The following is a 70023-nucleotide window of genomic DNA, read 5'->3' on the forward strand; positions in this document are numbered from 1 at the left end:
CATGCCAGGACTGTCCATCAGGCTTCTACTGCAAGGAGGAAGGACTCCAGGCTCCTAGTGGGCAGTGCCCAGCAGGTGAGAGGATGGAAGATGGGACCTGAAATGGGCCAGGCTAGGTGAGACCCCAGGGGCAGTGCTCTGAAACTGGGCTCCATGGCGCAGCCCCAGAGCCCCTCTGGTAGGAGACACTGCTAGGACCAGTGTCTGGGGTGGGGGCTGCTTCTTCCTCCTTCACCTCTCTCACTCCTGCCAGGCTATTACTGTGACTCCAGCGGGGGGCCCGTGCTGGACTTCAGCCTGTTCCCGTGTCCTCACGGGTACTACTGCCCCCTGGGCACAGCCAAAGCTACACGCTACAGCTGCCCAGTGGGCACTTACGGCCCTCGGAAGGGGCTGATGAGTGTCACCGAATGCCAGCTGTGCCCTGCAGGGAAATTCTGTGCCCTGGCCGGACTCACAGAACCCACAGGTACAGATGCATCAGGGTGTTCTGGGGGCAGAGAGAGCTGGAGGCAGGGGTGGGCTTTAGGGGCAGGGCCCAGGATGAGGACACGCGGCAGGGAGAGGCTCTAGCCTGATGGATAACCCACATGGTCCAGGCTTGCTAGCTATGCTTGCTCCCCAGTCCAAAAGACCCTCCCCTTGCTCATAGCGGGAGTGGGTGTGGACAGTTACTCAGCCCCCAGGGCAGAGTTGGGCCCTAGTGACTGGTGCTTCTGATGTCGCCTAGCACTGGGAGCCCTGTCACTGCCCCCTGCAGCCAAGCAGAGCTGCCCCTGTGACCACTCCCACGCTAGGTAGGTGGGAAGCACAGGTCCAGGCTCTCCTCCCCGGAGTCTCAGCATCTGTCCCCACTGATTTGTCAGTCCAGGGGAGAGAACTCGCCTACAGTGCCAGGGACTCTGCTGTGCTGACCGGTGAGGGAGAAGCAACCGCCAGCAGCTGCTGCCCCAGGGCCATGTGGCGGGCTGGCCTGGGTCAGGGACTCCTGCTGTCCACAGCCAGCCTGTGGGGAAAGCAAGAGCTACCCAACCCTATGTGGCAGCCTCCAGGGAGGAATGTGGGGGATACACTGACCACAGTCCTCTCCCACAGGAAACTGTGCTGCAGGGCACTGGTGCAAGCGAGGAGCCACCAGCAAGGACCCCACTGACGGGGCCCGGGGCCTGCTCTGCCCACCTGGGCACTACTGCCTTGAGGGTACGTCTGCAGCCTGAGGGCCACTGCAGCCTCCCAGGGTGGACAGCCCCCACCCAGGCCCCTGAGTCCTTTCCCCACCCAGGCCCTCAGCTGTGCCTTAAAGCAGGGTAGGGGCTGAGCTAAGCTGCTGAGCACAGACGCTTGTCCCACCATTCCCCCCACACACACACCCTACTCACCCTGCTCTCCAGGCCCAACTCCCATCCCAAAAACCTCCTAAGTCCAGACCCAGGGTCTGGACCTCCCATGGTCCCACCCCTCCCCTGCACCTCGAGCATTGGCCATTGTCTAACGAGGGGGCTGTTTCAGGACTAGTGGGCCTTCCTCTCCCAGGTAGTCACTTGCTGAACAGGAAATGACAAACACTGCCTTTGCTTTCACCAGCACACACATCTCCACCCGGATCAGGGTACCACTTTCTGCCCATTCGGTCACCATTTTCCATTGGGTCCATGACGGTGACCAAGGACTCCAGAGCCCCACCGACCCCTCCTCAGGACACTGCAGGAGGCCGTTTCCTCCCTGGTCCCCTGGGAGGGGGCCCAGGCGTGGGAGCAGTGGGATGAGCTGGTCTCCTCCATGCACCTCCCTGATCCTGCAGGAGCACCTGTTCCAGCCCGATGTCCGCCTGGCACCTGGTCTGAGGAAGGCACAGGAGCCCCAAAGGGATGTCACGAGTGTTCCCCTGGACAGCCTTGCCCTGGGGGCCGCCCTCCCATCCAGCCAGCGCCTTGTGACCCAGGGTGGGCAGTGTGTCCCCTCAACATGCCCAGGTTGGGAAGGAAGGCTGTGTCCACAGAGCACAGAGCCAGCTCCATTCTAGGCCTGGCCTAGCCAGAGAACCCTGTTTGAGGGGTGGGTGTGATCTGCTGCTCGGTCAGGGAAAAGCCCCTCCCCTGCAGACACGCAGAGCTCAGGCCACACAGGAACACAACCGCTGTGGGAGGACACTGTCCCGACCCGTGGCAGCATGCCAGCACCCCTGCCCCCCCAACACCACAGGGCCAGGCTGGAGGGCACAGGAGACTAAGAAAGGACGGCTCAGGCATCTGGGCCCCAGGAAGCCCTTGCACTGCCCCAGGCTGCATCTCCCCGGGAGACCGTCCTCAGCTAAGGTCCTCTGCTTGGCCCACGTGTTTCCAGCGTTTCCTGCACGGGTGGACCTGTCCCTGGCACCCCCACAGAGGGGCTCTCTGGGAGATCCTGCCCCCCTGGTCATCTCTGTCCTGGGGGAATGGTGGACCCCACTCCATGCTCTCCTGGCTCCTACGCTCCTGGCCCCTACACAATGGAATGTTACGTCTGTCCTCCTGGTCACTACTGTGCCCCAGGGCTGCAGCCGCAGCTGTGTCCGAGAGGTCAGTGACCTGCAAGCAGCCTGGCTGACTGCTCTGAGTGCCCTGATATGGTGGGGTGGGGGTCTCCTGCAGCCAGTGAATTGTCCTGTGGTCCCCCACGTTCCTCACGCCTTGCTTGGGCCTCCAGGTACCCAAAGGCCTGGGCTGTGCTCACATTTGCAAAGCTCTGGCCCGTGAACTCTTAGTGCACAGCTGAATCCCCAGTGCTGCCCCCCTCAGAACCTCCTCTTTCTTTCTCTCCTCCTGGCCCCCTATACCCCATTCTGGGGCCTGCTCTTTTCCAGGCTTCTACTGCCCTAAAGGCACAGGCTTGGACTGGCAGCCCTGCCCCCCAGGCACCTACAGCCCCGTGCCTGGCCTGAGCAACCTGCTGGGCTGCCGAGCCTGTGATGGGGGCAGGTTCTGCCCTTGGGCCAATGCAACAGTGGCCGGTGGACAGTGCTGGGAGGGCTTCTTCTGCTCCAGGGGGTCAACCCGTCCCAACCCAGAGACGGGCACAGAAGGTACTCCACCCTCATGGTTTCTTGGCTGGGAGGTGGGGGGGGGGGGTTGCTTGTCCTCGTGGGCAGTGTTTGTTTCCACACTCATCATTTCCATTGCTGTGGTCCAGGAACAGAGCCCTCGTCTGTGTCCCTGGCCCCTGCTGCATCCTGGGCTGGATCTCCAGGGCCCCCATGTCGCACAGGGGCCGGGGCTGGCCACAGAACGCTGGCCTTAGGAGTCAGGGTGCCCTTCTCAGGAGCTGTGTGCTGAAAGTAGGGGGCAGCAGCCAGGTGGGGAGGGACATCAGGTCGATTAGAGGGTGGGGCTGGCCAGGGACAGTCACTTGGTGAGGCTTCCCTGTGCACCCAAGGGGTCATTCCAGAGCTCTGAATCTTCTAGGGCTTAAGTCTTCTTTAAAACCTATGGACACACTTCTGAGAAATCCTGTCCTAGCGCACAGAGCTTCCAGGTGTTTCCTGGAGCCCCTGGAGCCCTGAACCCAGGGACGAGAGCCTGCGCACCTGCAAAGCCTGGTCTGTGGCAGATGAAGACACGGAGGCTCAGGAGGAGGGCACAGTCACTGGGCAGGACACCCAGGACCCTGATCCCGACCTGGCTCCCTGACACCCGGAGCACCCTTGGCAGCAGGGGTCACGCCAGCCTCAGGGTAGCTGGGCGCTGGCAGGAAGCTCAGCCCCAGCTTCTGACCACAGCTTGGATGGGCAGGGCTGCCGAGCAATAGCGGGCAACTAGCCTGTCTGTCCTCACTCACCGAGTGGCCTCTTGGGGCGTGGTCGTGCAGGGCAGGGAGGAGAAGAATCCAAGCGAGAAAGCTCAGAGGAAAAATTTCTGTGAGCGTGACCGGGAAGTCAGCACGGGCCTTGCAGCAGGGACTGGAACAGGCAGTCACCAGGGAGCCCTGCTTCAGCCTCAGATGCTGTCAGTCCCCCAGTCTCTAGTGCTGAGCCTTCCAGGAGAGAGAGCAGTGCAGTTGCCACCCTCCAAAAGGCCACATAGGAGCTCAGCAGGACGTCTGTGACCTCTACCACTGGGCGGCAGCAGCCTGGGCCAGGCGGGAGGGTGGTGAATATGTGGGTGAGCAGGTACTGGGGACCCAGAGCTGGCACCAGGAGCACAGGGGCCCTGCTGGGATCATTTGCCTGCCCCAGCCCCTGCCCCTGCCCCTGCCCTGCCCCTGCCCCTGCCCCTGCCCCTGCCCCTGCCCCTCCCAGGGGCCAGGCTGACCTGGGTCTCGGTTACAGAGGGCGCTGGCCCATGTCCTCGGGGATATTACTGCTCCAGGGGCTCAGCAGTGCCCCAGCCCTGCCCAGCCGGTACCTTCGGATCCCGGGTCAAGCTTGGCTCAGAGGTAGGGACACCCCAACCCGGACAGGAGGCCTAGGCTGGGGAGGAGGCCCCAAGTGCATTGTCCTCAGGGTCAAAGGACTCCATGAGGATCAGAGGACAGGGCCACTCCCTCCCACTTCTTTCCTCGGAGGCTCCCCCTGGCCTCCTGCACGCACCCCACAGTCTAACGTGCTGCTTTACTGTCTAACCCTGTTGGTTTTCTGTGCTCCTTGCTGAAATCTAAGTGCCACATGCTAGAGAGACTTGTTGTTTTGGTCACTGCTGTGTAGTCACAGAACATGCACCCCTCTGTGGATTTCTCATGGATTGGTGGGACACTGCAGGACTAATAGATGCTGGGGGACACCTCAGGGAAGCAGCAAATCTGGCCTGGCAGCACGTGAGGGAATGGTCAGGAGGGCACAGGGGGCCCCTAGGGGGGAGGGCAGCTGGGGGTTCCCTTGGAGTCATTGATCCAACTATGAAAGCACAGGGAACTAGAGTGGGAAACGAAAGGGACAGCTGAGGTGGGGAGGGGAGGTCCATGGGGCAGTTTGGGGGTTCTCTCCTGGACCTAAGAGAGCCCATTGGAAGGACAACAGGAGCTGGAGAACGGGCAAGCAGAGCAGCAGCAAGGCCAGGGCAGGCAGTGCACTAGGACAAGCAGGAAGCCTTTGGGAGCTGGGGCGGGACCCTGAGCAGAGACATCTCCCACAGGCGGCCTGCTCCCCGTGCCTGCCCGGCCACTACTGCAGCTCCCCGGGCCTCCCTCGGCCTTCTGGCCCCTGCGGCGAAGGCTTCTTCTGCCTCCAGGGAGCCCTCGTCCCCAACAACTCCCTGGGAGATGGGACCAGTGGGCCCTGCCCTGCAGGTACCACATAGGGTGGGTGGCATGAGGGGATCCCGGTGAGGTGGAGGAGTGAGCACCTCAACCAAGGGGGACCTCCTGCCCCTCTGCCTCTGGCACCCTGGGCCCTGCATGACCTGAGGCTTCCAGTGGGGCCACCTGGACTCCCAGGGCAGGGAGCTTCTGGCAGCCTGGCCCACGGGATTGTTTCCCTTCCAGGACACTTCTGCCCCCCAGGCACCGCCACCCCTCGGCCCTGCCCAGCAGGCTCCCACAATGCCTTGACAGCTCAGGGCCACTGCAAGCCCTGTCCCCAGGGGTGAGTGCTGGCTGAGACCGCTTGCAGCCTGAGCTTTCTGGTGCTATAGAAGCCTCGGAAGTTGCTGGGTATCCCCGAATCATTCCTGCCCTCAAATCAGGTCTCTTGCTGCACTTCAGCCCATTTCACCTCCCCTAGCCCCACAGCCCCCAGGAGAGCATTGTGCTGTGCACAGCTGTGTCCCCAGCCCAGCAATGACTCTCGGAGCTGGTGATGAAGGCTGGCGCGGGCGGTCATCTCTGGCTCATGCCAGGCCGCAGAGCCCACCCAGGTGTCTGAGCTCCTGCTTCCCTCTCCTGTCTGCAGCTTCTTCTGCCCAGCCAACACCTCCTCCGTGCTGGGGAACGAGTGTCCCGCCGGCCACTACTGCCCTGCCGCCACAGCCTTCGCGTCACAGTTCCCCTGCCCCAGGGGCTCGTACAAGCCACAGACAGGAGGAGTCCAGCGGTCAGACTGCACCCGCTGTGAGCCAGGTGAGGAACAGGGACACAACCTCTCACTGCGCCACCTCCCCACCTCTGGTCCCTCAAGCCCTCTCTGGCTGGTTAGTACAGGACCTGAGTCTGGCTGGGATGGGGACTTGGGGGCTACAGCCCAAGGACACCTCAGGAGATTAGCCTTGGGGGTGGCTCCACCTGCAACCCCAGCCTGTCGCTCCTTCCAGGCTCCTATTGTGCCCTGCCTGGCCTGGCAGCCCCATCAGGGCCCTGCAGGGCCGGGTTCTACTGCTCACATGGAGCACTCGTCTCGAATCCCAGCGACGGAGTCACAGGAGACTTCTGTCCTCCGGGCCACTTCTGTCCCCAGGGCAGCCCCCAGCCCACTCCATGTCCCCCTGGTGAGTGACCACTTGGTGAGATCTGCTCCAGGCTTTTGGGCGGGGAGACAGGTGCTGTGGGTCCATGCTTGGGCGTCTCCTGGGGAAGCACACAGAAGTAGCCCCTGGTCTGTACTTACAGAGCAGTGTCCCTCCTACACACTCACACTGTGGGCCGTGGGGTTGGGGAGCTGTGATGGTGGGGGGCTCAGGAGCCAGACCCAGGCTCTGCAGACGGGGCCGCAGGGGTGCCTCGGGGAGGAATGGAGGCTGAGGGGACTGGGGAGGCCAGGGTGGGTCTCCATCCAGGAAGCATGGTGCAGCCACAGCTGTGCACCTGCAGGCTCCTTCCTACCCACCCGGGGTGCCACATCCGTACAGAGCTGCCAGCCATGCAGGGCCGGCTGGTACTGCTCCCAGGCCGGCCTGAGCTCCCCGGAGGCCCCGTGTGCAGGAGGCTGGTACTGCCCCAGGGCCTCTGTCTCGGGACACAGCCCAGGTAAGATTGGACCCTCTTCGCCATTCAGAGGAGTTGGGGTGGGTCCTGGGGAACCCCCAGGTATCCAGCCTGGAGGAGGTCATGCACCATGAGTTCCCAAGGTGCACCCCCCTCGCCTGGCTCCTGGCACCCTGTAGAGAGGCACCATGCATTAGGAAGCCTCCTGCAACCTATGCTCCACACACTGCCACCCACTGGGAGATGGGGGACAAGCAGGAAAGTGAGGAAGAGACAAAGAGCATTCAAACAAAGGGCAATCAACCATGGGGCACTCCACGCTGACCTTGGGGAAGTAAGGACCGGGGAGATGCGTGCAGTGAGACAGGAGCCCGGCAGAGAAGGGCAGAGGGTGTGAGCCTGACATTGATGAGAGTGTGCTCAACTCCCCTTAGGAGAGCCAGGGCAGTTGTATCCTCTGGGGCCCATGCAAAGAAACACTGTAGACAAAGTAAATGCAGCAGAGCTATGTCAACAGTGAATGATCCTTGAATCAGGCAGTGCTCAGAGCACAGAGGGTTCAGAGAGCTGCACTCAGCAATACGAGCAACGACGCTGCAGGCCGAGCACAGGAGCCTCAGAGAGAAATCAGCAGGCCAGCTGCAGCTCAGCCTCTGCCTCACCTTGGTGGGGTATCACGTGGGGGTTCCCCAGGGTGGACAGAAACCTGGCATGTGTGTGTGTGTGTGTGTGTGTGTGTGTATGTGTGTGTGTGGTTTTCTTTAATGCATTCCTAAGTCAGGTTTCCTAACACAGAGCTGGGGTTCAGTTTGGTTTCCAGGAACCTAAGGTGGGAAGCAGCCCCCAGGCTGACGGGCTCCTGCTTGTGTAGTTGAACAGGCTGGATGCAATCAGTTTTGAGGGTGGTAGAGAACTGGAACAGAGCACCGGTGCTCATGGTGGATTCCCTTGTTTTGACCAGGATAGTGAAAGCTGGCGCTGTCCCTCCATTGCTCAGTTATAGTTCTGCCACACTTTCCATCAAAGGCGTGAAGCAAGCGCTGCTTCCTGGGGCCTGAGCATGACCTGAGACATTACGTGTGTGTGATGGGAAGGTCAGCATCACGTGGCCCCCGAGTCGGGCAGCAGAGGGCGCTGTCCTCACAGACCCACAGGAGTGGTCACCAGAGCCCCATTTACACAGATGCTGGGGGACCTAGGGAGCCACCCCCCATCCTGGGAGTGGCCAGCCGGGGACAGTGAATGTGCAGGGGGTGGGATGCACAGCAAAGCCCAGGGAAGCTGCAGATGTAGGCGACAGAGCTCAGAAGCTTAAACACCAACCCAAACAAGCTGGCTGCAAACTCCAACGCAGTCTGCAGGACGCTCACTGAGAACCCCCTGCTGCCGCTGTCTTCACACGGCCCCCAGCGGGCCCAGGTCCCAGATCACTGGAGTTTGTACCTACAAGCCCTGGAGCATGAGGCTGCATGGGGAGTGAGGCTCCTTGCCTCAGCCTGGCCTCCCAGGCAAGGCTCCGTCTAATGCTCCTGCCTCTCCTGGAAGCTGTGGCCTCAGTGTGGAAGTGGAGAGCACAGCGTCTCCAGAGAGAAGGCCATTAAACACCTGGCAAGACCCCGGGGACGCCGTGTCTGCAAGGAGAAAGGCAGCTGTGGCCCCCAGCTGTGGACGCAGGGTGCAGACTGTCGGTCCAGGCCATCCCTTCGCACATTCTTCTCCCACAGTAGCTCCACGCCAGCACGCAGAAGCCTCCATACACACAAGGCCTCTGGTCAAACTCTCCGTGACCACTGGACAGTGCCACCCAGGACGATGGTGTGGGAACTTAGGGACCTCACTGAACACAGGGTTTCCCAAACTTCATGTGCCCAAAAACCCATTGTCAGAGGAGCGTTTTGTGGGACTGAGCCCCCAGGACCCTATCTGGTGAGACATTCTGGCCACAGAAAACTAAGGCTTCCTCATGGTCCCCTGCAGTGCCCCCCTCCCATCCCCAAGAGTTGCCTTCTGCTCCTGAGGGGACAGCCTAGGTCAGAGCTCCCCTGTCTGCTGGGCCACGCCCATGTGGAAGAAACAGGAAAAGGGGGCCTGGTCTCTAGCTGGAAGGAGGAGGGAGGCCCCCCAGGGTAAACAGCCCCCCTCTCTGTGCTTTTCCAGATGCCCTCTGCCCCCCTAGACATGCGTGCCCCCCTGGCAGCGTGGCGCCTCGGCTCTGCCCCGCCGGGCAGTACCAGGATGAACCTGGACAGAGCGTCTGCAAGACGTGCCCCGCTGGGAAGTGAGACACCGTCACCTGGGCTGAGGCCCCGCCTCTCTGTCCTGCGACTTCTGGCCTTGCCTGCTCCGTCTCAGGCCAGAAGGGGCTCAGACACACCCCAGGGAGCTCATGGACAGTTCCCACTGGCCAGCGACGCCCTAGCCTTCCGCCCTGCAGAGCCCAGTGCAATGATTCCTCCAACGCCAACACAGGGCCTCCGTGGGCTGCAGCTTCCTGCCAGGGCTCAGTAGACACAGCCCACTGCCCACCTGATGTCCATGTCCTCCCACTATGGGTGGGCCTGTGGGGCTTGGCATCTGCCCAAATCCTCTGGGTTCCAGAAGCTTCCTACCCTGGAGTTTTGTCTCCTAGGAAGCCTGGGCATGCAGTCAGCCCTGACAACCCTCACTCCTGACACCCACCCGCTGTGTCCACAGGTTCTGTCCCTTTGGGATCCAGGGATCCTGGCCCGTGTGGCCAGTGGACTGTCCTGCTGGCTACTACTGCCCTCTGGGCACCCAGAGCCCCACCCAGCACCCATGTCCTGGGGGCACCTTCCGAGAGAGGCCTGGAGCACGCAGCATCAAGGACTGCAGACCCTGCCCTGCAGGGCACTTCTGCACTGACTCAGGTGACCAGTGAGAACTCTCTGGGATTTTCAGGTCCCGAACAGGCCCACCTCTCCCAGGGGCCTCCGGCCAGCATACGGGCTTACATCCTAGGTGCCCTCATATGCAGTATGTATGACCTACAGCTGAGTGTGGCAGGCGCAGGGCCAGGAGGGAGGGCAGAGGGAGGGATGGAGGAGACCCAACAGCCACACCTAGCCCAGGACATGCTGAGCTCCATGTAGCAAGTGCTTTAATGGGGGCCTGGACAAGGTGCCTGGTGGGTGCGGAGGGCGTTGGGACTGCATACAAGGGGAAGGCTCTGGGCTTCACAGTGACTGAGGTCTGGGGCAGTGGACCCCAGGGAAGAGGAAGGCCACAGCCAAGGCAAGGCCTAAGGAAGGAAGCAGGGTTCAGCCTAGGCAGGAAGCAGGAGGGGCAGGACCTCAGGGGTCTCTGCTAGGATTGTGCCCAAGGGTGGGAGGGTGGGCAGAGCAGTGACCATGCCTGAGGCAGGAGAGGCTGATGTGGGCTTGACCGTCAGCTGTCTCCGCCATCTGTTCACAGACCACCTAGGTAGTACGAGGCCTGGTGGGTGCAGTGGGAGGAGGAAGGAAGAGGGCCAGTCCTTGGGGGTTCCCAAAAGCACCCTGTGTCACTCCACAATCAAGTGGGGGATGGGAGGCCTCAGCCCATCACCTGCACCCAGACAACCCCACAGAGGGCCTGCATGTCCAGGTTCCTAAGTCAGGACCCCTCCCTTGGGCTCAGACGATCCCCTGGGGATGACCACATCTGCCTTGCAGCTCCTCGGTCCTCACGGTGGTGCTGCTTCCTCCACAGGAAAGCCTGAGCTCAGGGGGCCCTGCACAGCCGTACAGGAAGTGGGCAGCAGGGAGAGAGGAGAATCAGAGCCAGAGGGGACAGAGTCCGGCTCTACAGCCTCATGCTTTGATCCCTAAGGCGCCTGCACCTCCAGGCTGGGCCCAGCCGGGGCGCTGCTTCCCTCGATCTCATGTGAAGCCAGGCCCACTGCCTGGGACAGAGCCTGTGTGCCCATCTCTCCACAGGGACCGGGAATCGCCTCCCCAGTGGGCCATGCTCCACGGGCTATTACTGTCCCCCTGGCCAGACCTCGGCCACCCCTCCGTCTTTCCGGTGCCCTCGTGGCTTCTACTGTCCCGAGGGCTCTCCCCAGCCAAGGGCCTGTGAGAACGGAACCTTCCAGCCCCAGGAGGCCCAGGGCACCTGCAAGCCCTGCCCTGAGGGCTTCTACTGTGAAGCCTCTGGCTCAGGTGGGTTCGGGGCTGGCACTAGACCCCGTCAGGGCTCTGGATGCCAGGGGCTTGGTTGCCACAGTGTAGCACAGTGCTGGGACCCACACGGAGCACTTGAGCAGATGATGGGTGGGAGAACCTGAGAAAGGCCACGTCCAGGGGAAGAGCATGCCCTGCCCCCACCTCCTCACACCTTCCATGCCTAGACCAGCCCTGGGCCTTGTGGGCGGGGACACTGAGTGGGTCAGGATGGGCCAGTCTGAGCCAGGCCCCTTGTTGGCCATTGGCTGACTCATTCCTCAGTTGTGCAGTGCACACCAGGTCAGGGCATGGCCTGAGCAGAGGGGGTGGGGGGTTGCAGGCTGCTGAGGCAGTGCTGGGGGTGGTGGCCCCTGGTGGCCAGCGTGGGCAAGTGCACCCATCCATGCCCTGGAGAAAGGGGCTCTGCACCCCCTGGGCAGGGCTCCCCAGGGCTGCCAGCTTCCTGGGCCTTGCACCTCCTCTGCACACATCAGTACCATTTGGGCCCCTCCCACCAGCACACCTGTTAAGCAAAGAAGGAAGCATCTGGACTGGGGCCCCAGGCCCTGGACCAGGATGCTTCAGTCAGGCTGACCTGCCATTTCCCCCTGGACCCTGCAGCCCACAGCCCCAGCCTGTGCTTGCAAGGCTACTTCTGCCCCCAAGGATCCCACTCAGCCACTGCACGCCCATGCCCTCAGGGGACATTCGGGCCCAGGAGAGGGGCTGCAGCAGAGGAGGACTGCGAGCTGTGCCCGGCAGGTTTGTGGTCTCTGGAGCGACTGTGGCCCCAGGGGGGCCTAGGCTGATGTGGGGAGGAATGAGGGAAAGTGGCAGGAGGGAGTGCCTGCTCCGGGAGCAGCACCCAGGAGTCCCTCGGCTGCTCAAGCCCATGTCAATGCCCTGAACTTGGGTTGGCCTGGCAGCTCCCACAAAGGCCCTCAGTCCCACTGCCCCTGGGTTCTCACAGCCTCCTCATCCCCAGCACCTGCATCAGAGGCCCTTGGGCCCCCAGCAGCCAGGTGCTGCTGGAGAGAGCAGACTGCCCTTCCTGAAGCATCTCTCTAGCTCCTTCTGCCCGCACCCCCCACCATGTCCTCACCCTGCCCAGCAGCCACCCTGTGCCCCTCTGGGAGGCCTGGGGGAGGAGCATGTGCGGGAGGGGGTACAGGTGAGAAGGGGTGTAGGTGGGGAGAGGTCAGGGGGTGGAGCAGGGTATGGAGGGGGGTGCAGGTGAGGGAAGGTGCAGGTAGGGGGAGGTGCAGATTCTGCTAGGTCACAGCCCCAGAGGGACAGTTTCTCTGCTGGAGCAGGAAGCAGGCAGGGTCCCTCTCTCACCTGACTACCTGGGTCTCTTCTTCCCAGGGATGTTCTGCTCATCAGAAGGTCTGCCCCAGCCATCAGGGCTCTGCCACTCAGGCCACTACTGCACAGGGGGGGCTGTGTCGCTCACCCCCATTAAACACAAGGTAAGTGACGCTAAGCCCCAGGGAACCCCAGGTTCATCTTGGAACACCCAGAGTGTATTGGTTCAGGACCTAAAAGCTAACCAGGGGCTCCTCCCTCCCCCAGGGTTGAAACTCCCTAAGGACAGACCCTCCCCACCTTAAGGTCCCCAGGCCGAGCACAGGGTAGGATGATAGCTCATTCCCACTGAGTCCCATCCGTGTGTCTTGCTCACGATTAACATCCCTAAAATCAGCAGCATGGGTCCTGGCCTCTAGGACCAGAGCTGGCAGATGGTCTTCTGTCATGTGGCTCATGAGATAAAAGCTCATCTTTCAACAGATGGCATCTGGGTTTTGATGACCCGAGGCAATGACAGTAGGCAACACGCACAGAACGTGGGCTCTAGAAGGGTGGTATTGGGTGCATGTGCACACAGGGCCCTGGGGCAAGACCCTGGGGTTACCACATCTTACATGAGAAGAACAGGAGCTCACAGGGCACCAGATTTCTGGAGGCCACGTCCAGGAAAGCCTCTGTCTGTGCTGAGTCAGATTCTGTGCTGTCAGAGGATCAGCTAGGAAGATGGACACCCGCAGGGGGACAGTGCTGTTGATTGGTCACTGGCTTGCTGTGACCTGGGACATGCATGGCCCTTGCCCTCTCTGGGCTCAGCCCCTGGTTTAAAATGGACAGATCTTCCCAGGTGGGCATTGAGCAGAGCGGTTAGCAATCTGATTGGGATGCCCACATCCCATAGCAGAGCGCCTGGGTCCCAGCCCCAGCTCTGCCCCTGATCACAGCTTCCTGCTAATGCACACTGGAAGCAGTGATGCCTCAAGTATCTGGCTTCCTGCCACCCACGTGGGAGACCCGAGTGGAGATCCAGATCCTGGCTTTGGCCTGAGCCAAGCAGGAACATTTGGGGAGTCAGCCAGTGGATGGGAGAACCTTCTCTCTCTCTCTCTCTTCGAGTACATAAAATAAATAGATATGTTAAGTGAAGGAAATGAAACAGACTGCTGTTCCTTCTGAGATTCTACCCCAGCACCACAAGGGAGAGAACAGGCAGGGGCTGGAGGGAGTGAGGAGGCAGAATCTAAGAGGTCAGAAGTCTCCACGCAAGGCGCTCCAGGCTCCTCTCCCAGGCCTCTGCATGCAGGGAAACCTGGCCTCAGTGACAGGGCCTGCCCGTGACCTTGTCCCAGTGCAGCAATGCAGCAACTCTGCTGTGCAGCCCTTTCTGCCCTCTCCCCCTGCACAGGTGGAGGCCCCCGGACTGTCTGGAAATGACATCTGCCCCCCAGGCTTCTTCTGCCCCAGGGGAACAGGCTCTCCGGTGCCATGCCCGCCTGGGTTCTACTCCTCTCTCCCTGGCCTGCACAGCGAGGACCAGTGCCAACCGTGCCCTGCAGGGCGCTACTGCAGCCAGCCCGGGTTGTCCCATGTCCTGGATACAGGGCTTTGTGATGCGGGGTGAGGGGACTCTCAGGACGAGGAGGGAGGGAACCCCGAGCTCTGACCTAGGCCTGCCAGGGCCCTCATGGCACAGATCTATCCTGCAACCCCCAGCCCCTGTGAGAGGCACTAGCCAGGATAATCACTCCCCAGGGCATATGGGCCTGGACACATGCTCTGGCCCCTACCCCTGACCTTCCACAGCCCCAGGGCAGCCTCTGCACAATCCATGGGCATCTCTGCCTCAGACACCTGACCTGCCCAGCAGCCCAGGGCCCAGGGCCCAGGGACAGAATGTTTGGGGAGGGAGTCGAGCTTGTTCAGAAAGACTCCAGGCCCTTCCCAAGACTGTCTCCCGAGGCCTACTACTTAGCTTCCCACTGCAGAGGCTACAGCCTGTATTAGGGTGAGGGCCTGGAAGAACACCTGCCACATTTGGGACCCTCTCTGGTCCCCGGGATGGCATTTGGCTGTGGCCACATGGGCCTCTTCCCTAAGCACATGCCTGATGTCCTGGACCCTGACAGCTGGCTGACCCTGGCACTCTGGAAAAGGCCCAGCCGTGATCCTTGTGTGCTCTCAGGTACATCTGCCTGGGAGGCAGCACCAACCCCTCCCCCTCCGACCCGACCCAGGGATACAGATGTCCTCCTGGCTTCCGCTGTCCTCCAGGGGCCCACCGTGAGCTGCCCTGTGAGCCTGGCACCTTCAGCCCACTGCCTGGGGCTGACTCCTGCTGGCCGTGCCCACAGGGCACCTCCTGCCCCCAGGCTGCCACTGTGGAGCCCACCACCTGCCCCACAGGTAACCCCAGCTGGCCTCCTCCTCACTCCCTGCCTACCTTGGGGAACCCCTGGCTCTTCTCAGCTCCATCCCACACTCCACCCCTGGTGCTGCTTGAGACCCACCTCCCTGCACACCAGATATAAGAAATGGGCCCCACCCTCCTGCCCACCTGAGCCCCCAGTGGGCTCCCCGGAGGATGAGTATGCACAGTGCTCTGCCTGCAAGGCACTGGGGGGAGGTCCCACCCTGGTGGGCAATGAGCTGACTCCTTAAGAAACACCTACCCAGCCCCCCAAATGGCACTGCTGTAGGTCTAGTTTGAGACTCTGGGTCACCTCTCCAGTCCCATGGCCAGGCTGGTGCCCTCAGGGGTGCCCATGAACCCCAGAGGAAATGCTGGAGTGATGGAACCCATGGCCCCACTGTCTCCAGGACACAACTCCCCATCCCTGCCCTACAGAGCAAGAGCACACCTGCCACTGGTGCACCTGTTCCTACAGAACAACTCAGAGCTCAGGGCTGACACACACACACACTCCCAGCCCACATACTTGCTCACACACAGCCCCTACCCATGTCCCCTGGTACCCCATGGCAGCAGCCTCTGCACCCTCAGAGCTGCCTGGCCCCTGTGTTACATGTGACGGAAAGGTTGGGGGGGGAGCTGCTGAGTTGGATACTCCCAGCTCATGCCAGCCTTGCCCACAGGCCACTACTGCCCAGCAGGGACGGCCTCTGCACGCCCCTGCCCAGAGGGAACACTGAATCCACGGGAAGGCGCCTTCTCCTCCGGGGCCTGCCAGCCTTGCCCAGCAGGGAAGTACTGCCCTGGAGAGGGCAATGGGCAGCCTGAGGGTAGGTCCTGAGCTGCGTCCTGCCACTGCCCCCTGTACAGTCCCCGCCCCTCAGCCTTGTGCAAGTGCAGGGTTCTGGAACCACTGCAGTCACCCTAGACTGTACTCAGCGATTCTGGACAAGTCCCGCGAAGCCCCCAGCCTCAGTCTCCTCTCCTATAAAATGGGAGACAACAGGACTCACCTCCCACAGTCACTCAGACAGAGGCCATCACGATGGGCATAGCTCAGGGGTCCTCTTCCACCTTCCTCCTCCTGCCCCTGGGGTCCTCCCCATCACCGAGAGCCATCAGTCCCGCGGGCCCAGGACTCCACAGCTGTTCAGGTATCTTCTGTGTCCCCAACTTTTTCCTCCTTTGAGTTCCAGGATGCTCCTGGGCTCCAGGCAAGACCCCGGCCATCCCCAGTGCAGGCAGGGCTCAAATCCAGGCTCTGGGGTTTCCGCTGCTGCCCTCGAATTCCATGTGTTTCTCTATCCAAGGACCCTGTGCAGCTGGCTACTACTGTGAGGGAGGGGCTGCCAGCCCCACACCCTGGAGAAACCCGGCCTTCCCCCTCAATGGGCCCTGTCCCCGAGGCCACTACTGCCCACAGGGGACTCTGTACCCAGTGCCCTGCCCCCCGGGGACAATACGGAGCAGCCCAGGTAAGTGCCTGTCCTGTGCCCTCCTCTTTCTGCCTGCAACTGCCCCAAGTGGCTTCCTCCACGTGGTGTCTGGGGCCATGCCCCACGCTGGCTCCACGGACCCCAGGGACACCACAGCACGAGAGGATCTGCTGGCCCCGTTCCAACTGCCACTGCATGGCTGGGTGTGCTGCGTGGTCTGCTCCTAAGACCTGGCATGCCACCAACTAATAGGCTGCAAACTTGGAATGCCAGGGGCTGCTTCTTTCACCAGACTGTGCTATGCTGGGTTCCAGGTCTGGGGCAGGGTGAGGAGCCCAGCGGTTGGCATTCCAAGGTGAGGACAGGACACTACATGCACTCTGCCCCTTCCCGTGCAGGGGGCTCCTCAGAGGGGAGCTGCAGGCCCTGCCCAGCCGGCTCCTTCTGCCCAAGCCTGAGCCTCGGGTCACCTAACGGGACATGCTCTGCTGACTCCAGCTGCCCCTCGGACCCCAGGACCTCCAGCCCCACGGCCTTCCCCTGCCCCCAGGTACCTTCTGGGAGCTCCCAGCGGGTAAAGCCCAGTCCCCAGAGCCCCAGGTCCAGCCCAGACTTCAGGCAGGTGCTCTGCCCTCCCACTGTGGGCAGGAGCCTGGCTCTCAGTAGCTGCAGTGAGGAACCCCAAACCCACATCTCCCAGGCGGGTTAGCTTTCTCCAACTGCCTCCATCCCAGTCTCCAAACCTCCTGCGCTCCAGGTACCCCAGCCTGACCAGACTGGCCTGACCTCAGAGATGTCACCTTGTATCCGATGTCCAGGGTCACTTCTGCCAGACAGGAGCTGCTTGGCCTTCTCCATGCCACCACGGACTGTATCAGCCTGCCCTGGGCTCAGACACCTGCCTCCCGTGTCCACCGGGCTCTTTCTGCCCACATCCCGGCACTACAGTGCCCAGGCTCTGCCCAGCACACACCTACTGCCCAGCCGGTATGTCCAGGATCCCTCACCTCCCCGTGCCTCCCAGCCCCACACCTCCCAGGCCCTCTTCCTTCTCCCACACCCCTGCCTGCTGTCCATTCATTCATTCACTCACTGAATCATTCATTCATTCAAATGCCACAGAGTGCCTCTGACCCATCAGGCCATGTGCTCTCACTAAGGCCCCCAGTATGAATGCACTGCCAGGCTCAGCCTCCTCTCACTGCGCCCACACCTCACTCCTCCCCACCCACCTTGCTTTCTTCCCTCCATCTGAGACCTGCCCATCCCTCCGGCCCTGAGAGCTCTGGCTGGTTTGAGTCCCATTGCTCTGAGCACACCATGCATGAATCCCCCTCACACAAGCACACCGCCCCCAAACACACACCCGCATATGCAGGGTGTGCACAGGCAAATGTTCTCATGCACAGACTTGCATGTGAACACACACAAGCAAACATGCCCACATGGACACGTGTGTCTATACAAGCTCACCCTTCAAGGGAAGATACATGCATGCACACATGCACATACACATATATGCACCACTCCCAGGCAGTCAGCAGACAGAGGTGTGCACAGAGGTTCACGACCTTGGCTGTGTCTTAGGGAATCCACCTGCCACTCTTGGGGACTGTGCGCGCTGGCCCAGTGTCCCTACAAGTCTCTGGGACTCTAGCTGAGCCACGCTGGCCGCCATGTGGGGAGGCAGGGACCCTCCCACCTGGCCCTCACCTGGCCCCTCACCTAGCTCCCCAGCTATGTGCTCACTGCCCCTCTCTCCGTGGGCATCCAGGCGCTCCCTCAGAGCTCTCCCCGTGGGCAGAGTCCTCCTCGATTCCACCTGAAGCGTGTCCTCGCTGTGCACCTGGAATATACCAGCAGCCCATGTGCCCCAAGCACATGGAAAGCCAGGGGCTGCTCTGGGGCTGTGGTCCTGGATGTGGCAAGTGGCAGGGCCCTGCTCAGGAGGGCGCTGCAACCCTAGGAGGGCACGGTGGCTCCCAAGTGACAGCTGCCCAGGTGGCACACACAAGGCCTAGACTCAGTCTCAGCGAGCCTACAGGGTACTTGGTGCACAGTAGGCACCTCACTGGGTCCCTTGGCTGGAGATGTGGCCCCCTCCACTTGGGCGACTCCCTTGTGACAGCTGCGGGCCTTGTCCTCTGTGTAAAAGACAATCACCTTGGGGAGAGACTGAAGACAGCACCAATTCGCTGTGCCAGAGCCCTGAGAAGCCAGCAGGGGGAGCCAGCAGGAGCCAGGCCCGCTGATATGAGGGTGGGGGCCTTGGAAGAGATGTGCTCAGGGAGTGGAGGCAGAGGGTGGCCCTGTGCTGGTGTAGCCCAAGCCCCCAGGGCCTGCCTACATCTGCTCCACCCCCACTCCGTTTGCAGGGACCTGGGCCCCCACTCTGTGTCCTCCTGGGACCTTCACTCCCCAGGATGTATCCGGTCTCCAGGAAGAGAGGGCCTGCTCCATCTGCCCCCCTGGTCACTACTGCAGGTCAGTCCTCTCCTGCCTCTGTGTCACAGGCACTCTAGGTGGGGGTGGGGGTACAGCTGCAATCCAAGCATAGCTGTCAGGGCCAGCAGTGAGACCACCGCCCTGCCTGGACACCCAGGCTGAGCACGGACGATAAACCTACCTGCTAGGGAAGGAGGCCAGGGCACAAAACCGCAGCTTCTGTAAACAGAAAAGACAAGGGCAAAAGGCAATGGAACGCAGCGAGGATCAGCCTCAAGGAAGAAACAGCTCTGCTCAGTTGCTGCCATAGCACAAGCACGCTTCTCACAGGGGCCGCCAGGGGGCGCCAGAGCTCTCTGAGCGAAGGGGGACAGTTCTTCCTTCCGCTTCCGGTGGTCTGGGAGAGGCAATGAGCGGTGCCTTTAAAGAGGAGGCTCGGAGAGCCTGAGGGCCTCCCCGCGAGGGTGCACGGGACACGCCTGCACGGCTCCACACCTGTGCATGAGGGCATTCTCACCCGAGAAACCCCTGGGGCAGCTCTGGTCTCCAGGGCTGGCTCGGGAATTCCGCGGCTCTCCAAGTGGCCTAAGGCCCTCGCCGGACAGCGAGCCAGACTGGCAGGGAAGCCTGTGTGTGTGTTGGGGGGAGGGTCTCCTTCCATGGTAAGTCCCTGCGCTCGCTGAGGACGAATGCCCAGCAGCTCCCCTGGAAAGGGGGCAGGCGTCCTCCAAGGAAAAGGCGCAGAGGCTCCCTGCGAGAGTGAGCTGCTCTGAGGCAGGTTCTTACCCTGCCCGGAAGGTTTGTCTCCCCCTGCTGGGAAAGTCCTTCCCTAGGTCTAGCTGGCCTTCTCCCGCTGGGCAGCCTGGGGACAGGAAGCTGGTGGGATACCTGCCTGTCCCCCTCTGCCCCCTGTTGCACAGCAAGGGCAGCAGGGCCCTGAGCTACCCCAGGAGGACTCTCCCTGCCGGCGGCAGCCCCAGTCCTGACCCTGATCCCCCCGCACACCCAGCCATGGGCGCTGGGGAGAGAAGCAGGAGCCAGGCTCAGCAGCGAAGTGCAGAGGGGGCTGCAGGCCCCACGCTGGGCCCAAGCCCTGGTCACAGCCTCCTCTGCTTAGTGCTGTCAGTCGCACTTGTGTGTACGGCGTGTGGCACATTCCCCAGCTCTCCCGCGGCCGAGGGGAAGTCCTCCACACAGAGCCGCAGTGAAAACTCTCAGCTCCTACAGGGCCAGGTGCAGGCTCCAGGCTCAGAGGGTCCCTGCACCCACCCCAGGCCCCTGCCCTTTCTCCTCTCCCTCACTGTAGAGAAGGACAAGTGTGGGGGAAGTGTCCTGCCGGCTACTTCTGCCCACCTGGGACCTCTGAAGTGACGCCACCAGGCTCCAGGCAGCCAGCAGCCCCTTGTCCCCAGAGGCAGCAGTGTGCAGAGCAGTGCCCGCAAGGTAACAGTCCCGCCTCCTTCCTGTGGCACAGACAGAGACTCAGGACCCAGCCAGCCAAGGATTTTCTTTTATCATCACAAGGAGACCCCAAACAGTGGCTGAGTCTGTGCATGCAACATGTATGTGCATGTGTGTGCTGCATCTGTGTATATAACACGAGCAAGAACATGCATGCATTTCACTTGAGTACTTAGTGACACTCACCAGGAGAGGCAGGACCCAGGTCCACAAATGTCCACAGCGTGGAGTGCTGTGTCTGGAAGCCCAGGCCTGTATCCAGGACTGTCACGTGTGGTCCACATGCCCCTCTGCCTGGGGACACAGGCCCTCCAACCAGTGGCTCCCCAGGCCCGCAGACACAGTGCCCAGCATGCTCCTGTCCTGCAGGGTCTTACTGCCCTGAGGCCAGTGGAAAGCCCACCCTGTGTCCACCCCACACCCTGGCAGCTGCCCCTGGGGCCACACGGAGGGAAGACTGTGGACACTGCCCCCCTGGGCACTGGTGCACAGCAGGTGAGAGGCTGGCAGCAAGGGACACTTCTCAGAGTCCTGGAAGGCATGGGTGGCCTGGGGAAGCCTGAGAGGCCCTGGCTGGGAGGAATGTGAGCACAGTGCTGCTCTGCAGGGGCCCTGGCCATCCGGCCCTGCCCTGCCGGGTACTACTGCCCTGGAGGGAGTGGGACAAGCCCAGGATCGCCCCAGGCCTGCCCTGAGCACACCTACCTGGCAGACGAAGGAGGCCAGAGTGAGGCGGAGTGCATCCCCTGCCCTGCTGGGTACCACTGCCCACGGCCAGGTGAGAGCCCACTGTGCCCTGGACACCGAGGCCAGGGAGGAGAGGGAGAGGCAGCTCCCAGTGGAGACTCTCTCTTGCTTTGCCCCCAGGTCTGTCTTCCTTCAAAGACCACCCGTGTCCTCCGGGCTACTGGTGCCCAGGTGCTCAGGCACCCCTTCTCTGCCCGCCTGGCACCTTTCGGACCCAGCCGGGGGCAGCAGTGCAAGAGGACTGTCAGCTGTGTCCCCCTGGCTTCCACTGCCCGGATGCAGAGCTGAGGGGCCGAGCAAATGTGCTTGCCATCCCCTGCAGGGCTGGCTTTGAGTGCCCAGAAGGTGAGCCTGTAGGTCCTGCGCCTGCAGCCCCTGTCCCACCCTTCATTCCTGCACTCCAAGGCTCAGCAGGGGCTCAGCAGGACCCCTGGAAAGTCACCTGCGGGTCCTGGAGGCCCACCCAGACTTTGGTTGGTGTCTACACCACCAGGATTTCCCCAGCCCCCTTTTCTTCCTTACCTGGGTCAGAAGTGCTTTGGGTCCCCAAATCTCATGGCACAGCAAGAGACCTCTCCTATTGAGACGGGAGCAGGAGGGAGGGAGTGATGGACAGGGGCAGTGGCTGCAGGGAAGTGTCCCTCAGCCCTCCTGGAAGGGCTGCCTGCGTGGCCTTAGGGATCTAGCACAGCAGCAGGCCCCCAGCCACTTCACCTGCTGTCCCAGGGAAGGGGAGGGGGAGACCTGAGACACGGAGATCAGACTGGGGCATGCACGGCAGACGGTGGGACCGCCTGCCCCACACTGGCCTCGCTGGTGTTAGCTCCACCCACACCTCCACCCGCTCCCCCACCTAGCCATGTTGCCAGTGGTTCCAAAAGGACCCTGGGAACCTCTTCTCTCATTTGGATGGTCCCTGTTATTGGCCTCCACACCCAAGAATGTCTGCTTCCCTGACCACCTGATGACCTTTCACCCCTGGAACCTGTCCTCATCCCATTCCCAGGGTGATGCCTGCACCCCCTCTGCTGTCCTCCTGCTCAGGCCCATGTGAGAACCCCCCTCAGTGAGCCCATCACGTGGTCTGCCCCCTGCATCCCAGCCCCGTGTCCCTCAGGTGCTGTGGCTGAGGTCCCATGTAGAGCCGGCTGCTACTGTGGGCCCCAGACGGGAGTCCCTCCACTCTGCCCTGGCGGTTATGCCTGCCCCACGGGCTCCTCCACCTACACTGGCCTGGGGCAGCGGTAAGTCCTTCCCGGACCCTGATCTGTGAGCGCCTGAGCCCCTCAGCCCTGACAGCATGGTCGGTATCCCATGTGGGACCATCCCCATGACAAGCCTGCCGGAACTCTGGCACGGCTGGGTGTGGAGTGCTGTGTCTGGAAGCCCAGGCCTGTATCCAGGACTGTCACGTGTGGTCCACATGCCCCTCTGCCTGGGGACACAGGCCCAATCCTGACAGCGCTGGTTCGCCTGCTCCCAGCTCAGCCTCCTCCTGGAGGGCAGCTGGTCCTGCAGAGGCCCCGTCAGACAGGAGGCCACCCCAGGGCCCAGTCTAGGGCAAAATCAGCATCTCTCCCACTCCCAGCCTGAGCCTCAAGCTGGGGATGTGGTCCCTGGTGGGACGTGAGAAGCGGCAGCACACAGGCCCGTGGGTGTGACTGCAGCCCGACATCTCTCTCTGTGCAGCTGTGTGTTTCCCCACTACTGCCCACCAGGCAGTGCCCTCCCTCGTGCCTGCCCTGAGGGCTCTGAGGCCCTGAATGGCAGTGGCCTCAGGGTTTCCCAGGAGACCTGCTGCCGCCTGTGTGCAGCGGGCACCTACCGAGGCCAGGCTCTGGATGCCCTGCCCTGCCAGCCCTGCCCACCAGGGTTCAGCTGCCCACAAGGTGAGTGCCGGGAAGCCTGCATGGAGGCGGGAGAGGCCCAGGGTGAAGGATACAGAACATCCTGGTGCCACGTGTTGGGTTGACAAGACCTGTGCAGCATGGTGCACAAAAGCCCAGGCAGAGGACTATGGGGAGCCAGGGGCCCCAGTGCCAGCACCGTCAGCTGACTTGCCCCGTGCAGGCTGAGAGAGATGGTAGCCTGTCCTGAGTGCCAGGAGACCCAGGGGACTGCAGGAGGGGGATGCTAAGCCCTCCACTGTCCCCTGCAGCCCAGGCTTCCCCCCCATTTGTTTGCTGCCTCCCCCAGTCCCCAGCGAGCACAGCCTTCCTGGGATCCTGCCTGCACTCCAGTCGCTGGCTCAGAATTTCCCCCTCTGTTTACCTCAGGCTCAGAGAGTTACCACAGCCAGCCCTGCCCTGTGGGGCACTATTGTCCAGCTGGGACCCCCAGCCCCAGGCCCTGCCCAGAAGGGACCTTTAGGGGCAGCAGCCAGGCGCACACAGCAGGAGACTGCAGCCCGTGTCCCGCGGGCACCTTCAGCTCCCTGCCAGGCCAGGCTGGCTGCCTCCCCTGTGGGAGCTCCGCCTTCTCTGCACCAGGTGAGTCCCCACGGCTTAGTGCCTTCCCCTGCCCCTGCAGCCTGGAGGGCTAAGGTTTAGGGAATGAGCCCTGTGGCCAAGTGCGCTGGTTTCAGGAGAGCTGTGGTGGGTGAGAGAAAAGGTACACAAAGGTACATGGCACATGGGAGAGGCGTGCTCTGTGTCAGCAATGCCAGCAAGCGTGGGAGCAAGCACATGGGACAGGCTTGGAGAGGTGCATGGCCCAGCTCACGGGGCCAGGCCTCTGCCCTGACGCTGTCCACCTGGCTCTATGGCTGCATTCACTCTTTGGGCAGCAGCAGCTGTACCTTGCTCTCCCAGGCCCATTTCTGTCTCTTGGATCTGTGGGGCAGGATGGGGCCGAGCTGCAGGCCCAGCTCTCAGCCTGGGGCCACAATCTCACCGCCAACCCCTCTACTCTCCCCATTTGGAAGATGTGGTCTTCTGAGTGCTGTCATCAGTGGCCTGTTTGCACCAGTGCGCCACTTGCATTGGTGGCCCACTGCGCAATCAGAAGTATGGATCATCCCACCGTGGATGATGCAAACTCATACGTCATACATCTATGGTCCCAGTGGGGCTCCCTCCAGCCCCGCCCCAAATGAGGGCCATCCCAGCTGCCCATGGGGGACATGATGCCTTGTGCCACAGTGGGCACTAACCGCTCCTGTAAACCTCCTAACAACTCTGTGAGCCGGGCACAATGATCTTCCTTGTGCAGAAGACAGGTACCAGGGTCCATCCAAAGTCATGGAAAATGGAAGTGAAAGAGACGTGTGTTTTAGCGCACAAATGTTGAGATCCATACATAGTTTCTAAGATAATAGTCATTTCCCATGAGCCCTGGAGTGCAGAGTTTGAGGAACTTACCCACCCTGAGTTACCAGGCTGGCTGAACCCAGGGCAGCTGACTCCCAAGTCCCCGCTCTGAAGACAGCACTGTGCCTCCTCGATTGGTGTGGTTTGAGGCTCCCAGGGGTTCCACCATCATGTTTCATCTCCTGGTTAAAACACATCGTCTCTTAGTTAGGTGACCACCCCCGGAATCCTGTGGCAACTCCACCCTCCTCCGGTTACCTGGAGAGGAGGACTGAGCACAGCACCCCCAGTAGGGGTTTTGTGTAAATGCCATGTCACCAGCTGCCCACGACCACCCACTGTAATCAGCTGTGGGGCTGGGTGCTATCGAAGGGTGCATTTTTATCTGGGTGGTCACTTCATGGTGAGTGCAAGGCCAGGTGACTGCTCGGAAGCACTAAAACTTGTTCCAGGCTAAAATCAGCGCAGCTGCCCTCTGAGATGGCGCTCTGGGGCTGTGTTCGTCTGCCTGGGCTGTTGTGATAACCGACAGCAGGCCAGGCACCTTACACAGCAGCAAGGTAACTTCCCCCACGATTCCTCAGGGCTGCTGTGAACTTACTGCTGGGCTCCAGGTTTGCTGAGAGCTGCTTCTCCCTGCACCACGCCCTCATGGGAGTGCAGCTCCCCAGGGGTTCCCCTGGAAAGCTGTGATCTTGGCCAGAGACCCTCACTCTGAAGGGACCTAATATTTGTCCCTGTAGCCTGAGACTTCCAGTGCGATGCTCACCTCAGCTGTCCTAGTCTGTTAAGGCCGCTACAATGAAGTACCATGCACTGGGCAGGTAGGAGGGGTTGGCTGATGGACAGCAGAACTTGCTCCTACAGTTCTGGAGGCGTTGCCGTCACTGAGTTTAGCTGAGGGCTCTTGGCTTTTTTGGAGACAGAAAACTCTTCACTGTATCTCCATGTGCCGGGAATCAGGGAGCAAAAGAACCCATGAGGCCTCCGCCCTTATGACCTGGTCTCCCCACCACCACCTCCTCCACGGAGCCCACCTGCTAACACAATCACAGTGGGGCTTAGTGTATGAATTTGGGGAGGATTCAGACACTCAGCCCATCTCCCAGTCGCTCAGCTGAGCCTTTTAAAGTGTCAGGAATGTCAGGACTAAGGTGGCGTCCACCGTGGGTTCATCCCTGGGCATGTGCCTGGTCCTCAGCTACTCCATTCCTTCTGATGAAACATGGTGATGACAGATACAAAGAGAGGTGATGTGAGTATACATATTTGCATCCGCATTTCTAGTTGTGCATCACGGGGGAGTGTTGTAGCATAAGCTACTCTGTCCTTGCAAAATGAGAGCACTCATCCTGTATCACTTGGAAATGGCCTCTTTTCCCTCAGTGAAGAAGTGAACGAATTTTAGTTTTTTTCCCCAGAAGCCTTTTGTTGAAGGTGTTCAAACTTCATGCATTTCATAAATAGAACTTTAGGAACACAGTGATAGTGATTCTTCCCATTGTACCCACCCTCCCAACCACAGTCCCACACTTCCTCCTCCCTCTCCTATTCCCATTCTTATTTTTTATTAAATTCTATTTTTAATTAACTTTACACACAAAGATTAACTCTGAACTAAGTAAGAGTTCAGCAAGTACTATGAAAAAAAACTTGTTCCTCAATAGTTCTTTTATTTCTTTTTTGATTTCTACTATGACCCACTGTTCATTCAGGAACAAGTTGTTCAGTCTCCATGTGCTTGCATATGCTCTAGAGATTTTTCAGTTTTTGATTGTCAGCTTCATAGCATTGTGGTCAGAGAAGATGCATAGTATGATTTCGATTTTTTTTTAATTTGCTGAGACTTGCTTTATGGCCTCACATACGGTCAATCCTAGAGACACCCAGGGGCCTTCTATGAACGCAGAAGCCTTGGTCTCACCCCCAGAGAGCTTCAGTTCATGAGCCTACAGGTTGCCTGGACAGCAGCCTTTTCTAGAAGCTTCTCAGCTGCGTCTACTGTGGTCAGGATGGGAGTGACTGAATGCCCTGAGAGCCCTCTGAGGTCAACGCTCTGCTACAGCAGGTGTCGCCCTCCCACCCTGGGCCCCAAACTCCCCGAGGACAAGACACAGCTGGCCTCGAGCCAGACTCCCTCGTGGCTGTCTGGGAGGCTTCAGAACTTCTCTCTCCCCAGGTGCCTCCCTCTGTACCTGTCGGGGTCTGAACAGGATCTTCCAGAAGTCAGATGGTTCCTGCATCTGCCAGGCAGGATATGTGTCCTACGACAGTAGAGGCCTGGAAAGTGACCAGGACAGCAACAGCGATGAGGACTGCCAGCCCCAGGTGAGGCTCTGCAGCCCCACACAAGCAGGGGTGAGGCAGGGAAGGGGAGCCAGCCTCCCTGGAGACGGTGGGGCCAGGATCTTGTCGTCTGCCTTTGCCCCATGCTGCATTCTCTGAGCAGGGGCATTCCCTCCTTCGGAAGGAGAAGAGCTTTCTTAGCCCACAGCTGCAACCTAGCACCACAGGATCTCCCAGCCCCACTCCACTGTGGGCTGTGTGTGTCACTGGTTTGAATGTGATATGTGTTCTGAGGTGGCCCCAGCACAGGTGATGTAGGACGGGCTGTCCTGGGGGTGCCCATGGGACCTTGCTGGGGTGACCTTGCCTTGTGACTATCTTGGCACATTTTAATCATGCTCCTGGGAGCAGCCTCAGTAACTGAGCAGATGCAGCCCAAGTTGTCTCTGCTGATGCAGCCTCGGCCCCAGCCGCTGTGCCTGCTGACCCACACTGTCAGAAGGCGGCCGGGAGTGCGAAGGAGTAGTCTGGATCAGTCCATTTGATGCCATTTGCTGCTGCAGAACCCCTCCCCCAGCCTGGCCCTTTGGAGCTGAGCTCTGGACATACCCTGCTTCCTCTGCTGTGTCCTGCGCTGGCTTCCTACTTCACCCCCCATTCTCACAGTCACTGCCTCCAGGAAGCCTTCCCTGACCTGCTCCCTAACCCTCACCCCAGCAGGAGCCCCAGTCATCTCACAGGCAGTCACCTTGTTTCCTGTGGCTTCTGTGGGTTCCCCTTACCCTGGAGATCCTCCCAGTCTGAACACACTCACTACATGGGTTCCCCTGAGGCCCTGCCCAATGATTCCAGAATGTTCTCTGACACCAAGAACACCCCCTTGGGGCCTGTGTGGGCTTCAGGACCAAAGCTTTCCTCGGACACCCTCCCAGGTCGCCAAGCGCTGCTCCCCTGGAGACGTCCGCCTGGCTGCCACCAGAGAGTGCGCGTCCCCGCACCAGCACAACTGCAGCTCCTTCTGCCTCCCTGGGGGCGGGGAGCTCAGCACGGAGCTGGGCGTGTGAGTGAGAGAAGCCGCTGAGCGCAGAAGGAGCGGCCTACTCCAGACGGTCCTCCCCACCCCCACAGGGCCCCACCCCAGGGTGTTGGTGGGACCCAGCCCTGGTGGGAGATGGAGCAGAGGGCAAGCTCTTTCCGGAAGCTGCCACGGGTCAGAGTTCCCCAAGGTGACCCCAGTAGTGATGTGGGGCAGCAGCACAGGGCTGGGGAGGTGTAGGTCCCACAGTAAAGTGTGTCCACACCCCATATCCTGAACCGACTGCAGATGCTGGCACTGACCCAGGCCCAGCAGTGGGTTGGTGGCGGGGGCAGGGTGGGGACAGTTCTGTCCCTAGCTCTGATCATCCTGCTGGCTGTGGATTGGATGGAGAGTGGCCATCCTCTGAATCCAGAATATTCCAGGCTGAGCAGCTCTCTCCCCTGCTGCCTCCTCAGGACACCCAGAGCAAAACTGCTGAGTGCAACCAACAGTCCTTTGTCCTGCATTTCCCTGGGGCACAACCCACATGGTGGTGGGAGGCAGGGATGGGAGGGGGCCCCATCAGCCTTTGTCAGAGACCACAGCTCCTCCTTAGGGAGGAGTCGCTTTCCTTGGGCAGAGGGCAGAGGGCAGAGGGCCATGCAGGAGAGACATTCGCAAGGGCAGGCCCTGAAGGGCTGAGCCTGCTCCTGCACTTGGAGAGAGACTGATGGGGGCCCTCCTTTCCAAGAGTTCTGAGGGCTTCAGGGGCCAGGACAGCCCCTCCATGCCCCCGAGGCACCCCCACCCCCCCACCATCTCTCCTGTCCTGCAGCTGCCGGTGCAGGGTGTACGTCTCAGCCGAGGAGATCTGTGATGCTCAGTGCCTGGCTAGTGCCCCCCGGCTGTCCCTGGCCTGGGGCCCCAGCAGGAAGCTGATCCTCAATGTGATGAGCCAGGCTGGGGACAGCATCCAGAGGGTGAGTACCGCTCGGGAAGGGGCAGGGACGGGAGGGCAGCCTGTGCCCGCTGGAGACCGGGATGATGCTGCAGAGGAATCAGGCACGGAGTCTAAAGAACCCAGCGGTGGAGGGGCAGCCCATGGCCAGTGGCCTTTCCCACCTCGTCTTGCATAATTCTCCTTCCGGTGGATGGAAGGGCAAGGCAGCCGGGGGGAAACAAGGTTACTCTAGGAGAATGGCAGCCGTCCAGTTTTGATGCTGGAAGGGGACTTAGAAAGCATCAGCCTCTCCTTGCAGCCTGTGAAGGGAGGCCTAGAGGTGGTGGTGCACCCCTCACCATGGTCCTGCGAATGGCATGAGCCCTGCCTGAGCCCACTCCGAGCCTCTGGCTCCCAGGCTGGAAATCTGGCCACAGGGCCAGGCTGCACCTTAGGGCCACCACAAGTGACCCAGAAGAGGACATGGATGGACCCAGGGCACTTTCTGCAGGAGGGCACAGGGCCCATGAGACCATGTGGGAGAGATTGGTGAGGAAGGAGATGACACTGAGGGAGGACGGAGGTGAGAAATCTGAGCGCAGGTGTCTTCCAGGGCCACCAAAGGGCCCTGTCCTGGCTCAGGTCCCTCCATCTCTGACACCCTTCCCCAACCCTGGCACATCACACTGTGTCTTAATAGGAGGTCCTGGGCACTCTGGGCCCAGCCCAGCTCTTCCCAGCGAGCGCCAGGGTTCACCTGGTCCAGTTTGGCCCCCAAGGCATCTTTGGCTTCATCGTCAGCACAGCAGATGTGCTCAGCCCCTTCCTGCAGGGTAAGCAGAAAGGCGGACTTCCTGGGGAGAGTGGGGGAGCTGGGTGCTTCCAAGACAAGCAAGTCAGAGGGTTCAGGGCCCACAATGGCCTCTGCACCCTGGGTGTTCTGGAGACCTGAGTCCTGCCCAGGGCACAGAAGGCCATGGAAGATAGACATCCACAGAGGCAGGCCCTGGAGGGCTGAGCCTGCACCTGCATGGGAAGGGAAACTGATGGGGGCTGGTGCCTCCCAGGCAGGCCAGGCCCTCAGTGTGCCATCCCCAAATGCTTCCAGGACCACTTGAGAAGAGCCCCCCACTGCAGTGGAACTCTAGGACCAAAGGCCCCAGGCCTCTCAACACTGAGCACCCTGGCATTGGTCCCCATATTCCAAACCCAGTGGTCTGCCTGGTGGTGGGGGACGTGATCCTCTTCCAGCTTCACATTCTTCCCCACAGTGAGTTCCCCCTGCGCTGCATGCTCCGCTCTGTTCTCCCTCCCCTGGCTCTCTGGTCCCTCCCCTGCCTCCCTGCACAGACTATGCCTTTGCAAGGTTGGGATGCTCAAGCCTGCTTCCTCTGCACACACAGCCCTGCACTGATGGGGGACACCCTCACGGCCTTGGTTTTATTCTTTCCATGCTGTGCCTCTGGGTCCCTTTCCCTGAGCTCTGCTATACCGAGTACTGGGTCCTCACCCATTCTACTGAGCAGTGCTTTTTGGAGCACTGCTATGGGGATGGAACTGTGGCATCTGGAACCCCTGTCACTGCTCACACAAAGTGACACAGAGTTGGCGGATCCCTCTGGATACCCTGAGATGTCCAGTGACTTGGCTGGCTGAGACAAGGACAGGCCCAAGGGAGCTGCAGCCCTGGAGGCACAAGAGGGCAGAGACAGGCAGGCAGGAGCCCAGGGAGTAAGGGTGGCCTGTGTCAGAGGGAAACAAATCCAGAAAGTGACGCCCATAGTGGACTTCCTGGGACTGGGACCCAGACTACCATAACCCAGTGAGAGGGGCATGACCCCACCCTCTCGAAACCTTGCATTTGTAACTGTGTGGAGAGTCCAGGTACACTCCCCGTTACCACCCTCGAGCCCCATCTTGGCAGTGGGGGCTCAGGAGGAAGAGCTGCTAGCCATTCTCAGGAAGGCCTCCCGGGCACAGGGAATGACCAGGCCTGGGTGCCCTGGGTTCCTGCCAGAGGCCCCATCTGCCCCTCAGCCATCCCTTCACTCAACCGCCGCCCAGCATGCATTGAGTGCCTACTGCATCACAGTCCCATGATGCACAGTCCCACGTCTGAGCACACGGGACTTGGGCTGTGTTCTCCACAGTGGGCAGCAGGCCTGGTGGCCCTGCTCAGAGTGGACAACTCTGTAAGGGTCTTTCCGGGTGGAAGGAAGAAGGGCTTGACCTGACACAGCTTCATTGCAGACATGTCTTAGTCCCCCTGACTCACCAGAGCTCAGAGTGCTAAGCTCCTTGACTCTGCCTTACCCTGGGCAGGGACTGGGGTGGCCCCCGGATCCCAGTCCAAGCCCATGTCCACCCCCCAGACCGCTCAGCCAGTCACTTCCCTGTGTACCAGAGGCAGCACCTGTTCAACAGCAACCCCCACTGGGACTTCGGGGCCTTCAGGAGACTGGGCCTCCTGGTACGAGAGACTCACCTCCACTTCTCAAGGTAATTGGGAGTCATGCAGCTAACAGCCTCTTTGTGGATGAGCAGTAGGGGGACATGGGAGGCTGCAACCATGTGGGAGGCAAGGACAGAGAGACCGTGGCCAGGCGTGGCCTCCTGTGCCTGGTGTTGTGGGCAGCTTTGCTAAGTCACCCCGCATTGCTCCCATGTGTGGGAGGAGGCCCAGCCATGGCCCCAGGACACCCAGACCTTGCCTGATGTGTGAGCCCCTCCAGACCAACTCCCAACATTCTGTCTCTACCCCTCCCCTGTGCCACCCCCAGGTTTGCCCACCAGTTCCTAGATCCGGGTACATACGTGTTTCAGGACAACGGCCGGCCTGAGAGCATGGCTGTGGTGCTGGTGAAAGAGGAGGGTGTGGCCTGTGGCCCTGGGCTGTCTCCCGTGCAGCCCCCCTCCCCGTATCAGCTGGGCAGGCTTGGCATCCTCAGGCACAGGCCAGCAAACCTGGGCCCAGACTGGACAGCGATCACAGGTATGGTCCAACAGAGTAGCCCAGGACCCAGGGGTGAGAGGAATGCATGCAACTGGTCCCATGTGTCCATACTCACATACATGCACACACACTCATGCACTGAAATGCTCTTCTACACACAGGCATGCACACTTATACATACACATGTGCTAGCAAACTCACGCACATTCTCACACTCACACAGTTATACACTCACATGCACAAACTCACACACACTCTTACACAGTCCTAAACTCACACTCACATCCATGGTCAAACACACACACATTCCAATTCTTACACACACACACTTGAGCACAGGAAGACACAGGGTGAGGGAGAGTCTCCCAGATGGAGACCCACAGGGAACTCCCTGGAGCATGAAGGCATCCGTGAGCTATGGCCCAAGGGCAGCATCTCAGAGGTCAAGGTCACTGAGGCAAAAGCCAGACCCCATGGCCCTCACATGGCCCGGCCCCCTCCTGCCTGCCTTCCAGGGACGTTGCTGGCTGCTGGCTTGGCTACCACACTGCTGACAGGCTTGGTTCTCCTGCTGAGACCTCCAGTGCCCCAAGTTTGCCCCATGAGGGCCTGGAGACCCCAGTGGCGAAGCCTGGGGCAGCCTGCCATTCCTGCTGAGTGCATCCTCCTCAGGGATAGGTGAGTCTGCCCCCTGCCACACATCCCAGCCCTGTTCCCCTCCCCACGCACACACACACACACACACACATCTCCCAGCCCTGCCTCCCTCCACACACACACACATACACACACACACACACCCCAGCCCTGCCTCCCTACACACACACACACATACACACACACACACCCCAGCCCTGTCCCCTCCACACGCATATATATCCCAGCCCTGCACCCTCCATGCACATACACAAACAAAAACACACACGCACACACACACACATCTCCCAGCCCTGCTCCCCTCCACACACACACACACACACACACACATCTCCCAGCCCTGCCTCCCTCCACACACACACACACACACACACACATTCCAGCCCTGCCCCCTGCACACACACACACCCCAGCCCTGCCCCACCCAGGGCCTGTTGCAGCCATCTTGGCGCAGTGTGGTCTGGGCACTGAGGCCTGCTCTCCTTCCAGCCTCGTGATCTATGAAGACCGTGGTGCTTGGAGCTCTGGGGAGGGAGCTGATTTCAAGGAGAAGGCTGTGACCCAGGGCGCAGGTACCAGGCTGGGTGTGGTGAGTCCCCTCCTCTCTGCCTGTCCCCTCACCACCACCAGGCCTGCACCAGGCTTCCACTCAGGAACCCAGCCTGGGCACAAATGTCTCAAATGCCTGTGGCATTGACAGCTCATGAGACACATGGTGCTGTCCATGTGACACTAACAAAGTCACCTGCAAGAGGGTAGCTTTTGCTGTCTCATTTTACAGACAGACAGACTGAGGGGCAGGAGAATGAGTGCCCTGCCTAAGGTCCCCAGGGCTGTGGCCATCTCCTTCCTGTGCTGGTCAGTTCTCCAGGACCCAAGGGCAGCTCCCCAGTCCAGGCTGCTTTTCCTTTGTCCACCTCAGGGGCAGCAGTGGGGACTGTCATGGAGGGCCATCACCTGCACCTGCCAGCTGCTCCCTAGAGCTCAGCAGGACCTGGGGACTCCCCACTGCCTGTCCCTTGGCACCAACCATCAGCAGGAATTGTGAGCAGAGGGGCAAGGGAAAGTCACTCCTAGGATCAGGATGCTTCATCTACTTAGGGCTCTGTTTCTCCACACCCCCTCCACACTTGTTATTTTCTGGTTTTTTTTTTTTTTTTTTTTTTTTTTTTTTTTTTTTGGTTTTTTTGAATAGTCACCCTAAGGGATGTGAGATGCATCTCTCTGGGGTTTTGGTTTGCATTCCCTTAATGCTTTGTGGTCCTGAGCATCTCTTAATGTGCCTCTCAGATGTATGTGGGTCTTCTCTGGAGAAATGTCTGTTCATGTCCTTTGCTCATTTTTTAACCACATTGTTAGATATTTCATTGTAGTTGAATTTTAGGAGTTAGCTTTGTGTCCAAGTATTAATCCCTTATCCCATTTTGACTTGCAAAGGTTTTCTTGCATTTTGTAGGTTGCTTTTTGCTCAGTTTATGTGTCCATTGATGTGCACAACTTCCCAAGTTTCTGAAATCTATTTTGACTTTTATTGCCTGTGTCTTTGGTGTTGAATCTTAGAAATGATTTCCAAATTCAATGCTATAAAGTTTTAGTTGCAGGTCCTACCTTGAGGTCTTTCATCCAGTTGTTGATTTTTATATTTGCTGTTAGGTAGGGTTCTCCTATCATTGTTGTGCATGTTGTTGTCCAGTTTTTCCAGGACCTTTTCTTGTTAAAAAGACTATCTTTCCCCTCTTGATCTTGGCCCCTTTGTTGCAAATCATTTGACCACATAGGCAAGGGTTAATTTCTGGACCCTCAGTCCTCTTATAGTTATAGCTACATTCAGATTTTTGAATCTCTTGATGATGAATCTTGGCTTTGTCATCCTTGGAATTTGTTGATTTCACCTGGGCTATAGGGTTTCTTGGTGTGCAATTGTTCCTAATAACTCTTATAATCCTTTTTTACTTCTGTGTAACTGGTAAACTGCCCACACTTTGATTCTGATTTTTTAGAATTTAAAAGACAAAAAAAAGAGATAGCCCTATTTGCTGGTTCACTCCCCCAAATACCTACAGTGGCCAGACTCGGCCAGGCTAAAGCCTGGACAGGGTAACTCAGTTCAGGTCTCCTATGTGAGGGCCAGGGACTCAAGCACTTGAGCCATTATCTGCTGCCTCCCTGGATGCACATTAGCAAGCAGCTAGCATGGAAAGTGCAACAAAGACTGGAACCCAGGCACTCTGACGTGGGATGCACGAGTCCCAGGCAGCGTCTTAACCAGTGGGCTGAACACTTATCCCCATTCTGGTATCAGGCATTTGGATCTTCTTTTGTTTTTCCTTAGTCCATCTAGCCAAATGTTTGTCCATTTTGTTGATCTTTTCAAGGAACCAATTTTTGTTTTCATTGAGTCTCTCGTTTTTACATTCTTTATTTGTTCATCAGCGCTCATTGTTTATTTCCTTCTTCCTGCCAGTTTTGAATTAGGTTGGTTCTTTTCACCCAATCCCTTAAATTGTAAAGTTAACTGGTTCTTATAGATTATTTCTTATTTTCAGTGCAAGCATTTATGGCTATAAATTCTCTCCTCAAACACTGCTTTTACTGAGTCCCATAAATTTTTGTACAGGGTATGTTAATGCTTTTTTTATTCATTTTCATTTGTCTCTAAGTATTTTCTAATTTTCCATGTGGTTTCTTCTTTGATCCATTGTTGTGGATCATTGTGGATCCCTTGTTGTGGAGTGTGCTGATTAATTGCCAAAAGTGTTGGATTTTCTAGTTTTCCTTCTGATAATGACTTTAAAAAAAGATTTACTTATTTATTTGAAAGGCAGAGTTACAGAGAAGCAGAGGCAGAAAGAGAGAAAGAGAGAGAGAGAGGGAGAGGGAGAGAGAGAGGCAACGGCCAGAGCGGCGCCAATCCAAAGTCACAAGTGAGGAGCCAGGAGCTTCTTCCAGGTCTCCCACATAGGTGCCAGGGCCCAAGGACTTGGGCCATCTTCTACTGCTTTCCCAGGCCATAGCAGAGAGCTGGGTTGGCAGTGGAGCAGCTGGGACTCAAACCAGCGCCCATATGGGATGCCGGAAGTACAAGCAGCGCCGGCCCATGAGTTAATGTTCTTTAAATCCCTCTTGTGGAATTAACAAGCCGGAGTTATAATACTACCAGCTTTTAGATCAATCATTTTTAACAGTGTATTTGTCTGTTAAATTGTGTGGAATACCAATTCTGGAGTTACAAAACTTTGCTACAACAATGCTAGCATTTCTCGTTGCCCACATCCTCACCTTCACTGAGAACTTTACTCTTCCTGGCATTTCCAGTTCCCGTCTGGTGTCCTTTCACTCCAGGGCTCCCGGGAGCATTTCTTGCAGGGAAGGTGGTAATGAACACCTCAGCTTTTGCTTATCTGGGAATTCCCTAATGTCTCCCTCACTGTTGAAGGACAGTTTTGCTGGACACAGAATTCCTGGGAGACAGCCTTTTCCTTAACCCCTTGAACAGAGCAGTTGGGAACGGGCCTCCCTCACGGCTGTCCTACCTCAGGTGGTTGGCCATCAAGGTACCACGGGAAGGATCTGCGGAACTTGAGAGCTACTTGGGCAGAGGCTAGGCGGGGGACTGCCTGGATGGAGACCCCCAATCCCTGCTCCCATGAAGCCAGGAGCCCCTCAGCTAAGCAGGTACCTGCCAAACAGATGCCTGGGCTTGGGGATGTTGGAAGAGCCAGCTGGACATGAGTCTGTGGCACAGTGGGGAAAGATAGGGCGAGAACAGGGGAGTGTGGGGCAACTGTGGGAACTGGAGACAGAGATGGACACAGGGAGAGGGCAGGACAGACCTAAAGCCTCAGGGAAAGTGTGGGCAGACCCTCAGGAAGGTGGTTGAGGACTGGGAGACCCACCCTCAGGGGAGGCAACTGCCTGCCCAGCTCTGCTGCCAGCTCTTGTCAATCACAGCTACTCAGAGGAGGTTCTTCCTGTGGCCCCTGCTGCCGCCTTTCCCTGGAGTGTCCTTCCTGCCCTGCTCACATCGGGCCTCATCCCACTTTCCCTCTCCGTGGGGTCCTCCTCCCCATAGCCTGCCTCTTCCTGCAGGCAGGCCTCCCTCCTCTTCCTGCAGCAGGCCTACAAGTCCCACCCTCTGAGTAAGGGAAGAAGGGGCTAAGTCACTCCCAGCCGGGACCACTCCCAGCTGCTCATCCCAAAGTCTCACTGCCCAGACCTCTTCCTGCAGGGGCGCCAGTCCTGGCCCAGACCTTGGAGGACTTCAGCGTCCGCACACTCTATGACAAGCTTGAGGACCAGAGCCTGCACATGGCAGCCCAGCTGAGCAAACACAGGGGTGACGCACTGGCCTTCTACAAGACTGCCAGCCAGCAGCTCCAGGGGCTCCAGGTCAGCTGCATCCCCAGAACCTGGATCTGGACTGAGCTCAGAAGGGCACAATCCCAGATCACTGATGCACTCCTGGTTCCCTCAGGACTTTCTGCAGGGCCTCCGTGCAACAGGGCTGCAAGCTCTGGGCAAGGGCCAAGACTCTGAGAAGGTGGACAAAGCCACTGCCCAGACTGACACCCAGCAGTGTGAGGAGCCCAGGGGCAGCCACACTGCAACTTCTACCCCGAAATGCCAGCAGCCACCGCCAGGTGAGAGGGGGGTGGCCCAGCAGGACAGCAGGTGGATGGTCATGTTATCCACTCACATTGGTCATCTCACTCAGTGCTCAGCAGCAGGGTTGTCACCAGACACCCCCACCCAGTCCCAGAAGGCAACACAGGGCACAGAGCCTCGGGATGCGACAGGCCATATGACCCAGTTGTCCTGTAAGCTCCCATGGAACAGAGAGCCCACGCAGCTCTCTCTTCTGCTAGAGGAGGAGCCAGCCCAGCCCTCCTGCACCAGGGGCAAGACCCTGGGACCCCAGTGTCTCCAGGGCAGTGTCCTCCCAGCCTCCTGGATGCAGCTGTAAACACAGGATAGTATCACCTCACTGAACCCCTGCAGCTGTCCCAGGAACCTTGTGTGTGGTGTGATCATCATCTCCATTTACAGTGGAGGGAACTCAGGCTTAAGGAGGCCAACGGATCTGCCCGAGATCAGGCTAGAAACCCATCTCAGCTCCACACCCGCCTCCCTCTGAAAGGCCACAAAGTCACTGACCTTACCTGACCCGAGGCCCCAGGCTCCCATTCCCACACCCAGCCTCAGGCCTGCAGGAGCTCCAGGTCCTTTAAGGGAGAAGGGCCAGCCCCGCCTACTGAGCCACATCCCCCATTTCCTCAGTGCAGGTCACCCTCCAGGTAGGAATGGGCCCCTTGGACGTGTGTTTGGGCCTCAGGTTCCAGCACTGGGAGCCCATATGGGGTCCTCAGGTGCAGGGGCCTCCAGATGCAGGCCCTGGAGAGGGGCCCTGGGGAGCAGACCGATGCCAGAAGCCTGCTTGTGCTGTCCACACTCCAGCCTGGGGCAGGCCTTCCAAGAGCTTCTCTTCAAACCAATCCCCTTTTTAAATGTTCTTTGGAATGTACCTGCCTGGGACATGTGGCCCAGTGAGTGGGAAGGACCAAGACAGCCACGTTCCCCTGAAACCTGCCTGAGACTGTGCAACCCTTTCCTAAAAATGCCAGACTCCTCTCTGCTCATGGCTCAGCACCGGGCCAAGCTATCACTAATGACAAAACAGAGGATTCAATTTTTTTCCTGGCTATTTTTTTAAATGGAGATGATGAAATTTTGATTTAATAAAAAAATTAATAAATTAATAATAGTAAAACAATTAAGCAACATGTTAGTGAATTTAACCTATAATCTGGAAACCACTGTGGTGGGAGTCCCAAATATCCTACTGCTGACCCAGGAGACTGTCCTCATGTAGCTCAGGTAGGCATGGGTGCCACTGGCAGCTGCAGGCTCCAGGATGTGAGCAGAACACAGTGTATGGCAGGAAGGAGTGGCACCAGGAAAAGTAACAGAGGGGACAGAAAGGTGGGGAGACCTCTAAGCATCTCTGGGCCTAGAGAACAAGTGAGAAACAGATAACAGGTTGGCAAGAGACGGTGTGTAAAATTAAAGTGTTCACTCACAAGCACGGTCACATGTTGCCCAAGGTCCTGTGCACGTACGTGAAGACAGAGCACGGCTGTCTCAGGTGAGGGGGAGGTCGAAGTGTTGCTACACAAGAGGGAAATCAGAGTTAGGTGCCACACGCAGTCGGCGCAGTGGCTCATGTGGATAATCCTCCACCTGTGGTGCCGGCATCCCATATGGGCGCCGGGTTCTAGTCCTGGTTGCGCCTCTTCCAGTCCAGCTCTCTGCTGTGGCCCATGAGGGCAGTAGAGGATGGCCCAAGTGCTTGGTCCCCTGCACCCACATGGGAGACCAGGTAGGAGCACCTGGCTCCTGGCTTCGGATCAGCAGAGTGCCGGCTGTAGCGGCCATTTGGGGAGTGAACCAATGGAAGGAAGACCTTTCTCTCTGTCTCTCTCTCTCACTGTCTATAACTCTACCTGTCAAATAAATAAATAAATAGAAGGTGACACATGCAGGATACCACCATGGGGAACGGTGAGGAGTGGCCGGAGGAGGTGTCTGGGAGAACGAGGGCCCCGTGTCCAGCTCACTCTGTCCTGTGTCCTACTTCTGCAGGCGGCACCCCCAGCACCTCTCCCCTGGGCTTCCAGCCGGAGCTCGACAGAGCCATCGCTGCCCTGGCTTCTGCTCTTTCCCATGCGTGCTGGCCATACCTGGGGGCCGGCAGGAAGGTGAGGGACGTGTGGGGCAACCGGGCACACCTGTGTGTGTAGAAAAGCTCTCACCTATTGGTGCCCACAAGTATACACCCAACACACACACTCACACACAAACCACACAACCACATACCCATGTGCACATTCACACACACACACATACACACCTTCCCTGGGACCTCCCCCTCCCTGCATTCAGATTCCCAGGGGGCTCTCCCTGTGCTTGGAGATTAAGCCCCAGTTTCAGCCCTGTCTCTTCTCCTAGGCTGCTAGTCAGTTTTCTGGCCCATAGCATGGGGCTCAGGCATTGACAGGATTCCTGAATCGTGGTTCAGAGCAGCCTTGCAAGGGCAAGTGCACACTTGGACTCCAGGCAAGAGACCCGGCCTGAATGAGTCAGGGCACACACTGCCACTCACTGGAGCCCCCTAGGGCAGCAGCATCCCAGAGGCCTGGGACACCAAGGGACAGGCCACAGTCCATGTCAGGGTTTCACTGCTACCAGGCAGGTGCTAGGGCCCAGGAGCACCTGAGGGTTGGTAGCCACACACATCAGGGCACTGCCTCCAGGGCTCCAGCAATGCTGCCCTTCTGTCCATCCGCCGGGCCCCGTACCCTGGAGGGAAAGTTACAGAATTGTCTGTTTCTCCAAGGCCTCCAATCAGCTTGCTGAGCAGACTCTGTCCACCTGCCAGCCGGACATGCTCCTGATGGCCCAGCCTCCACCCTCGGACCAGCTCGTAAGGTGAGGCAGAAACCAGAGTCTCAGGAGCAGGTGAGCTCTCAGGGGCTTCACCTAGCACCCGGCACTGACAGTCTGGTTGTTCAAAACAGAATCCAATGGAAAGCCTGAGTCCATTTGTTTGCAGCTACAAGGTTTCAGACTCCCCCTGCCCAGGACTGTCCCATTGCTGCGGATACCTGGGCTTGTCACAGGGTCTACTGACTGAGCCATCCAGAACACAAGTCCTCTATTGTTCTATCTCCATGCTTTAGAACGGGGCCACTTTGCACTGGTGGAGCCCAGGCCTCATCCTCAAGCTCTTTATCATCCTCCTCCTTCTTCTGCCTCGTCTGGGGTGATGGCCACAGGTTCTCTGCTCTTCCTCCATGTCCACCCCAAGGCTGAGTGTCATTTTTTTGTTGCTTGTGTTTTGACTTTATTTATCTCAGCATCTTTAGTCTATTTTTCCTTTCATTCACGTTTTCCCCTGAAACCTTTTTTTAAGGAATACAAACTTGATGCGTTTCATATACAACTTTAGGAACATGATGATTTTTCCCTCTGTACCTGCCTTCCCAACCACACTGCCACTCTTCTTCCTCGTCCCTCTCCTATTCCCATTCTTATTTTTTACTAAGATCTATTTTCAATTAACTTTATACATATAAGATTAACCCTATTCTAAGAGTTCAGCAAATAGTATAAAAAAGCTGTTCCTCAACAGTTGAGACAAGGGCTGTTCAAAATCATTGCAATTTGAAGTGTAAATTTCACTTCTATAGATTACTTTTTAGGTGATCTACTAGTTACCACAGATCAGGAAGAACATATGGTATTTGTCCTTTGGGGACTGGCTTATTTCACTAAATATGATGTTTTCCATTTGCATGCATTTTGTTGCAAGCAACAGGATTTCATTTTTTTACTACCATGTAGTATTCCATGGTGTACATATCCCATAATTTCTTTATGTAGTCTTTGTTTGATGGACATTTGGGTTGATTCCATATCTTAGCTATTGTAAATTGAGCTACAATAAACATGGGGTACATATTGTCTTCATACATTTCCAGAAATTTCTTGATTTCCCTTTTGATTTCTTCAATGGTATTCAGGAGCATGTTGTTCAGTCTCCAAGTGTTTACAGGTTTTAGAGATTCTTGAGTTGTTGATTTCCAGCTTCATTCCGATATGGTCAGAGGAGATGCATGGCATGATTTTGATATTTTTGAATCTGCTGACTTGCTTTGTGGCCTAGCTTGTGGTCTATCCCAGAGAACGTTCCATGCACTGGTGAGAAGCCCATCCTTCACTTTTAACAGCAGCAAGTGTAATAATCGCTGGCTGCTTGTATTTACTAGGTGCTAAGATGAGAACATTATCTGCTATCTCATTTCATCTCACCACCCTAGGAGGTAGATGCTATTTGGATAAAATGGCAGTGAAGAAAGGCAACCACTGTTCTTGTCTGACAGAAAGAATTTCCACGCAGACAATGCAGTGAGCAAAGCAATGTTTATTTAAGTCAGAAACCTCCTGCCACAGCAGCCAGGAGGGGGGATCACCAAAAAGCAGATGCAAGAAACTGTGACAGTCAAGTCTTCAAACACAATTTTTGGGCAAAAAACAGAACAGCAACTAACAACCAATCAGAGAGTGGAGACAAAACCCAACAGAAGGCCAGAATCCTAATCCTGTCTGGCTTGCTCATAATACCAAAAAAAAAAAAAAAAAACCGGTGTGACTGGGATAAAATATAAACTGAGAAGGGTGGAATCAATGCTCCCTTGGATTGGCACTTTCATCTTGCTAAAGGCAGCTTCTGGGGAAAAGCATTTTCTACCCTCTTAAAGAGACTTCCCCTTTCCTCATTCTGACCAAGACCCAACCTCACTGCCTGCTGGTCCATCTACCTCTCACACTAGCACTCGCCAGTTTAAGGATGAGCATGTCGGGGCTCCCAGGGGCTAAAGTGCAGGAGGGAGTGGGGACACCAGCTCAGGGAATGTGAACCCCAGAGTCCAGCCTGCACTGCTGGCCTGCACAGGCTTCCTCTAGCCCTGCACTAACCCCAAGCCCATCCTCCTAGGAACCCCCATGATCATTTCTTTCTTTGGGGGGCTTTAAAAGTTTGTACAGGCCAGTGCCACGGCACATGAGGCTAATCCTCCACCTGCGGTGCTGGCACCCCGGGTTCTAGTCCTGGTTGGGGCGCCGGTTCTATCCCAGTTGCTCCTCTTCCAGTCCAGCTCTCTGCTGTGGCCAGGGAGGGCAGTGGAGGATGTCCCAAGTACTTGGGCCCTGCACCCACATGGGAGACCAGGAAGAAGCACCTGGCTCCTGGCTTCAGATCGGTGCAGCGCACAGGCCATAGCAGCCATTTGGGGGGTGAACCAACGGAAGCAAGACCTTTCTCTCTGTCTCTCTCTCTCACTGTCTAACTCTGCCTGTTAAAAAAAAATAAAATCAAGAAAATAAAAAAAAATAAAAGTTTGTACAGAGAACTGGTGTCTCCTGCAGGCAGGAGGAGAGGAATCTGGACTCTCCTTCTAAAGTCTCAGAGTCTGGGCCCCAGAGGACCAGGAACTTCAGAAAAAGGATTCCACAAAGGAGAGGAGAGTTAAGAATCCTGTGATGCAGATGTCATGGGAGCTAAGCAAATTCTTTCTCCGGCAAGTTCCATTAATGACACACTTGCCTATTTTTGGTGCAGGCACCGTGCAGAGGGTTTGAGGCTGAGTGAGTCAGGAAGAACAGCTCTGAGGATGTCCATGACTGTAAGAAAAGACAAGAAATTGCTGTACAGTGCCAAGGTTCTAGAAGTTTAGAGATTTTCGTCAGATCAGTTAAAGGAGCTGTGGGTTTCTTGGGATGGGTTTTGAAATGAGGTAGGATCCAGCCCAGCAGAAGCGAGAGGAGGGTGCTCCTTGACTAACTCACGGGGGACAGAACTAGCTGTAGCTCATGGACTGATCAAGCCCAGGACCCCCAAGGCTCCTCATTGCAAACCTGGAGACAGATCTAGAACTGAGCTACCCGAGGTGACTCTGCAGGGAACAGCACTGCCTGGAACAGGGTCACAGCAGGACACAGTGGACACATCCACGTGGAAAATCTGGACCACACAGGAGGTGTGGCAGGGATGTGTAACCACACAGCTGACAGCCCCCGTTCCTGGGCCTGGTGTTAAGCGCAGCCACTACATGCTGCCTGAGGGAGGGAGGGAGGGAAACTCCTTCTCTACCCATCTCGGGCTCTCTCCTTGGCCTGTAAATTAGACCAACAAAAGACAGATCAGGAAGAGACAACCAAACATGATCCCTTCTGCAAAGCAGGCATTGGGCTGCCCACGGGGACAGCCAGGGAAGATGCCTCAAAGAGGGGGAGGGATTTCCTGAACTCCCAGGACAGCACCATCCCTGGATGGTCGGTTCCAGGGTAAACACAGGCAGACAAGGGCCAGTAGCAGTGAAGTGTGTTTTGTGTTTCTCAGCGTGTCTCTGTGCACAGTGATGACTTCCTAGTGCCCCAACCCCAGTGGAGAGGAAGGGGGTCACCTTCACATGTGTGTGCCCCACTTTTAGGCAGTGGAGAAGGCAGAGAGGTTTCCTGTATCTGCTTCTACTCAGTCGTCCTCAGGTCAAAATAACCAGTGTGCACAGGACAGCCAGGGAGGGGTCAGACTGCTCCACTCCACTTCCCTGAGTAGGGCACTCTGCTGTGCAGTGGGCAGACTGTGAGTGCCTTCATCCCGCTCCAGGCAGCCAGAGGCTTATCAGTTTCTCTGGGGCATATCTCATCCTCCTGATCTCAGACTCGCTGCGGGGAACCAACAGTTGTCAGTGTTCTCGGGGTGTCACCAGGATCTGAGGGGCCTTCCTTTTCTCTCACCCAGCCCCCAGCAGGACACGGGACCCATGTGGCACCCCCAGGGTGGTGTGAAAGGAGAAGCTGCCCAGAGCCCTGGCCCTGAAGAGTGGATCTGCTGGACCTGGCCAGACCACGGAGCCCTTCCTGAGCTGCAGGTAGGGATGGGGCCTTGAGACCAAGGTCATGTCCACCATGTAGTGCTTGTGTTGAACATGTGTCCCACGGCCTTTTCAGAAGGTTCTGTGGGTCCAGCTGACCTGCCTGCTGGCCCCACTTTGTTGCCCACATGACTATCAGAACTCTGGGAGACAAAGATCAAACATGAAGTTACGGAAAACATCACTGAGGGGCACATTTGGTGGGGAACAAAATTACAACTGGAGTGTACTGGGGAGGGGAATTATTCATCCAGCCACCCATATCCAGTGACTCTCGACGTATTTAGCAGTATTTGCTAAAGGCAAGAGGTAGAAGGTTGGGAAGGTTTAAAAGAATCTTCAGGGGCTGGTGCTGTGGCGCAGCCAGTTAATGCTTAGCTGAAATACTAAGTAATTGTGAGTGTTGAAGAGGTGGACGCTCTAGTATTGTATTATTGTAGTATTGTGTATTGGCATTGTACTAGCATTGGGATCCTCTACAACTAGCTTAATTTCACATGTTCAAAAGCAAACCCATGAGTCAGGGTTGCAGCACAACAATTAAGATGCTGCTTGGGATGCCCACATCTCACACCAGTGTTCCTGGGATCCAGTCCCATTCCACTTTCAATCTAACTTCCTGTTAATGCACCCGGGAGGCAGTCAATTATGGCCAAAATGCTTGAGTTCCTATCACCAACGTGAGACACTAATTGACTTCCTGTTTCTAGGTTTTGGCCTGGCACAACCCTGGCTGATGCAGGCATTTGGGGAGTGAACCAGTGGGCAGAAGATTCTCTCTCACTCTCTGCTTTCCTTCATTCTCTATCACTTTGCCTTCCAAGTTATTTTTTTAAAAAAAGATATACTCATTTATTTGAAAAGCAGAGTGACAGAGAGAGAAGGAGAGACAGAGGGATCTTCCATCCGCTGGTTCACTTCCCAAAGGGCTTCAATGACCGTAGCTGGGTTGGTCTGAAGCCAGGAACTAGGAGCTTCTTCCAGGTCTCCCACATGGGTGGCAGAAGCCCAAGTGCTTAGGCCATTATCCACTGCTTTCAAAGGCACATTAGCAGGGAGTTGGAACAGAGGTGGAACAGCTGGGACTCAAACCAGTGCCCATACAGGATGCTGGCACTCCTGGCAGCAGCTTTACCTGTTATTCCACAACACTGGCCCAAATTAACTAACTTAAAAAAAAAAAAAAAAAGCAAACATGGTGGCTGGTGCTGTGGCAAATCCGGTAAAGCTGTCACCTGCAATGCCAGCATCTGATATGGGTGCTGGTTTGTTTTCCAGCTGCTCCACTTCCTGTCCAACTCTGCTAATGGCCTGGGAAAAGCAGCAAAAGATGCCCTAAGTACTTGGGCCCCTGCTATCCATGTGCTCTCAGAGAAGTTTCTTCTGGCTCCTGGCTTCAGCCTGCCCAGCCAAGGCCACTGTGGTCATCTGGGTAGTGAACAAGTAATGGAAGATCTCTCTCTCTCTCTCTCCCCCTCTCTTTAACTCTCTCTAATACATAAATAAATTGTTTTAAAAATCCCGTCAGCATCCATGGTGTCCTCTGTTTCCATGACCCAAGAACATGACGTTCATCTTCAGTTTACTCTCAACACAAGATGGCTGCTGGGGGCTAAAGGGGATGCTGCTTCTCTTCTCCTCTCACGGAGCTCTTCCTGAGCCCTCCCCCAACCACTTTCTTTTACGCCTCTTTGGCCAAGACTTAACCACGTGATCATCTCTATCTTCATGAGAGCATGATGAGATCAGTTATTTTTCAACTGGGCCCCTGGCCCTAAGAAGAAAGGGAGGGTTCTGTTGATGAGACAGGCTCTGCCATGGCAGCCCCCCAATGATCCCACAGGTCCAAGAAGAGCACACAGGTCCCTGTGTGGCTGCTGGCCCCATTTCTCCAACATCAGCTCCTTCTGCCCTTCCAAATTCCATGCTACTGACAGTCTGAACTTTGACTGCTTTCCACAGAACCTGACATTCTTTCAGATAACACAAGTCACACCCATTTCCTCACCCTGTCTTTTTTTTTTAAGATTTATTTTATTTATTTGAAAGACAGAGTTACAGAGAGAGGTAGAGACAGAGAGAGAGGTCTTCTATCCGCTGGTTCACTCCCCAGATGACCGCAACAGCTGGAGCTGCGCCAATCCGAAGCCAGGAGCCAGGAGCTTCTTCTGGGTCTCCCATGTGGGTTCATGTGCCCAAGGACTTAGGCCATCTTCTACTTTCCCAGGCCATAGCAGAGAGCTATATTGGAAGTGGAACAGCTGGGACTAGAACTGGCACCCATATGGGATGCTGGTGCTTCAGGTCAGAGTGTTAACCCATTGCTCCAGTGTCAGCCCCACCCTGTTTGTCTTTCTCAATAGCCTGGAAACAAGGAATTTCACTAAAGCAGTCCCAAAACCGATCACCAACTTCACATATTCTAGGTGCTCAATAAGTCCTTATTTGTGAGTGGATGAATGGATGGGTGGGTAGGTGGGTGGGAGGATGGATGGATGGATGGATGGATAAGCAGGTACATGGATGTATAAGTAGGTGATTGGGTAAGTGGATGGGTGGGTGGGCAAAGGGATGGATGGGTGAATGGATGAATAGTTGGGTGAATGAGTGAGTAAATGGATGGAGGGTGGGTGGGTGATGGATGGGTGTACAAGTGGATGGATGGATGGATGGATGCTTGCTATGCTGCCTCGCATCTCTTTTCCCACACGTTGCTCCCTTTGCCTAAAATGCCCTTCTCCACTCTCCCAGCAGCTAACATAGGTCCATCCCTTAATATTCAGATGCAGTGCCCTCTCTTCCAGAGCTCTCCCTGAACACACCTACTGGGCTGTGAGTCCTGCTTTTTGCTCCTGTAGCACCCAGTGCATCCCCGCACAATAACCTTTACTGTGCTGGACATAGGTCTGGGTCCCCTCATCAGGTTCTGACTTTCTGAGTGCAGCACTCATCTTTGACACTGTATGTCCAGCTCCAGCCCTGCAGCTGCTGTGGAACAGGAGTACAAGAAATTCTATTGAAATTAGAATAAAAATGAGACTAATGAAGACAATCTGTCCCTTGCCCCTAGAGAAAGATCCAGCAAGTGGAAGACACTATGGATGAGCTGAATGAGGAGTTCCTGCAGCTCAGTGCCCAAGCCCTGGAGCTGCAGAAAGAAGAGACCGAGCCAGATCAACTGCTCTCAGAAGGCGACACCTTTGTGGTAAGCCCAGGAGACAAACGTCCTAGCTCTTGAGGTGGCCATAGGTGGGACCCATGAGGCCATGCCCCTTTGTATAGAGAGGGATGGAACCAGAACAGCTTTTTGCTGCCACAAAGCCAGATCAGGTGCTGCATGCTTGGTTTGGTGAGTGGAAGACTAAGCCAGGAAGACAGAGCAGAGACTGCAGACAGGGAAGCCCATGCCCTCAGTTGGAGGTCACAGAGCCCAGTAAAATCATAGCTGCAAAAATTGCAGAAGACCATGGAAAAGAAGCAACAGAATAGCTATTGTAGATGTGGCCTGCCTAACAGCATCTGCTTTGGCACCTGGAGGGTTCTTCAGCTGCATCCGCACTGAACTCTGTGCAAATTTATCTGCAAAACCAGCAGCCAGTTTGATTGCTGTAATTCTGCATAAAACACCGTCTATCCTGACTTGAGGGTTTGGTGCCTCCTTGGCCTGTTGTCTCCTCTTTGTCCTCACTTTGATCTCTATGCCACCCTCCCTCTGGATTGTCAACTCCCTTGGATCTCTAACCAAGCCCACTGCCTTCCTCACCCCAACTTAGTTCCTGCTTTACAGAGTTGCTAGCAATTGGTACTTTCACCAGCCTTCCTGGAGGGGGCATCTGGGCTGGGAATCCTCTCTCTCTGTGCAGGGAGAGCCCCCTGGGGTGGAATCAAGGAGGCTGGAAGTGGGTTTTCTTCTTACAACAGAGCCAGGATTCTCCCTGATCCAGAGAGTTCCAAGAGAATGCTGAGGTCTTGTCAGGAGGTCTGGGCTATCAGTTCTTGGTGAACTGACCCTCTGCAGACAGGGCTCCTGTGCTCAACACCACTGAGGGGAAATGCACCCTGTGAGCACACAGCCAAGGCAGGGCCACAAAATGCACAGAGCCCTTCCCTGTGGGGCTGCAAGGACAGTCTGCCTGTGCCCTACGGGATCCTTGCATTCCCAAGTGGGTCCTCCCCGTGAAACCCAAACATACCTCCTCTTGGTCCCTCTCTCAGTGTGCTCACCATTACTGCCCTGAGCTCTATCTGGACTCTTTTAAAAGAGTTCCCAGGAAGCCATAGTGGAGGGAGGGGCTCCTCATTAACCCCACCCCCATCTGCCTTCCATGGGCAGCTCCACCACAGAGGGACAGATACAGGGACCTGTCCTGAGCTGTGTGGAGATAGTGATTCTGTGCGGAGAGAGACAAGAGAGCTTCATTCTTGAAAAATCACAATCTATATAAATATCCTGTTGTTACGGAAGGAATAAGCAGGATGAGGTGAGAGGGTATAAAATGCAATCTGAGTTAATGATTCAGTAATTGTTCTAAGTCATCCATCATGATGATTGTGCAACAGTATAATTGGCTGTTGTGCATTCATGTGGCAGTGTAAGCCGGGAGACATTGCTGTCCTTGGTTAATCCTCAGGCCAGTCCCTGGAGGAAGCTCACAGGCATTTCCCAAGTGTGGGAGGTGTCAGAGGGATGAGGGTCATGGCCCAGGGTGGGGGGAGCTGGGACCTTCAATGGTCACCTCTCCTTTCCAGATGGCTCCTGGCATCTCCCCCAGAGTGTGGCAGGAAAGCAGACTTAACCCAGCAGAGACGGGCAGCCCAGGCAGAGAGGAGCTGAGAACTCAGGTCCTACAAAGTGAGCAGGCCCTGGCGCTGGAGGTGAGGAGGATCCACCTGGCCCAGAAGATTGAGGATCTGGAGTGGGAGCTCTCTCTGCTCCTCCAGGTGGCAGCAGATGGCAGCACCAACCTAGGCAGCCCGGGCAGCCCTGAGTCCCTCAGGACACAGCAGTGGCCACCTGTGGGACGTGCTTTCTCCACCAAGGACATGACCAGGTTCCCCTGGTAGGAAGGGGTGGGAGTCTGAGGTTGCAGTGCCGGTTGGTGATGATATGTTCCCATTGGAAGCACCTGGATCACTGTCAGAGCCCACAGCACAGCACCTGCTGGATTCTGCCTTTGTCCCTTTGCAAATAAAGTAGTATGGGCTGAGGGACTCCATATGCACTCCACTGCCTGGCCTGTCCCCCAGTGGTCTCTCTTGGGCACTGAGCATTCAGCCCCACATTCAAGGCCTATGCAAAGTGTCTCCTGGGGTACCTGGCTTCAAGATGGGAATAGCTTGGGATGGGGCCCAGGGATGTGGGTGCAACCGCAGCACATCTGTAACCCCATCTTCTATCCCATGTCTCTGCTGAGTGTCCAAAGCTCCCAGTGTGGCTTGTGGGGATCCCAAGTGGCCATGTCCCCTCCCAGCTCCCCCACCGACCCCATGGATGGCAGTGTCTGTGAGCACAGTCTCCCAAACCACACTGGGGCCTCCAATGCCAGACAAGACTCCCAGAAGACAACCAGAGCCGTGAGTCACTTGGAGCTCTGCCCCCAGAACACCTGAGCTCATGCCTCTGTGCCTTGTGAGGCTGCTTCCTTCTTAGAAGGTCTTTGCTCCTTTTCCCTGTCCCCACGTGGAGCTGCTTTGCCTGGGAGTGGCCCAACCAAGGCCACTCAGGCCACTCACTCCCCGGGTCCTTTTGCTCTTCCGCCCACCATGCTGCTGAGTGGGAGCAGCAGCTGGCTGGTTTGTGCTGCGAGGTAGCTGCCCTCTAGACTGAGCTCCTCAGAGGGGACCATGCAATCTTGTACACACACATCACAGGACTCACACACACACACACACACACTTACACACTTATGCAGAAACACACACATGCATAGAGATGTGCGCTCACATGCACACAGCATGTACTCGCAGGCAAACACAGACACACAGACACATGCACACAGAGCACACAGCTCTGCAGGTGCAGGGTATCAGCTGGCCCACAAATGCTGCATGTGGCACATGTGGGGAACCAGGCCTAACCTGGAGCTCACAGAATCCCACTGCAAGGCAACAGCAGCACAGATGGGCCTGGCCATGAGGTAGCATAGAACTGAGTAGCAAATATGTGTACTCACTAGGAGAGGCGAAGGGACCTGGAGCCTGAAGGAGGTGGAGGAAAGGAGGAGAGGGAGCTCCAGGGAGCCCTTAGGGAGTTGTCCAGGAGAGGCCGAGCCACCGGGCTAATGCAGATGTTGGTAGGGGCATGGAGAAGGGACTGTGTCCAGTGTTGGGTGACTAACAGTGTAACATGCAAGGTGCTGGTTGAAATGGGTTGGGGGAGGCCGGCACCGTGGCTCAATAGACTAATCCTCTGCCTGTGGCACGGGCACACTGGGTTCTAGTCCCAGTCAGGGCACTGGATTCTGTCCCGGTTGCTCCTCTTCCATTCCAGCTCTCTGCTGTGGCCCAGGAGTGCAGTGGAGGATGGCCCAAGTCCTTGCACCCTGCACCCCCATGGGAGACCAGGAGAAGCACCTGGCTCCTGGCTTCGGATCAGCGTGGTGCGCCGGCAGCAGCAGCCATTGGGTGGTGAACCAATGGAAAAGGAAGACCTTTCTCTCTGTCTCTCTCTCTCACTGTCCACTTTCCTGTCAAAAAATAAAAAAAAAAATGGGTTGGGGGCCTCTGATAGGAGGAGGAAGCCACAGGGGAGGGGGCAAAGACCTGAACCAAAGCCCCCCACCCACCCCTTCAGTAGCTCATGGGTCTATCCCCTGACCCTCCACATTCATGAGCTCTTTTCCCCCATAGGACCCTGCAATTCAGAGTGTCAGACCACCAGGCAGGACACGGGGTGAGGAAGGGCCCCGCTGACCACTGGCTGCCTCTGCTTTGCCAGCTGATCTGACCTTGCAAATGCTACCACAGGATCCCACAGAAGGGAGTGACCCCTGTCCCCTTAGTAGCAACAGTGCCTGGGCCAGGACAGAGGGTATCACACACACTCCAAGTAAATAAAAGAAGCCCCGAGGAGGTCGTCTCCCCGCTGCACCAGGCAGCTCCCTATACAGTCACAATGATGTCTACCATCCTCAGGTGGATACTGCTGACCCCAAGTAACATAGAAATCCCATCCCACCACCATCATATCCCAAACACAGCCCAAATAGGCAGGCGTCCATCTGCCCTTACTCAGTCATGGACACACAGCTCAGGGTCACTGTTCCCTGGGGACCACAGAAGTCAAACACATGGGGATCGTGTGTGTGGGTCTGTAAGGGTCACCCTGGCATGAGCCCACAATGGGGCTTGCTCACAGCAGCAGAAGCCATGACCCAGACCCGAGCCCAGGGATCTGTCATGGTCCTTGAATCAACCATTGGTCCAGCCAGATCTTGGCAGACTCTGAGATACCCAGCACTTCCCAGAGGGATGCAACAAGTAAGCAGCAGAGCCTGACTGGAATCCAGGCTCCTGGCTCACAGGCCCAGGTACAAAGGCCCCCAGGGAGGCTCTGCAGCACCAGGACTGGGGCCTCTACACCAGAAGAAGTGAGTGACCTTAAAGGTTCCAACTCCACATGTTGGAGGACTTCCCAGATCTTACTCAAATGAGTGCACCCAATGCTACAGCCTGAGCATCAGCATTTAGGATAGGCTCAGGAGAAGCCCGGTCCCTGGACTGCAGATCTCACTTTCTTCTATGTCACAGGCTCTGGAAAGAAGAGTGCATCTGTTCTCAGGTCAGTGAATACCTGTGGGAAGCTGTAACCTGGAGAGGAAAAGGTCTAGGGGTCCCCAGGTTTGGAAGGGCCTGAGGCAGTTCTTAGATTCTGTTTATTTCCAAGTTGGAGTTCCATCCTGATACCCCCAGTACATTGCAAGGTGGACAACTGTATGTGTGACTCAATCTAAGGGTGAGTCAGAGCTGATGAGAGCACCTGCACAATGCCTGGCCCACACAGAACCCAGAGCAGTCTCTCCCTCACCATCAGAGCCTTCAGAATACCTGGCCTGGTGGGAGAGGTGTGGCTAAAGCAGGCTTAGCCTCTGCTTGGGACACCAGCATCCTATGTTCAAGTGCCAGTTTGAATCCCAGCCTCGCCACTTCTGATTCCACTTCCTACTGATGCCTCCTTGGATGCAACAGATGATGGCTCAAGTGCTTGGGCCCCTGTCATCCATGAAGGAGACCAGGATGGAGATCCAGGCTCCTGGCTTCAGCCTGGCCCAGGCCTGGCTATTGCAAGCATTTGGAGAGTGAACCAGCAGACAGAAGCCGATGACCTATCTCTTCCTCTCTTTCAAGTAAATCAAAATAAACTAACTGATTATTTATAATTGTCCAGCCTGTTCTGGAGCTCTGGATGCAGGATCTTCATTAATCCTCACATGGGGGCCGGTGCGGTGGCATAACGGGTAGCCTGCGGCTCCAGCATCCCATATGGCCTCCGGTTCAAGTCCCAGCTGCTCCACTTCCTATCCAGCTCCTTGCTAATGTGCCTAGGGAAGCAGTGGAAGATGGTTCAAGTGCTTGGGTCCCTACACCCACGTGAGAGACCCGGAGGAAGACCCTGGATCCTGGCTCTGGTCTGGCCCAAGCCAGCCATTGTGGCCATTTGGGGAGTGAACCAGCGGATAGAAGACCTCCTTCTGACTCTGACTCTCTCTCTCTCTCTTTCTCTCAACTTTGCTTTTCAAATAAATGTTAAAAAAAAATCCTCACATGGAGCCCAGTTCCTGTTGCCCACTTCATACTCCCTATATGAGGAACAAGGGCGGAGCCATAGAAAGCAAGTCACAGTGGCTGATTCATCTTCTGGCTGGCTAACAGCAAAACTCATGTTCTCAGCTCCATATGAGAGCAACAGGTAGGTGTGGATTCCCCAGGAAACTTCTGGAATCGCCAACTTCACAAACTCAATACTTGCCCACAGAGTCCCAGAGGAAGGGGACACACATCTCTCGATGGTAGCTCTGACTTCCTGGGCTAGTGATTCCCAATCCAGGCTCATCGGAATCCCAAGGCTTGCCTGCACCAATGTCCAGGGGCTCAACAAGGATGTCGGCTCCCTTTCACTTTCTGAACAACATTTCCCGATTATTTCTAAGTTAACAGTTCAGAAAATACATTCAAAGATACGGTAGTTAATAACCTTATACTGGAGCTCTCTGAGCTTTGAACTTGAAGTGCTGGGTTATTGTTTATTAGGTAGTTGCCCAGATAAATCTCCTGTGCAGCTCACTTTTGAAATATCCTAAAATTGCAAAGCAAGACATGTTTAGAATGTTGGCATTTCTAACAGTGGGTCTGAGTGGATCTGGAATTTTCTTTGTGATGTGCCATCAAAGAGAGATGAGGGCTGTGGCACACACCTGGAGCACGGGGGCTCCATTTGGTGTTTGTCTCTCCCAAGGAGTCTGCTTATTCCACCTGGGCTACTTTACAGCCAGGTGATGGAATGAATTTGAACACATGAAATAGTTCAAAGTATTAAAAGGTGGCCATACACTGCCTCCTCTTAGGACTTGGGAGCCTCAAGGCCAGTGCTGGCAATCCTGCGGCCAGGCTGGGGCCTGTCTGCCCTCAGGGGAAACCCTGCCCACTGCTACATCCGTGCTGAGGGCCACTGTCCATGGACATGGGCAGGGCACGGGAAACACCAAGCATTTCCTTTTGGGAAGAGCTCTGACTCCAGCTTGCCTGCCCCCACACAGGAGACCCCAAGCTATAGCCCCATGTATCTGCTTTGCATTCTACTGTGTGGACACAGTGACACAGTGAGCAGCTAGGTGACAGTCACAAGGACAAACTGAACACCCAGGACAGCAAGACCCCCACCATTATACACTGACCACTTGAAGAGAGCAGCCCATGGGTGATGACCACCACAGACAGTGTGTCCTCTACATGACACTTCTCCATGATCACCAGGACCAGTCCAGCCCTGCGGGTGATGTCACCACCATGCTAGGGACAGAAGGGCCTGGACTAGAATCACACAATGCTACCACATGGCAATGGACAAGAAGTGGAAGCATTTGTGTTTCACACATCAGGGATGCTGGGAGGGGAAGGGCACTCCCCACAGAGTGCAGGACTGGGGACCAGGCATGCCTCTTCCACAGGATGCAGCCATGACTGGAGCCTGGCTGAGCTCCCCACCAGCTCCTCCACTTCCCTGGCTGAGGGGCTCTGAGTGAATTAAATTCCGTAGCTCTGCTTCCCTGCCAGTGAAGCAAGGGGTCATAAGCATTACTTGGTTTCAGAGCCACAGCTAGTTAGAAAGCCTATGCATCCGGCTCACCATACCATACTTCAAAAAGATCATAAAAATGCAATTAAGAAGATAAGTTTAGGGGCTGGCACCGTGGCTCACTTGATTAATCCTCCAGCTCCGGCAGCCCATGTGGGCACTGGGTTGTAGTCCTGGTTGCACCTCTTCCAGTCCAGCTCTCTGCTGTGGCCCGGAGGGCAGTGGAGGATGGCCCAAGTGCTTGGGCCCCTGTACCCTCATGGGAGACCAGGAAGAAACACCTGGCTCCTGGCTTCAGATTGGTGCAGTGCCATCCACAGCAGCCATTTGGGGGGTGAACCAACAGAAGGAAGACCTTTCTCTCTGTCTCTCTCTCTCACTGTCTAACTCTGTCTAATTAAAAGAAAGAAAGAAAGAAAGAAAAGAAAGAAAAGAAAGAAAGAAAGAAAGAAAGAAAGAGAGAGAGAGAGAAAGAAAGAAAGAAAGGAAGAAAGAAAGAAAGAAAGGAAGAAAGAAAGAAAGAAAGGAAGAAAGAAAAGAAAAGAAAAGAAAAGAAAAGAAAAGAAAAGAAAAGAAAAGAAAAGAAAAGAAAAGAAAAGAAAAGAAAGAAAGAAAAAAGAAAGAGAAAGAAACAAAGGTTTAGCTTGGTCCAAAAATTCTGAAATCTATGCATAGGTTTGTTTTTGTTGTTGTTGTTGTTGTTGTTTGTTTTGTTTGTTTGTTTTGACAGGTAGAGTGGACAGTGAGAGAGAGAGACAGAGAGAAAGGTCTTCCTTTGGCGTTGGTTCACCCTCCAATGGCCGCCGCGGCCGGCACGCTGCAGCTGGCGCACCGCGCTGATCCGATGGCAGGAGCCAGGTACTTCTCCTGGTCTCCCATGGGGTGCAGGGCCCAAGCACTTGGGCCATCCTCCACTGCACTCCCTGGCCACAGCAGAGAGCTGGCCTGGAAGAGGAGCAACCGGGACAGAATCCGGCACCCCGACCGGGACTAGAACCGAACCTGGAGTGCCGGCGCCGCAAGGTGGAGGATTAGCCTAGTGAGCCGCGGCACCGGCTATTTTTTTTCCTTTTTTTTTTTTTTTTTTTTTTTTTTAAGAAAACGGCATTTAAACTTAAATCTGCAAGCCAAGCTAGGTTAGAAGTTGAGGGAGAGTCGTTTTCACAAGTCAGGAATCTTTGCTCCCCACTTTGTCAAGGGCGAGCTCCAAGAGAGAAAAAAAGCACGTGCCTAAGCAAAGTGTGACAAAAGCCTGAGGTCTCTGAGCAGAGGAAAAGGACAGGAGATTCGCGGGGAGGGGAGGCTTCCACAGACCGCGCAAGTGTTTGGACTTTGCTCTAAGTGCAGTGGAAGCAGCAAGCGTTTTACGCAGACGCTCGTCCACGTCAGCGTGGGCTTTGAGGCCACTCCGGCTAACGTGTAGTGAACACAACTACTCAGAACACAGCGATGGGAGAAGACGGCCACCTGCAACTCCCCGAATCAGAGAACTGTGTGTAGCACATTAGGGGTGAAAAGGCTGGCGCTCCCTATGCCTGAGGTCTGTGTCTCTGTGGCGGAAGGAAGGCGCCAGGTTCTATGACCCGGGTCCCGCGGATGTGCTCTGCCACCGGTCCAGTGAGTAGCAATCACCCACCAGGACTGCGCGAATACCACACGGCCACCGGCCGGGGCGCTCCACGCTGCCCCACGTGCCCTCCAAAAAAGTCCTAAGAGCCCCAAAGACGCGCACCCCGGCGTCCCCCTGGAGCCCGAGGGCTGAAGACAGGATGTAGACTGCACCGAGGCCTCTGACTGCGCCCCCCACCTTCCCGGGACACCCAGCGCCTCACCCACTGCAGTAGCTGGCCCGATCGCCTCCCATGCATAGGTTTTTATCACAAGCAGTTTCCATGAACTTTTTGAAAGCCCCAAAGCTACATGAATTTCAAAAATTCTTGCACCAAAATAAACTCATCTTTTAACTTAGTTTTCTTTGAACTTTTTGAAGTACCCTTGCATGTGTGCCTAGCCTTCCATAAATGGGCTAATTGGTGGATCGCTACCATTTGAAGGCAGTTCTGAGACTGTAGAAGGTGAGGACCTCATCCCTAGTGTGAAAGTGGAGTCAGGACATCCAGGGAGAGAGAAGCAGCAAGTGAGGACAGATGTCCAGGCGACACCTGAGTCCTAGGGATGCAGACACTCACAGCATCTGCCCTGCATGCTGGTTCATCTGTGCCTGTGAGGCCTCTACCAGACCAAGCCCCACCCCAGCCCCAGCCCCACCCCCATGAGCTGGCCCACCAGAGAGCAAAGGACTAGAATGAAGCGCCCTCCTGGGAGCAGAAAACAAAAAGATTCACTGGAATGAAACCATTGGTTTGGGTGGAAAGCAACTCATGAACCATTTATTTACACTGAGTGACATATGCAACTGCACTTATAGCCCAAAACAGGCCAGAATGCAGCCAGCCCTTCATGAGCGCCTGGGGATTGCCTGCTTGCTTAATTGTCATTTAACTTTGAAATTACATTCTAACTTTATTGTACAAAATGGTTCTCTACTTAAATCTATACATAGAACTCAAATTTCCGAATTTCAGAATACTCACTGTGTCTATCTTAACACATTCTCTTGTTTCTCTTTGGTGGCCAAGCACAAATACTAAATACTGGGATCAGCCTATGTGCGCATGGATTTTTACACTTTCTAAACTCTTCAGGCTTGGGCATTTTCTACATTCTTCGGTCAAGCTAGAAACAGAGGCCGAAGGTCTTCCAGAGAGCTCCTGTGTTTCCCATTGCAATAAAATGTGAACTTGCACGCCTCCAGGGTCCCCATGACCCCTGCAGGGATTGCCAAGAGCAGGTGGGTTTGACCTCTTTGAACAACTTCTTGTAATTTTCTTAAAGCCTGGTCTGTAAGATATCTTAACAAGACTCGAGTCAGTGAGATCATATGGTACCAGCTTTTGAATTGCCAATTGCGTTTTAAAGCATTTACAGTGCAAGGGCAAAGTCTTCTCAGGTATTTCTGACCTGTCCTCCTTCTAGAGAAAAGTAAGTTACTCACGGAGCTCTGACCCAGGGAGCTAAAAGTGGTTGTTGGGCAGGACACTCCTGCACAGTAAAAAGGCTTCTGGGAAGTCACAGAAAGACACAGAAAAGATCTTTCATCACGTGAACAGAAAGAGTCCGGGGTTACTGCCCTGGGAGTATCCCAAGAGGTCTAGATTAATGAGAAGGCAGAACACCACGTACAGCACTTTAAAGAGAAAACCATTCAAGGACATTGCTTATAAGCCAAGTTTCCCGTCCAGCGTTCTCTCCAGCTCTTCACCAAAAAACTGACTAGTAGGGTCTTCGAGGGGGATATCACCCAAGGTAAACTGTTCTCGCTTGAGTTTCTGGGAGCAGAAAAGCATTCTGGACATAGAGGAGTGAAAGATAACAATCATAAAAATGAGGAAAGGTTTGTAAATACCAAGATTTTTAAGCCAGAGTGTCACCAAACCAGAATGGCTCACCTCTTGGTGAGTAGAAACCAAAGCCTTCAGCCCAGGAGCTGTCACACAAAGTCATTTATTTGTAACAAATAAGGAGCCCAAAGAGAACTGTTTCCACAGTCACGCCTCCCCAAGCAAGAGGGAAACGGTGTCTTTCATTCTAGGGGAAATGACTATAGCAATGGGAAAGTTGCTGTCCTCACACATAAGAGCGGCCTGCACTCACAAGGGCTCAGTGCAGGGATGTGTCTTGAGCATGCTCTGACCCAGGTCAAGGTGGCTGGGGAGCACCTCTGTCCCTGGAACATGACTGAAAGCCAACTTTGAAGAATGTCAACTGCTTTGGGAGCTTTAGGGTCCTGAAGTAGAAATAAGTCACAGTAAAGACTGAGCTGCCCCGGGCATTGGCCAGTTACAAAAAAGCCAGGGACTTTAGCTAACAGCACACCCAGCGCAACCTTGGTGCAGAAGTAACTCTTCAACAGAACCAGTTCCCCGAGTCCCCTTCCTGTGTTGCTCTGTTCACCGCAACTTTCAGGCACAATATGTGAGATACAGAGACGTGACAAGTGGTCCAGCAAGAACCTGTTTTTCTCCTGACACTCAAGAAAATCATCAAAGGTGGGCCTGGAAGTAACCCAACAGCTCATCTGATTAAACCCTGCGAAGTGAAAGTTTCTGGAGGCCTTAGTTTTGGACTACACTCCAGCTCTGGGCCCCAACAGACCAGACTGCACATCAAAATGGAGTCACATGTGCCAAGCGGCCAGGTCCCCAAAGCAAATGGAGTTAACTGAGTTGTTCGGGCCTTGAGAGGAAACAGCCAAACATCCCAAACGGACACTTTCCATGGCATGAAAATATAGCTCCCCTGCACAAAAAGTCACCTGAAGTACACTGAGGTCAACCAACCAGGTCAATCAACCAGGGATTTTCTTACTGCTTTGTGTCCCTTTCCTCCCCTTACAAGGAAGGGGACTTTGAAACAACCAGTCCCTTCTGTGTTGTTTCTTTCTGCTGTCTTCCCTCTGTCTACAAAACCAAGCTCTCTTGGTCAGCTCTGCTGAACACTCGTTTATGTGATTGAAGGGAGGGTTCCACCTGATTCTAGAATAAAAAATAAAGCCAAAGGAGATTTTTAACTAAGTCTGGGGTATTCTTGTCCTTAGACTACTCCAATATGAGCAGAAGAGAAGCCTGGCCCCAAGGGAGGCAGAGGTGGAGGACAGGCTGGGCCAGAGGAACCCAGACTAGACTGAGGAACCCAGAGGGGGTTGAATGAGGAAGACAGACACAGAGGTGACAAAGCTACAGGGTGCCAAGTGCCAAGTGTTTATGTAGCCTCAACTGATGTCTACATTTGTTTGCCCTGGTTCTCTGTGAATGGTTCTATCCCCTGCTCAAGTGAAACTCTTGGGCCACCCCAGGAGGAAGAATCTACCCTTCCATTCTGTATTTTCCCCTCCTGTTGAAATGTAAATATCAAGTGCCACATTCTCATGCAAAGCAGGGAGGGAATCAGGACACGTTCTTTCAAGGACGCCACCCACAGCCCTTCAAGCTTTGGCAGAAACCCAGGAGCCCAAGGCCTTTCCCACTGTCAGCCAAGAGTGACTCAACTGTTCTCAAAGCCTTTCCACCCACCGCTGGGCAAGTCCTGAGTAGGGAATTCAGCATCACCCATGGGTGCCTGGCAGGGCCTGCTCTGCGCAGGATGGACCCATAATATAGAGACATTGGCCCCACTCTCAGACCACATACAGCAAAGTCACAAAGACCTGAGGTCCTGCCTTGTGAAATTCAGATCTCCCTGGTCCCACTGCACAGTGCGTGTGCCAGGAGAGCACAGGCCCTGCTTGCAGAGCTCCTAGCCCAAGGCTCAACCTCAGGCACTGGAAGCCTAATGGTGGTCATAGCCATGTTGTCACTTTTCCTCCAATTGCCCCATTTTACAGTAAAGGAAATGAGCCTTGAAGAGGCTGCCATATGCCCATGGGCGGCCCTTAGCACAGCCACCGGATCGGCACCCGGCTGAAGCTCCTGACCCCTTGTCCTTACCTAAGGAGCTGAGCTCAGAGCAACGGGAATAGGGAAACGAGAATCAGAGCTTTGGACTCCAGCACTGAGGAGTGGGTGAGCTTAGAAACATTTTATTACTATCCCCAGTCTTTTTTTTAAAAAAAGATTTATTTATTTATTTGAAAGTCAGAGTTACACAGAGAGAGGAGAGGCAGAGAGAGAGAGAAAGGTCTTCCACCCTATGGTTTACTCCCCAGTTGGCCGCAACAACCGGAGCTGCACCGATCCGAAGCCAAGAGCCTGGAGCTTCTTCCAGGTCTCCCACATGGGTGCAGGAGCCCAAGGACTTGGGCCATCTTACACTGCTTCCCCATGCCAAAGCAGAGAGCTGGATCGGAAGTGGAGCAGCCGGGACTAGAACCGGTGCCCATATGGGATGCGAGCACTTCAGGCCAGGGCATTAACCCACAGCACCACAGCAATGGCCCCACAATCCCCAGTCTTAAGAGAGATAAGGTATTCTAACAAGAATTGACTATTTATTGGTGGCAATTACTATGTGTACACTAATCTTTTCTGTGCAATATTTATTTAGTTCTCACTATTATCAGGAGAAACAGATATTATTGTCTCAATTTTATGCCTGGGAACACTGAGGTTCAGAAATTGATAAGCTCACGATCTCATGAAGAGCTGGGACTGAAGCCCACATGTGGATAAAGCCAAAACTCATTTTCTGAACTGCTGGGTTTACCTGGTTCCTTCCCTGTAAACAGCAGGGGCTGGCAGAGTCACCCTTACTCTTTCAGGGCTTGCTTTGGACCAGCATCTAGACTCGGCCAAAAGGACGCCCGTGTGCAGTATACACAGCACAGGGTGATGCAGGCATGGTCGTAGGGCACCAGCAGTCTCCACTTGTCTCCCCAGCAGCCCCGCTGGAAGAAGCAACATAGGAAGGGCAGAGTTACAACTGATCCTCTTTCACTGGAGACGATTTCTGCTTCTTGGATGGCCTAAAATCCCATCGTTACACTAGAACAATTTCTGATGCAAGGCAGATCTTTTTTTTTATTTTTTAGAATTTATTTTTTTTAACTTTTATTTAATGAATATAAATTTCCAAAGTACGGCTTATGGATTACAATGGCTTCCCCCCCAAAAACGTCCCTCCCACCCGCAACCCTCCCCTTTCCCATTCCCTCTCCCCTTCCATTCACATGAGGATTCATTTTCAATTCTCTTTATATACAGAAGATCAGTTTAGCATACATTAAGTAAAGATTTCAACAGTTTGCTCCCACACAGAAACATAAAGTGAAAAATAATAGATGATTTTTTAAATGATGATGAAATCAGATCAGACCTATTGTCATGTTTAATCCCAGCGAGAGTCAAGTTGGGAATTGCTAATTTCTTCTTCTTTTTTTTTTTTAACAGAAGATCAGTTTAGTATACATTAAGTAAAGATTTCAACAGTTTGCACCCCCATAGAAACACAAAGTGAAATATACTGTTTGAGTACTCGTTATAGCATTAAGCCTCAATGTACAGCACATTAAGGACAGAGATCCTACGTGAGGAGTAAGTGCACAGTGACTCCTGTTGTTGACTTTACAAATTGACACTCCTGTTTATGGTATCAGTAATCTCCCTATGCACCAGTCATGAGTTTCCAAGGCTATGGAAGCCCTCTGAGTTCTCCGATTCTTATCTTGTTTAGACAAGGTCATAGTCAAAGTGGAGGGTCTCTCCTCCCTTCAGAGAAAGGTACCTCCTTCTTTGAAGACCTGTTCTTTCCACTGGGATCTCACTCACAGAGATCTTTCATTTAGGGTTGTTGTTGTTGTTGTTGGTTTTTTGTTTTTTGTTTTTTGGTTTTTGGTTTTTTTTTGCCGGAGTGTCTTGGCTTTCCATGCCTGAAATACTCTCATGGGCTTTTCAGCAGATCAGAATGCCTTTAGGGCTGATTCTGAGGCCAGAGTGCTGTTTAGGACATCCGCTATTCTATGAGTCTGCTGAGTATCTCGCTTCCCATGTTGGATCGCTCTCCCCTTTATTTATTCTATCGGATAGTATTAGCAGGTACTAGACTTGTTTATGTGATCCCTTTGACTCTTAGTCCTTTCATTATGATCAATTGTGAACTGAAATTGATCACTTGGACTAGGGAGATGGCATTGGTACATGCCACCTTGATGGGATTAAATTGGAGTCCCCTGGTATGTTTCTAACTCTACCATTTGGGGCAAGTCAGCTTGAGCATGTCCCAAATTGTACATCTCTTCCCTCTCTTATTCCCACTCTTATGTTTAACAGGGATCACATTTCAGTTAAATTTCAACACTTAAGAATAACTGTGTATTAATTGCAGAATTAAACCAGTAGTATTAAGTAGAACAGACAAAAAAAACTACTAAGAGGGATAATGTATTAAGTTGTTCATCAACAGTCAGGGCTATGCTGATCAAGTCACCGTTTCTCATAGTGTCGATTTCACTTCAACAGGTTTCCTTTTTGGTGTTCAGTCAGTTGTCACCGATCAGGGAGAACATATGGTATTTGTCCCTTTGGGACTGGCTTATTTCACTCAGCATGATGTGTTCCAGATTCCTCCATTTTGTTGCAAATGACTGGATTTCGTTGTTTCTTACTGCGGTATAGTATTCTAAAGAGTACATATCCCATAATTTCTTTATCCAGTCTACCATTGATGGGCATTTAGGTTGGTTCCAGGTCTTGCCTATTGTGAGTTGTGCTGCAATAAACATTAGGGTGCAGACCGCTTTTTTGTTTGCCAATTTAAATTCCTCTGGGTAAATTCCAAGGAGTGGGATGGCTGGGTCGAACGGTAGGGTTATCTTCAGGTTTCTGAGGAATCTCCAGACTGACTTCCATAGTGGCTTGACCAGTTTGCATTCCCACCAACAGTGGGTTAGTGTCCCTTTTTCCCCACATCCTCGCCAGCATCTGTTGTTGGTAGATTTCAGTATGTGTGCCATTCTAACCAGGGTGAGGTGAAACCTCATTGTGGTTTTGATTTGCATTTCCCTGATTGCTAATGACCTTGAACATTTTTTCATGTGCCTGTTGGCCATTTGGATTTCCTCTTTTGAAAAATGTCTATTGAGGTCCTTGGCCCATCTCTTAAGTGGGTTGTTGGTTTTGTTTTTGTGGAGTTTCTTGATCTCTTTGTAGATTCTGGTTATTAACCCTTTATCTGTTGCATAGTTTGCAAATATTTTTTCCCATTCTGTCAGTTGTCTCTTCACTCTCCTGACTGTTTCTTTTGCAGTACAGAAACTTCTCAATTTGATGCAATCCCAATAGTTGATTTTGGCTTTGACTGCCTGTGCCTCCCAGGTCTTTTCCAGAAACTCTTTGCCTGTGCCAATATCTTGAAGGGTTTCTCCAATGTTCTCTAATAACTTGATGGTGTCAGGTCATAGATTTAGGTCTTTAATCCATGTTGAGTGGATTTTTGTGTAAGGTGTAAGGTAGGGGTCTTGCTTCATGCTTCTGCATGTGGAAATCCAGTTTTCCCAGCACCATTTATTGAATAGACTGTCCTTGCTCCAGGAATTGGTTTTAGATCCTTGATCAAATATAAGTTGGCTGTAGATGTTTGGGTTGATTTCTGGTGTTCCAATTCTGTTCCATTGGTCTATCCATCTGTTTCTGTACCAGTACCATGCTGTTTTGATTACAACTGCCCTGTAGTATGTCCTGAAATCTGGTATTGTGATGCCTCCGGCTTTGTTTTTGTTGTACAAGATTGCTTTAGCTATTCGAGGTCTCTTGTGCCTCCATATAAATTTCAGCAACATTTTTTACAGATCTGAGAAGAAAGTCTTCGGTATCTTGATTGGTATTGCATTGAATCTATAAATTGCTTTTCGGAGAATGGACATTTTGATGATATTGATTCTTCCAATCCATGAGCATGGAAGATTTTTCCATTTCTTGGTATCCTCTTCTATTTCTTTCTTTAAGGTTTTGTAATTTTCATCGTAGAGATCTTTAACGTCCTTGGTTAAGTTTATTCCAAGGTATTTTATTGTTTTTGTAGCTATTGTGAATGGGATTGATCGTAGAAGTTCTTCCTCAGCCATGGCATTGTCTGTGTATACAAAGGCAGTTGATTTTTGTGCATCGATTTTATACCCTGCTACTTTGCCAAAATCTTCTATGAGTTCCAATAGTCTCTTAGTAGAGTTCTTTGGGTCCCCTAAATAAAGAATCATATCATCTGCAAAGAGGGATAGTTTGAGTTCTTCCTTCCCAATTTGTATCCCTTTAATTTCTTTTTCTTGCCTAATAGCTCTGGCTAGAACTTCCAGAACTATATTGAATAGCAGTGGTGAGATTGGGCATCCCTGTCTGGTAACAGATCTCAATGGAAATGCTTTCAACTTTTCCCCATTCAATAGGATGTTGGCCGTGGGTTTTTCATAGATTGCTTTGATTGTATTGAGGAATGTTCCTTCCAAACCCAGTTTGCTTAGAGTTTTCATCATGAACGGGTGTTGTATTTTATCAAATGCTTTCTCGGTGTCTATTGAGATAATCATATGGTTTTTCTTCTGCAGTCTGTTAATGTGGTGTATCACATTGATTGTTTTGTGCACATTAAACCATCCCTGCATACCAGGGATAAATCCCACTTGGTCTGGGTGGATGATCTTTCTGATGTGTTGTTGCATTCTATTGGCGAGAATGTTATTGAGGATTTTTGCATCTATGTTCATCAGGGAAATTGGTCTGTAATTCTCTTTCAATGCTGCATCTTTTTCCGGCTTAGGAATTAAGGTGATGCTGGCTTCATAGAAAGAATTTGGGAGGACTCCCTCTTTTTCGATTGTTCTGAATAGTTTGAGAAGAATTGGAGTCAGTTCTTCTTTAAATGTCTGGTAGAATTCAGCAGTGAATCCATCTGGTCCTGGGCTTTTCTTTGTTGGGAGGGCCTTTATTACTGTTTCAATTTCTGTCTCAGTTATGGGTCTGTTTAGGTTTTCGATGTCTTCCTGGTTCAGTTTAGGTAGGTTGCATGTGTCCAGGAATCTATCCATTTCTGATAGGTTTCCCTGTTTGCTGGCATACAAGTCCTTGTAGTAATTTCTGATGATTCTTTTTATTTCTGTGGTGTCTGTTGTTATGTTTCCTTTTTCATCTCTGATTTTATTGATTTGGGTCTTTTCTCTTCTTTTTTTAGTTAGTTGGGCCAATGGGGTGTCAATTTTGTTTATTTCTTCAAAAAACCAGCTCCTCCTTTGGCTGATTTTTTGTAATTTTTTTTTTGGATTCAATCCTGTTGATTTCTTCTCTGATTTTAATTATTTCTCTTCTCCTACTAGATTTGGGCCTGGTTTGCTGCAGATTTTCTAGATCCTTGAGATGAATTGAAAGCTCATCTGTTTGGTGCCTTTCCAATTTCTTGATGTAGGCACCTATTGATATAAACTTTACTCTTAACACTGCTTTTGCTGTATCCCATAAGTTTTGGTATGTTGTGCTGTTATCCTCATTTACTTCCAGAAAATTTTTGATTTCTCTTTTGATTTCTTCTATGACCCATTGTTCATTCAGGAGCATGTTGTTCAATCTCCATGTGTTTGCATATGCTCTAGGGATTCCTGAGTTGTTCATTTCCAACTTCATTCCTTTATGGTCTGAGAAGCTGCATGGTATGATTCTAATTCTTTTGAATTTGCTTAGACTTGCTTTATGGCCCAGTATGTGGTCAATCCTAGAGAAGGTTCCATGTACTGCTGAGAAGAATGTAAATGCTTTCTGTGTAGGATGAAAAGTTCTGTAGATATCTGTTAGATCCATTTGGGCTATAGTGTCATTTAAATCTACTGTCTCCTTGTTGATCTTCTGTCCTATTGATCTGTCTATTTCTGAGAGTGGGGTATTGAAGTCCCCCAGTACTATTGTCTTGGGGTCTAAGTCTCCCTTTAAGTCCCTTAACAAATCTTTTAAATAAACCAGTGCCCTGTAGTTAGGTGCATATACATTGATAATCGTTATATCTTCCTGTTGAATTGATCCCTTAATCATTATATAGTGCCCCTCTTTGTCTCTCCTAACAGTTTTTGTGGTAAAGTTTATGTTGTCCAATATTAATATGGCTATGCCTGCTCTTTTTTCATTTCTGTTGGCATGGTATATCTTTTTCCAGCCTTTCACTTTCAGTCTGTATGCATCTTCATTGGAAAGATGTGTTTCTTGTAAGCAGCAAATAGATGGGTTTTGTTTCTTAACCCAATCAGCCAATTGGTGTCTTTTAACTGGACAGTTCTGGCCATTAACGTTCAATTTGACTATTGATAAGTGGTAACTTTGCCCTGCCATTTGCCAAAGATAAGTTCTAATATATGCTTTGAATTCCCTGTGATCTTTTGCTGTGAGGTTTCCTTCCTTTACCTTCTTTCATATTGATGACTGTGTTTCTGTGTGTAACACATCTTTAAGCATCTTTTGCAGGGCTGGACGAGTGGCAACAAATTCTTTCAATTTCTGTTTGCTATGAAAAGTCTTTATTTCACCTTCATTCACAAATGATAGCTTTGCAGGATATAATATTCTGGGCTGGCAGTTGTTCTCTCAGTACCTGGGCTATATCTTGCCATTCCCTCCTAGCTTCTAGGGTTTCTGATGAGAAGTCAGCTGTGAGTCTGATTGGAGATCCTCTGAGAGTAATCTGACGTTTCTCTCTTGCACATTTTAGGATCTTTTCTTTATGTTTCACTGTGGTGAGTTTAATTACAATGTGTTGTGGTGAGGATCTCTTTTGGTCGTGTTTATTAGGGGTTCTGTGAGCTTCCTGTACTAGGATTTCTCTGTCCTTCTCCAAACCTGGGAAATTTTCTGCTAATATCTCACTAAAAAGGCCTTCTAATCCTTTCTCCCTCTCCATGCCTTCAGGAACTCCTAGAACCTGAATGTTGGGTTTTTTAATAGTATCCTGAAGATTCCTGACAATATGTTTTAGATTTCTAATTTCCTCTTCTTTTCTTTGGTCTGACTGTATCCTTTCCTGTTCTCTGTCTTCTAAGTCCGATATTCTCTCTTCTGCTTCACCCATTCTGTTTGTAAGGCTCTCTATTGTGTTTTTCATTTGATCAATGGAATTCTTCACTTCATTATGATTTCTCTTCACTATCACAGTTTCCTGTTGTACTAGTTGTTTCGTTTCATTTTGATTCCTCCTTAATATTTCATTTTCACGAGAGAGATTTTCTATCTTGTCCATTAAGGATTTCTGTAGTTCAAGAATTGGTTTTTGAGAACTTCTTAATGTTCTTATCAATTTTTTGAGATCTGCTTCTTGCATTTCTTCTATGTCATCATCCCCATAATCTTGAATTGGGGTGTCTTTTTCATTTGGGGGCGTCATGGTGACTTCCTTGTTTCTATTATCTCAGTTTTTGCGTTTGTTATTTGGCATATTGGAGATATTTGGTTTCTTCACTGTGGTGCTTTTTCTTGTTATACTATGACTCTACATTAAGTGGACTGTCTGTTTTTGATGGAGCCTTAGAGGCTTGAGATAGGTGTGGCCTGAGAGCTCTGTTTGGTGTGTCAAAGGTGACACTCCCAGGTAAGGCGTGATAGAGCTCTCTCTCTTTCTTTTTTTTTTTATTCAAAAGGGAAGTAATTCCGCACAGCTGAACGAAGTTGGAGGTAATTAGCAGGTAAATGATATACCCACAGGAGCCAGAGATCGGAAGCTCTTTCCCAAGGACCACACAGGGAATCTGTTTGGCCCTCAGAGTGGGCTCAGATTCTCCTTCAGTCTCCCACTGGGTTGCCAAAGTTACAGAATTGTAGCGTCTCTGGAGAGTACTCATGTGAATTCCGTGAGTTCTCTCCCCCACCGTCTCTTTTTTCACAGTCTCAGTTCAGTAGCACCACAAATTTACTAGGTCCTAATCTCCTGTTAATTCGCCCCGCCCAGAGTCAGGTTTTTCTGCTAGGTTCAGGGCCGGTGCAGACCTGAGGTCGCTCTGCTTATGACGTATGTCCAAGATGGCGCCTGCTCTTTGTCTTGCTCGCCCTTGAGAGGTGAGCGGAGAGAGAGAAACCTGTGTCCGTACCAGTCACCTTTTTTTTTCTCTCTCTCTTCCAGTTAGCCTGGTGAACTTTCCCCTCCCCGGGGGTCGTTCCCTCTAGTCTCCTCTCTCCGCTTGCCTGCCGGTGTCTCGGACTATTGAGGTTCGGCTCACCTCGCGTTCCAGTGCTGGTGTGTTGAGTCTGCCGCTGGTGTCCCGAACTGTGGGCTCCCACGCTCTCCATGCAGGTCCACTGTGAATCACGCGTTCTGGAAGAGTTTCTTCTGCTGTTTCCTCCCCTACTCTTCCTTGATCCTGCAGTATCTCCACTTTTATTAAACTGTCTCTCCCCGGACTATCAGTGTGCTCCCTTCCTATTCCGAAATCTTGCCTCCGAATCGCAAGGCAGATCTTTAAACAGCAATCCTCAGGCTCCCCAAACTGAGAAGCAGCTGAGCTGAAGCTGCGGTTGTTCTTGGAAACTGGGGTTCCAGTCCCCTCAGAGCTTAAACCAGCACAAGACCTTGACTCCTACTGAGAGGGTCGGTGGAGCTGAGAACACAGCCAAAAAAGGTTATGCTTAGTTCCAAAAGCCCTCTTCCTGGGAGTGGGTGTGCAAGGAAAACCTCACCCACTGACACTGGCAGTTAAAATTCGCTCAGACGGAACGAAAGTTTCCCTGAGAATTCAGGACTGCAGGCCTCATCTGCAGAGTTGGAGCTGGAATTCACAGCGTCCCAGTATCTCCGGGCACCATGTTTTCAAACTGCTTCCACAGTGGGCCTAGCAGAACTTCCACAGTTGTCAGAAGACAGAATTACAACAAATGGGAAGCTCTCCCTTGGCTCTCTTTGTGATTCCAGAAGCAAGCAACATCTCCTTCCATAACATAGAATAAGTGCCCCAGTGGCTAAGCAGAGGAAGTAAGTTTTATAGACAAAAAAGGGGGTGGGGCTGAAGAAAGCAGAAACACTGAACATAGATGAGATTGGTTCTTTCAGTCACTTTCCTTGGAAGACCAGACAGGGAAACAGGACAAGAGAAAAATAACTGAGTAGTGAACATTGAGTTACTTCAAGTAACTGTTTTTGTGAGGATCAAAGCTAAGAAACCTTGATGGAAATGAGTTTGCTTGGGAAATTTGGCTATTATCTCTTTCTCTCCTGGTTTCTACCTAAGTCAGATAACAACTCCAACTCCATTTTGTTTTGTTTCGGTGCTGTGGAGCTTCCGTATGAGCGACTCCATTTTGATTTTTAGTCTGGTCTGTTGGAGTCTAGTGCAGAAGTCTAGTCCAAAACAATGGCCTCTTAAAATTTTTATTTGACACAGTGAAGCCACAAGAGATTCTCTTGGTGGAAACAAGCTCCATTAAACATGAGCTTATAATCAAAAATGATAAAGCACACAAGGAAAACTATCAACAGTGACTGAAATTCAGCAAACACAAGCAACAACAAAATTAGATCTCTAAGCATTTGAGATAACAGAATAACTGCATGAAAGAGAATGATAGAGTATATTAAATAGGGGCTGGCACTGTGGCATAGCAGGCTAAGCTTCTGCCTGCAGTGCCGGCATCCCAAATGGCCGCCACATCCCATACAGCTGCCAGCTCATGTCCTGGCTGCTCCACTTTGCATCCAGCTCTCTGCTTATGGCTTGGGAAAGCAGTGGAAAATGGCCCAAGTGCTTGAGCCTCTGAACCTACGTGGGAGACCCTGAGGAAGCTCCAGGCACCTGGCTTCTGATTGGCCCAGCTGCAAACATGTGGCCATTTAGGGAGTGAACCAGCGGATGGAAGATCTCTCTCTCTCTCTCTTTCTCTCTCTCTCTCTCTCTAACTCTGTCTTTCAAATAAATAAATTAATAAATCTTTTTTAAACAGTGAACAGAAAAGGAAGCACATTTTAAATGGCAATCTATCATGTTACTGGTCAGGTACATCTCTGGAATGTTGCCAAACATTCTAGCTGAATTTCCTTCTGGTCACTCGCAAAACAGAACATGAGGGAGACTTTATGACACAACATATTAAGATGCTGCTTAGGATACTCACAGCCCCTATCAGAGTGCCTAGAATCTAGTCTCGCCTCCACCTCTGACCCAGCTTCCTGCTGATATATACCTTGGGAGGCAGCAGATGATGGTTCAAGTACTTGGATCCCTGACAACCACCTGGGAGATGTGGATGGAGTTCATGGCTCTTGGCTTCAGCCTGACCCAGCCCCTGCTGTTAGGAACATTTAGGGAGTAAATCAGCAGATGGGAAATCTATATATCTCCATCTCTTTCTCTTTCACTTTCTGTACTTCTTACCTTTCAAATAAGTAAATAAAATAAATAGACTTTTTAAAAACTGTAGAAGGGGGAGAGAGCATTTGGCCTACCAATTGAGACAGCAGTGTCCTATATGCAACTATCTTGGTTTCATCCCCAGCAAGGCTTCTGACTAACTTCATGCTAATGTAATGCACACCCTAGGAGGCAGCAGTGATGGCTCAAGTACTTGGGTTCCTGCCACTCATGCAGGAGATCCAGATTGAATTCCCACTTCTTGGCTTCAGCCCCAGCCCAGCCTCAGCCACTGTGGGCATCTGTGGAATCAATCAGCAGACTGAAGCGCGCTCTCTCTCTCTCTCTCTCTCTCTCTCTCTCTCTGTCTTTCATGGAAGGAAGGACTTTCTCTGAAGTTGCTGCTGAGGTTTGGCATAGAGAAAGA

General features: G+C 54.1%; 2 protein-coding genes across 2 annotated transcripts; both read left to right on the top strand.

Annotated features, from left to right (window-relative positions):
• Positions 1-20588: 20588 nt before the first annotated feature.
• On the top strand, positions 20589-22767 carry LOC149124662 (uncharacterized). The gene is made up of 5 exons (XM_089303313.1): positions 20589-20595; positions 20656-20826; positions 20916-21140; positions 21913-22039; positions 22485-22767. Exons 1-5 carry the CDS (start codon positions 20589-20591, stop codon positions 22765-22767), a joined length of 813 nt encoding a protein of 270 aa, XP_089159439.1.
• A 4464-nt stretch (positions 22768-27231) lies between these two features.
• LOC127491968 (uncharacterized) lies at positions 27232-48665 on the top strand. The gene is made up of 15 exons (XM_089303314.1): positions 27232-27449; positions 28243-28387; positions 29048-29180; positions 29456-29617; positions 30720-30846; positions 31128-31339; positions 31816-31978; positions 32447-32529; positions 36186-36346; positions 36432-36597; positions 38597-38712; positions 39351-39442; positions 43317-43446; positions 46520-46654; positions 48199-48665. Exons 1-15 carry the CDS (start codon positions 27232-27234, stop codon positions 48511-48513), a joined length of 2358 nt encoding a protein of 785 aa, XP_089159440.1. The 3' UTR covers positions 48514-48665.
• The last annotated feature ends 21358 nt before the right edge of the window (positions 48666-70023 follow it).

This window comes from Oryctolagus cuniculus, chromosome 9 (assembly GCF_051225735.1).
Source record: "Oryctolagus cuniculus isolate XC-2025 breed Fujian yellow rabbit chromosome 9, ASM5122573v1, whole genome shotgun sequence".
NCBI classification, from domain to species: domain Eukaryota; kingdom Metazoa; phylum Chordata; class Mammalia; order Lagomorpha; family Leporidae; genus Oryctolagus; species Oryctolagus cuniculus.

Bases quoted from the DNA above. Each gene is read 5' to 3' on its own strand.
- LOC127491968 (XM_089303314.1), top strand. From the start codon at position 27,232: ATGATTCCAGAATGTTCTCTGACACCAAGAACACCCCCTTGGGGCCTG. The intron at 29,181-29,455 runs GTAAGCAGAAAG...AAATGCTTCCAG, and splicing joins GCTCAGCCCCTTCCTGCAGG to GACCACTTGAGAAGAGCCCC. The intron at 30,847-31,127 runs GTAATTGGGAGT...TGCCACCCCCAG, and splicing joins ACTCACCTCCACTTCTCAAG to GTTTGCCCACCAGTTCCTAG.
- LOC149124662 (XM_089303313.1), top strand. The intron at 20,827-20,915 runs GTGAGAGCCCAC...CTTTGCCCCCAG, and splicing joins GTACCACTGCCCACGGCCAG to GTCTGTCTTCCTTCAAAGAC. The intron at 22,040-22,484 runs GTAAGTCCTTCC...CTCTCTGTGCAG, and splicing joins TACACTGGCCTGGGGCAGCG to CTGTGTGTTTCCCCACTACT.